This window comes from Rhinatrema bivittatum, chromosome 8, assembly GCF_901001135.1.
Source record: "Rhinatrema bivittatum chromosome 8, aRhiBiv1.1, whole genome shotgun sequence".
Taxonomy (NCBI): Eukaryota; Metazoa; Chordata; class Amphibia; order Gymnophiona; family Rhinatrematidae; genus Rhinatrema; species Rhinatrema bivittatum.
In genome coordinates, this window is record NC_042622.1 from 256,714,843 (window position 1) to 256,786,758 (window position 71,916).

At 48.0% G+C, this 71,916-nt stretch overlaps 1 protein-coding gene across 1 annotated transcript; it reads left to right on the forward strand.

Moving 5' to 3' along the window:
- The first annotated feature begins 7,841 nt into the window (after positions 1–7,841).
- YIF1A (Yip1 interacting factor homolog A, membrane trafficking protein) lies at positions 7,842–30,138 on the forward strand. The gene is made up of 8 exons (XM_029614660.1): positions 7,842–8,000; positions 8,236–8,459; positions 8,670–8,774; positions 21,196–21,274; positions 28,554–28,611; positions 28,827–28,982; positions 29,130–29,223; positions 29,318–30,138. Exons 1-8 carry the CDS (start codon positions 7,949–7,951, stop codon positions 29,468–29,470), a joined length of 921 nt encoding a protein of 306 aa, XP_029470520.1. The 5' UTR covers positions 7,842–7,948; the 3' UTR covers positions 29,471–30,138.
- The last annotated feature ends 41,778 nt before the right edge of the window (positions 30,139–71,916 follow it).

A 71,916-nucleotide genomic window follows, 5' to 3' on the forward strand; every position in this document is an offset into this window, starting at 1 on the left:
GTCCCCGAGGCAAGATAGGGAGATTTTCAAATCCTTTGTGTCACATCTGGACCTACTGGACACCTGGCGAGTGAGGAATCCTAAAAGTAGGCAATACTCTTTTTACTCCAGGGCCCATCAGATTTATTCCAGGATCAACACACTTTTTATATCTAAAAGTTGCATTAACCTAGTAAATGATCCACAGATTCATTCTATTACCTGGTCCGACCACAGCCCAATTACATTTCAACTGGATCTAAATTCTTATGATAAGGGCCAACAATTCTGGAAACTAAATGAAAGTTTACTAGAGGATGAAGCCTTCGTCCTGCAGATTCAAGCTGACATAAAGGAGTATTTGGCTTTCAATGATAGGGATGGGATCTCTCCTATGCTTTTATGGGATTGTTTAAAAGCCGTGCTAAGAGGTAAATTTATTGCAAGAGGAACTCACCTAAAGAAGGTACGCCTTAAAGACAAACAAGATACTTTACATTCATTATACCAGCTTAGTCTCAGGCACCAGAACTCTGGTGATGCAATGCTCTTGGCTGAAATGGATAGACTGAGGTCCCACTTAGAAACTATAGAAGCGGCCCAAATTGCTCCCAAACTTACCATAACCCAACAATTGAACTACGAGGGGGGTAATAAAGCGGGTCGTCAATTAGCTAGAAAATTAAAATGTTGCCAAACCCAAAATAACATTGTTAAACTAAAAGATGAGCACGGTGTATTACTGACCTCTAATGCAGACATACGACAACGTTTTATACGCTTCTACTCAAACTTATATGCTGCCGATCACTCTATTGATTATCGTATATACCTGTTATCGTATATACCTGTTATCTGTAAAGCCTGTTGCTAATTTTTGTTAATTGTAAACCGCGGTGATGTATCTTTTTACGTACTGCGGTATATAAAAACCTCTAAATAAATAAATAAATAAATATTGCTGAGACGGGGATAGATGAATACTTATCTCAATCTAATCTCCCTACTATTCCTCCTGTTAATCAAGAATTTCTGGACCGAGACATTTCCCCAGCAGAGGTTACTTGGGCCATAAAAACTCTTAAGCTGGGGAAATCACTGGGACTAGATGGCCTGTCTGCGGCCTTTTATAAAAAATAAAAAATTTGTTGGATTAGTGACCCCTTTACTGGTAAAACTTTTCAATGCACTGCAAGGGTCCCTATCTCTCTCGTCATCTGCGAACCTAGTGGGGGTAACTATCTTGGCCAAGCCTGGCAGAGATCCAACCATATGCGGATCCTACAGGCCAATCTCCCTTATCAATTTAGATATGAAGCTATTGGCGAAAATTCTAGTGAATCGACTTAATACTTTGCTCCCACAAATGATTCACTCTGACCAATCTGGTTTTATACCGGGCAGAATGGCCTCAGATAATGTTCGGAAAATAGTTAATCTTATGGGATGGGCACGTAATAAGGATACCCCATTATTATTACTTGCAATTGATGCTGAAATAGCGTTTGATTATGTCTACTGGCCATTTCTCTTTCATACCATGAGAGCTTTCCATTTTGGGGAGCGCTTCATCCGATGGATCCAGAAACTGTATGAAGCCCCGAAAGCATGTTTAAAGATTAATCCCTTTACAGTAGGCAGGGGTACTCGCCAGGGCTGCCCCCTATCCCCCTACTCTTTGCCATTTTCCTAGAGCCTTTCACACACCATATTAGAGATAACTCTAGTATCCATGGGGTTGAGGTGGGTGCCTTTTCATCTAAATTATCCCTTTTCGCAGATGATATTCTCTTTACCATCACTAATCCATCCCTCTCCTTAGTGGCTCTCACGAAAGAAATATCGGCCTTCAGTAAAGTATCCGGTTTTAAAATAAACTGGGAAAAATCGGAACTCTTGAATGTCTCGGTTCCACAACCCTTGGTAGAGCAAATTAAGCGGTCCCATCCCTTCAAGTGGGCCAAGGGAAAACTCAAGTATTTGGGTATCTATATAGGACATAAGGACCTATTTCAATTGAACTATCCACCTCTGTTAGCGAAAATTTACAAAGATCTGGAAGAGTGGGATCGCTACCACATTTCGTGGCTGGGAAGATTGGCAATCTTGAAAATGAATGTTCTGCCTAGAATTCTCTATTTGCTACTCACACTTCCTATCTTAGTACCTAATAAATTAATTGATAAGTGGCAAAAGAGATTCTTTAAATTTTTATGGAAAGCCCAGACACCCCGAGTTAGAAAAAGAACTTTATATTTACCCAAATCACAGGGAGGTTTGGGAATGCTATACCTTCTAGGTTACCACGGCGCAGGGCATCTTAGGGCAGTGGTGGAATGGAATAATGTCCAGTCTCCAAAACCCTGGGTACAGTTGGAACAGGAGATGGTGGGGAGATTCCCGCTAGCAGCTATTCTATGGCAAAGACATGCTACATGGCATCCCTTGGTACGCTTACCAGAGACAGCGCAGGCTACATTGGCGGTATGGAATAAGTGGAGGGCCTTGCTGGTTGGCAATCAGAAATATTTTCATAGCACATACTTGTTCCACCACTATTCTTTCCGACACGCAGCACAGTCTCCCTCTACTAAAACCTGGTTAGCTAGAGGAGTATCCCGGACTACTCATATTTGGGAACCAGGAGGGCTGCTATCTTTTCAAACCCTGTGTGACCGTTATCATCTTGAGAACAGGGAAGTTTATTTCTATTTACAAATAAAGAACTTCATGCTTCGCAACCAGATTCACATAGAACTTGCACAGGGTACTCCCCCATTTGAAACTATGTGCTTACAGGTGGCTAAGATCCGTAAACATGTCACCCGACTCTATACCATGCTTATAGGAGAGCTATCTTTACAGACACCACATATTGTGGCCTGGGAGAGGGATTTACAGGAAACTTGGTCAGTGGAAGAATGGAGAAGTATTAGTCACTCAATGGGGAAGGGCCTTATATCAGCCTCTCATATAGAAAATGGCTATAAAATGTTACATCGCTGGTACCTGACACCAACCCGTTTACACAAGATGCAACCTTCCATACCTGCCCAATGTTGGAGAGGGTGCACAGTCCATGGCACATTTTTTCATATGTGGTGGTCAAGCTCTAATATACAAATCTTGTGGGCTTCTGTTTCCCAGTGGTTGACGACCATATATGGCACCGACATACATATCACGCCCTCTCAAGCACTCCTAAACATCGACAATACACAGTTTCCAAAGCTTCAAAATGCATTTATTAAATATGTTGTGACAGTTACTAGAGGGGTGGTGGCCCGCAGATGGAGAGCCTCATCCATCCCTTCCATTTCGGAGGTGCAACAAAAGATGACACATATATATATTTTGGGGGAAATTACTGCCCACAAAAACAGAACAGTGTCTAAGTTTCATAGGATATGGCAGCCCTTTATTCAATGGCAAAAAACATTACTGGCATAAATACATTTACTTGTCTTAATCCAGTTGCTGATTTACATTTTCCGTAGTACCGACCATCGCTGTGATACTTTATATTTGACATTCTGGAGAATGGTTACCTCAGCTGGGGTCATCGCACCATCAAAAGGCCGTGAGGATCGACTTTTTGGCTTCTAGTTACTTAAGATTAACAGTTTAAGTCTCAAAGTGTGTAAGTGTGGGGGGAGGGGGAGGAATATGGTAATATGGTATAAATCACATTGGCATAATGTTGTGAAATTCTTCAGTTTCATATGCTTGTTCTTTTGTACCTGACTAAAGTTCTGTATCCACCCTGCCCTGGTATACCATTATCCTATTGCTTATCTTTCTTCTATCAGCTCTGTGGAATTCCAATTATGTCTACATATTCAGTCAGCGATAGGGATGTGAATCGTTTTTTGACGATTAAAAAAAAATCATCAGATTTTTTTAAATCGTCAAAAATCATTAGAGTCGCGATACAATAGAAATTCCCCCGATTTATCGTGAAAAATCGTAAATCGGGGGAGGGCGGGAAAACCGGCACACCAAAACAACCCCTAAACCCGCCCCGACCCTTTAAAACAAATCCCCCACCCTCCAGACCCCCCCCAAAATGTTTTAAATTACCTGGTGGTCCAGTGGGGGGGGGGGGGGGGGTCCCGGCGCAATCTCCCGCTCTCGGGCCATCAGCGCCATTTTGGCTGCCACTAATATAAATGGCGCCGATGGCCCGATTAAAAAAAAAACCCACCCGACCCTTTAAAACAGGGGTCGGGAACCTATGGCTCGCGAGCCAGATGTGGCTCTTTTGATGGCTGCATCTGGCTCGCAGACAAATCTTTAATAAAAAAGTAAAAATCTAACACAACACCCCCCCACCCTCCTGACGCCCCCCAAGACCTCCAAAATTAATTTACTACAACCCCCCACCCTCCTGACCTGCCAAAAGTCCCTGGTGGTCCAGCGGGAGTCCGGGAGCGATCTCCTGGACTTGGGCTGTCGGCTGCCAGTAGTCAAAATGGCGCCGACGGCCCTTTGCCCTCACTATGTCACTGGGGTCGACCAATGGTGGCGGTAGCCCTTGTGACATAGTAAGGGCAAAGGGCCGTCGGCTGCCAGTAATCAAAATGGCGTCGACAGCCCCTTGCCCTTACTATGTCACAGGGGCTACCGCTGCCATTGGTCGACCCCAGTGACATAGTGAGGGCAAAGGGCTGTCAGCGCCATTTTGACTACTGGCAGCTGACAGCCCAAGTCCAGGAGATTGCTCCCAGACCCCCGCTGGACCACCAGGGACTTTTGGCAGGTCTTGGGGGGGGGGGGTTCAGGAGGGTGGGGGGGTTGTAGTAAATTAATTTGGCAGGTCTTGGGGGGTCAGGAGGGTGGGGGGTTGTAGTAAATTAATTTTGGAGGTCTTGGGGGGGGGGGCGTCAGGAGGGTGGGGGTTGTAGTAAATTAATTTTGGAGGTCTTGGGGGCCGTCAGGAGGGTGGGGGGTTTTGTTAGATTTTTGCTTTTTTATTAAAGATTTGCCTGCGAGCCCTGGACCCCCGCTGGACCACCAGGGACTTTTGGCAGGTCTTGGGGGGGGGGGGTTCAGGAGGGTGGGGGGGTTGTAGTAAATTAATTTGGCAGGTCTTGGGGGGGCATCAGGAGAGTAGGGGGTTGTAGTAAATTAATTTGGTAGGTCTTGGGGGGTGTCAGGATGGTGAGGGGTTGTAGTAAATTAATTTGGCAGGTCTTGGGGGCATTGTAGTTAGTATGGCTCTCACAGAATTACATTTTAAAATATGTGGCGTTCATGGCTCTCTCAGCCAAAAAGGTTCCCGACCCCTGCTTTAAAATGACCCCCTTAGCCTCCCCCACCCTCCCGACCCCCACCAAAACCTTTTAAAATTACCTGGTGGTCCAGCGGGGGCGCGGGGAGCGATCTCCCGCTCTCGGGCCATCGGCTGCCACTAATAAAAATGGCGCCGATGGCCCTTTGCCCTTACCATGTGACAGGGTATCCGTGCCATTGGCCGGCCCCTGTCACATGGCAGGAGCACTGGATGGCCGGCGCTGGTCCCCCAGGTACTTTTGGTCAGCTTGGGCGGGCCTCCTGACCCCCACAAGACTTGCCAAAAGTCCAGCGGGGGTCCGGGAGCGACCTCCTGCACTCGGGCCGTATTGCCAGTATTCAAAATGGCGCCCACGCTACCTTTGCCCTCACTATGTCACAGGGGCCGACGGCCGGCCCCTGTGACATAGTGAGGGCAAAGGCTAGCGGCTGCCAGTACTGAAAATGGCAAACCAGGCTGGACTCTGTGGATGGGTGTTCAAAATAAAGTTTACTCTGATTGATTCCAGTATAATCAAGAGATGCAACAAATAAAATGCCCATTTACATCCAGATTTAATGGATCTGGATGTAACATGATTTACATGAGCCAGGATTTAATGGATTTCTACCTCTGTGGATGTGTCCCTCCAGGCAGGGGCTTGAAATTGGCTTATCCTCCATGGCAGGGAATAAGTGTCCCAGGTAGGCTGAGGGTGTCCTAACCATGACGGATACCCTAACAGTACCTGAGGTTCATGAGAATCCTGAGCTCCAGCCTGGCAGTGTCCCAGGGATGGAAACTCCATTGGGGTTCTCCAGATGTCCTTCTTCTCTTTTCTCCCCCCGAACTCTTCACAACAGAGGCAGCCTTTCAGGAGGAAAAGCAGTTATCACAGCTTTCCTCTTGGTGGAATAACTCAATCTCTTATCAAATCAATTCTCTTCTTTCTGCATGGTCACTACAACCTCCTCTTAGATTGGGCAAAGCGGTACACAGCTCCCTCCTTACTTGCTGAGCAGGGGATGCTGCCTGCCAGAAGGCTCAGGGCATAACTGTGAAAAAACTTTAGAAAAACTGCAAAAATTCTTCTGCTTCTTTCTCTTCCCTTGAGGGCCTAACTTGGAGAGCATACTGAAAACACTCCTCTCTTGAAAACAATTCTACTCTGCCACACACTAACTATGGATAACTACTCTTTGTAGACTAGGAGTTCATCACAAAGGCAGCCTCTGGGGGATGGCCTATACAGGAATGCTGTCTCCACCTAAATTAATGGTAATCCTAAGGCTGGGAGCTAGGGCCATATAGTGGCTGACCAGGAGGTCTGCCACATTTATTTAAAATAAAAGGGATTTTGACAAGATCTACTCTGTGGGATCTGCTGCGTACTGTCTAATGACTGGGATTGGCCACTGTCAGGGACAGAATACTGGGCTTGATGAATCTTTGGTCTGACCCAGCATGGTACCTCATATGTTCTGTTTCCAGTTAACTTCTACACTTTTTATCTGATTTCCCTGAATCACAGCTCTTTCAAAACCTCTTCAGCAGCAGATATGCAATCTGAAAAGTTTTTTTGAAACATTGCCAGTTTTTACCCATGGTAGGACGATCTGCTGACAGATCTGGAAGATCACAGCCTTTTCCCTCTACCACAAAATTAAAAAAAAAAAAAAACTATGGGTAGGGCAGACTCTGCGTGGCTCACGAGCAGAGGAGCTCCATTTGATTCCCGGGCCAGCCAAATCAAAGGATGCCCAGAGTCAAGAATTCACTATCCCTGGAGGGAGGAAAACTCACCTTCTCAAATATCCCACCTTTTTGGCGACCTACTCCTTACAAGACCTTCATAATAGGCATCATTGTGCGGCAACTTGTACCATTGTTCACTCTGCCTTATTTTTAATCATCGGTCAGTCCATATTTTTTTGAAATTTTTGTGCTTGAAAATTAAAGTGCTCCGTGCTTTTAAAACTATTTCTCCGATTTTATATATTATGCAGGAGTAGGTCGCCAAAAAGGTGGGATATTTGAGAAGGGGGTTTTTTTGCATAACTATAGGAGAGAGGACTGATCCCTTACTCACATTAAAATTGAGTGTCAGTTGAAGGTTTTCTGACTGACCGGGAGGAAAACTCAGCCATGCCTCTTAGGTAACACGGGTGGGCCAGGTAGTCGAAGGTAGCCTCGACGTATAACCCCAGCCAGGTACTGGTCCTGCATTAGCTGATTAAAGCAAATGGGAGAAGAATATACAATGGTGGCAAACCTCCAGGGATTTGCACATTAAGAATCGTTCAAACTAAGCCAGCCTTCAGCTTCCATTCAATCTTGCTGCTGCAGAGTACACGTAGGGCTTCTAGTGCACCACCTACCACACTATCCACGCCCACTACCTCGCTAGGAACGCCCACTTGTTCTATAGTCAAGCATTTCATGCCCGGTTACGCCTATTGCTTTGCAGCTCGGCCCGCTGCTTCCGTGGCAGGGGCAGTCACTCATTACGCATGCTCGCATCTGTTTTCCGCCCTCTTTCTTTCTCCATTGGCTGGATAGTTGGCAGCCGTCGTCCTGGTGCCCGCCCTTTGCTCTGCCTCATCCAATGGCTGTGTAGGGGCGGGACATTGTTGTCTGGCTGAGGAGAGAGGGGAGGAGAGTGCGCCTCTAACCTCATTCTACCTGTCCCTGGACACTATGGCGGCGGCTGGGGCCGGCGCATTTCAACACCAGGGCTACGGCGGGCAAGGTGAAAGGGGGAGGGGAGGGGAGGGGACGAAAAGAGAAAATGTGGTGGGTGGAGTTAGGGAAGTGTGTGACGGGGGGTGGTATGAAAAGGGAGTGTGTGACGGGGAGAGAGGATTTGGCGGCGGCGGGTTGAGTGGGAATGGCAGGAGGAGAGTGACGGTGGGATTTTAGAAGCGAGGGCATGTGATAGAGGGCACGGTGAACGTGTAAAACCCTCTCCTAATCCTGCTCCACAGGCTCCAAGCACAGGTTGCGGGGTATTGGCCAGCACATGGGGGACCCCAACCAGCTCTTCGATGACACCAGTGCCGGTGTCCCGTCTCAGCCTGGAGGCTATACCAATCAGGGCATCGACATGGGTTTCCACGTGAATGCCATCTTCAGCGATCCCATGACCAACGTGGCCATGGCCTATGGCTCCTCTATTGCCACCCAAGGGAAGGACATTGTAAACAAGGAGGTAAAGTTGTATTCGGGCATCACCTGCCTGGGGCAATACCCACTACTTAGTCAATGTTGCGATTGAGACCAATGATTACCAGCCCTGTAGTGAACACGGTCAGGTGCTACAGCATCAGCATAAATTTAACAGGTGGGGATGACCTTCTCTACAGCTTATGTCTCATTTGTTCTTTCCTTTCTCCTGCTTTTCTAACTGCTCGCTGAACAGATAAACAGATTCGTGTCCATCAACAAGCTGAAGTACTTCTTCACTGTGGACACAACATACGTGATGAAGAAACTGGCACTGCTTATGTTCCCATACATGCATCAGGTGAGGTGACATGTCAGGGCAACGTCTGTGGTGGGGAACGGAGCAAGAAGGAGAAACAAGAAGCCAGACTCAGATGAGCCTCTTGCTATATTACTACCTTCAAAGATGAGGCTGCTGTATTGGGCACGGCTCAAGGATGTAAGTGTGGGATTCATTAGTTTGTAGTACTGCTCCGGGACAGTGTGGGATTCATAAGGTTGTAGTACTGCTCCGGAACAGTGTGGGAACCATGAGGCTATAATAATAATAAGAAACTTCATGCTGAGTAAGACTAGTGGTTTATTAAGTACAGCATCTTGTCTCCAATAGAGGCCTAATCTGATCTCTTTGAAGTACCTGAAAGATCATCTCCCTGTTGTGTTTTCCCAGATGTTGGAGGTCTGCCTAATGGTTTAATGGTTTATTAAGTTTTATATACCTATACATCGGACAAGCCTTCACATCGGTTTACACAAGATAAAACAAGATCAGAAATACAATATTCATAAAATAGTAACAGCTAAAAACTACATAAAGTAAAAAAGAAAAAATTAGCTGTTAAGAAAAGATAAAAACTTAAAGCATAAATCAAATAAATAAGATAAACATAGTCATAAAACACTAAAGTTAAAACATATATTAAACTAGATGACATACTGATAAAAATAAAAAAGGTAGCTCATCAAGATGGTTTAAAACTAAAGCGTGCTTATGCTGTACTGCTTATTTCTGGCATTGCTAGATAATAAGTATTAATGGACTTCCAGTCCATACCAGGATCAGTCCAGAGTCCTGGGTTTTGCATCCCTGCCAGCAGATGGAGACAGAAAGTTTAACTGTACATAACCCAGTGTGTCACCTGCAGTCCCTCAGTATTTCTCTGTCTCCAGCAGATGGTAGATGGTGCAAAGCCTGCAGTCTGGAGAGAGAAAAAAGAATTGAAAGAATTTTAAAGAAGCACTTCTGTATCCTCCCAGGGGGTAGTGAGGTCCTAGTGGAGCCATCCCCCTGGTGTGAAGTGGATGAGCAGGGGGTTGGTGACTTGTCCGGAGGTTCAGTGAAGTGGATATCTAGTGGTCCAGATCTCTTATCCCTCACGAGGTAGCGATGAGATCGGCTGACAGTTCTGCACAGCAAGCCTGAAGAGCAGGGAAGGAGAAATGGCTACTTATCTGATGGTTTCCTTTCCTCTAGTAAGGGAAGATCAATCCCCAAGAGTGGGTTATGCACTTCTGCCAGCAGATAGAGACTGAGCAAAAGCTGACGTCAAGGCCATATAGTCCCGTCCCGACAGCCTGCCAGTATTCACTGGAAAAGCCAAACCGAACAAAACTGATTATACTTGAACATTATTATTAACAATTAACCACTCATGCTTCCAAACAGACAGGAACACTGAGCTCAGCCAAAAGAAGGAACATATGTAGTAAATTAAGGGCTAGAGAAGCCACTTCCCAGACTTCAATGAAGAGAAGGAATCAAACTCTTGGTAGTCCACCTGAAGGAAGGATAGCCACAAATTTGAACAGCAGCAGCTGCGGGCAGGTTAGAGATTGATCTCTCTTTACTAGAGGAAAGGAAATTATCAGGTAAGTAGTAATTTCTCCTTCCTCAGTTTTCGGGCAGATCAGTCCCCACGAGTGAGATGTACCAAAGCTAATCTCGAAAAGGGTGGGAGGCTGCCAGCGGTTTAGTCAATACTACTACGAACGCGGCTTCCTCCCTAGCCCAAACATCTATGTGGTAATGCTTGGAAAAGGTGTGCAAAGATGACCGTGTCGCTGCCCTACAAATCTTGGCAGGTGATGACAAACAAATTTCTGCCCACGATACCGCCTGAGCCCTCAGGGAATGCGGTCTAATCTGTTTTGGCAAGGCCACTTTAGCAGTCACACAGGTGGCCATAATAACCTCTTTAAACTAACAGGGTATTGTAGCCCACGTCACCAGAGCTCCCTGTTTACTACCACCATGGAGTACAAAAAGGTGATCACACTTCCGAACAGATTTCGTCAACACCAAGTAGTGCAGCAAATGATGCTTGATGCCCAAGGAATGCAAAAGACGGAACTCAGCTTCACCTCTGACTCTGCCCAAGGCAGGCAGGGAAATGGACTGATTCAAATGAAACTCCAAAACCACTTTTCACAAAAAAAGAGGGCACAGTCCGAAATTGAACTGCCCATTGTTTTTGGGACCCACCTGTGACTGAAGAAACTTGAATCCTTCGCATTGTTGAAGGTCGCCAACAGGTCCAGATCCGGTAGGCCCCAGTGGTTTACCAGGAGCTGAAAGGCCTCATCTGCTAGCTCCCATTCTCCTGGATCCAGGCTTCTCCAGCTGAGAAAATCAGCTATGATATTGTCCTTTCCGGCAATGTGAGAGGCAGATATACTTAGAAGATGCTGCTCCGCCCACACCATGTGTGCATCTATCTCCAACACCTGTTGACTCTTGGTTCCACGCTGATGATTGATGTAAACCACTGTCATCATTATCGGACAGTATCCGGACTGCCAGAGCCTATAGCCGCTCTGTGAACCGCAGGCACACTAACAGAACCACTCGTGTTCCAGTCTGTTGATGTTCTGCTGCATTCCAGCACCTTTGCACCATCAGGTCCTGACAGTGAGCTTCCTAGCCCAGGAGGCTCGCATCTTTCGTGATTACCAACCAGTCCATGTCTCCAGGGAAATTTTCCTGAGATGATTCGCCTGTAACCACCAGTTCAACTGGGACCTCACCTTTAATGGGAGGAGTAGCCTCACCACATAGTTCTGCGACTGCAGACTCTAGCGGGAAAGCAACATGTGCTGAAGAGGGCACATATGTGCTCTCGCCAGGCAGACAAGGGCTCTGTTCCTCCGGGCCGAGGTCCTCCGCAACGGGGGAGGGTGGCTCGCGGTGGGTGTTGCGGGAGGAGGACACCCATCCCGTTCTATCCCCAGTGGAGCAGGTTTCCTCCTTTGGGGATGACTCTGGGCTACCGGGTTCCCCAGCTGAGGGGGGTGAGGACTCAGGGAGTTCTGCCTGGAGTTTGTGCTGCCTCTGCACTAGGCTTTCCTGGCTAGGAAGCAGGCAATTCTGAAGAGAGCAGCACGGCCGGATGTTTTGGCCGATCCCCCACCCAAGCAGGTGTTCACGGGGACCTCGGACCGGGGCAGGGGACCCGGTCGAGGATACGCTGCCGTCCCAGCTCGGAGATACCCTTTTCTCCGGAGTGAATCAGGATCCGGGGCTCACCCAGGACATGGGTGATGGTAACCAGATGACCCGGATCCGGATGAGCTGCTTCCTTCAGAGGGCGATGATCCCAGTGTGGTGCGCTTGTTTAAGTGTGAGGAGCTCCGTCCTCTCATCCCTCAAATCTTGGAGGTCCTGGGGATCAAGGTGTCGCAAGAAAAGTCCGACAGCGAAGGAGTTAACCCAGTCCTGGATGGGATTAGGGGACCGATGACTTCCTTCCCGTTGCCAAAGAAGATCTGCAAGCTGGTGACCCGGAAGTGGGACTCGCCAGATGTGGGCTTGAAAATGGGTAGAGCGATGCGCCCGGTGTGAGAGGCCTTTGTGGAGTCTCGCGTAGTTTCGCGGGCCAAATGTGAGGCTGTGCAGGGGACCCTACAACGGCTTCTCGACCTCAGGGCCATTGTTCCAGTTCCCCTAGCGGAACAGGGCCAGGGATGGTATTTGGTATACTTTGTGGTTCCTAAGAAAGAGGGCACCTTTCATCCCATTCTGGACTTGCAGAAGTTGAACCGGTGTCTTGGAGTCCTCCGCATTTGCATGGAGATCTTGAGGTTGGTGGTGGCCGCTGTGCGCAAAGGGGAGTTTCTCATGTCTTTAGACCTCACTGAGGTGTATCTCCACATCCCGATCTGCCAGGATCACCACCGGTATCTCTGGTTCAAGGTGCTAGATCGACAAGCTCTTCCTTTCGGCCTGGCGACGGTTCCATGTACCTTCACCAAGGTCATGGTGGTAGTGGCGGTATTCCTGCGCAAGGAGGGAGTCCTAGTGCACCCATATCTAGACGACTGGTTGATTCGAGCGAAGTCTCGGGAGGACTGCGAGAGATTGCTCCAGAGGGTGATGTTCACCTTGCAGTCGCTCTGCTGCAAGGTGAGCTTCAACCTGGTGCTTCATGTGCTTTTTGGACCTTCCTTTGAGCCTTTACGCAGGGCTCCCATTAAAGACTTGACCTTGAAGACCGTTTTCCTGGTAGCCATTTGTTCTGCCCGACGGATTTCTGAGTTGCAGGCTTTGTCGTGTCTGGATCCTTTTCTTCGGATTTACGATGATACAGTTTGCTGTGCATATTTCCTTCCTTTGTTACCAAAATGGTGTCTGTCTTTCATGTCAATCAGGTGGTGGAACTACCAGGTTTTCCACAGTGGTCCCGGGATTCCCCTCAGGACAGGGATCTTCATCTTTTGGATGTGCGTTGCACTCTTTTACGCTATTTGGAGGTTACCAATGACTTTCGGCAGTCAATCATCTGTTTGTCTTGTTCGGCGGGCCTAAGAAAGGTGACAAGGCTTCTAGGGCTACTATTTCGTGCTGGATTAAGGAGGTGATCTGCTTGACCTATGTTGCCCGAGGGCGTCAGGTTCCCGTGGGTCTGAGAGCTTATTTGACTAGGGCCCAGGCTACCTCCTGGGCTGAGTGTCAACTTCTGTCACCACAGGAAATCTGTAGAGCGGCGTTTGGTCCTCCCTTCACACTTTCACCAAGCATTATAGTTTGGATGTTAGGGCGCAAGAGGAATCGTCCTTCGATGAGTGTTCTGCGTGCGGGTCTTTCGGGTTCCCGCCCAGTGTAGGGTGGCTTGGGTACATTCCACTGATTTGGGTATGTTCAGGAAAGGAACATTGGTTCTTACCTGCTAATTTTCGTTCCTGTAATACCACAGATCAGTCCAGAGGCCCACCCCCATTTCAGATTCTGAAAGACTGCCTTGAGAGGTATTGTTTTACTGCAGAAAGAGATTTGTTCTCCTATTACAGATGCTCGTGACGGAGCAGATTCCAAGGTGGTCTACTAGTTTTTTGTTTTCTCCATTATGGGTGAGGGGTTGGCTGTTGTGTTTTTGGGTTCCAACCCCATTCGCCCTTTATTAAGGTTAGTTATTTGGGCTTGGGTACAGGCCAATACTGAGGGACTGTAGGTGGCGCTCTCTGTTATGTAGCAGTGCCCAAAGTTTTTGTTCTCTGACTCCATCTGCTGGTAGGAATGTAAAACCCACTGGTCTGGACTGATCTGCGGTATTACAGGAACGAAAATTAGCAGGTAAGAACCAATTCTCCTGTCTTACAGGTCGATACAGTACAGAGCGCTCCGGCTGTTTACCCGCGTTTGGACGCGCGTTTTCGACTCGCTAGCTTTACCCCTTATTCAGTAAGGGGTAATAGCGCGTCGAAAACGCGCGTCCAAACCCCCCCGAAACTAATAGTGCCCGCAACATGCAAATGCATGTTGATGGCCCTATTAATTATTCCTGTGCGATTCACTAAGTAAAATGTGCAGCCAAGCCGCACATTTTACTTTCAGAAATTAGCGCCTACCCAAAGGTAGGCGTTAATTTCTCTCGGCACCGGGAAAGTGTACAGAAAAGCAGTAAAAACTGCTTTTCTGTACACTCTCCGACTTAATATTATGGCGATATTAAGTCAGAGGTCCCAAAGGTAAAAAATAAAAAAAAAAATAAATTTTGAAATCCGCTCGCGGGTTGAAAACCGGACACTCAGTTTTGCTGGCGTCCGGTTTCCGAACCTGTGGCTGTCAGCAGGTTTGAGAACCGACGCCGGCAAAATTGAGCGTAGGCTGTCAAACTCACTGACAGCCGCCGCTCCTGTCCAAAAAGAGGCGCTAGAGACGTGCTAGTGTCCCTAGCTCCTCTTTTTACCACGGGCCCTCATTTGAATAATTTTTTTTCTGAATTGCACGCACAGGAGCGTGGCTTGTGTGCGTGTCGGGAGAGTGGGCGCTTGCCCGCTCTCCTGCGATTTTTACTGTATCAGCCTGTTAGTTTAAAAAAAAAAAGTGTAAAAGCTTTAGGTTTATGTCACAGTCAGATCTGTGGGAATAGTTAAAAAAATAAAAAAATAAATAAAATAAAATAAATAATAATAATTCAGAGAAGAATTTTCTACGAGCTCAAAGACAGCCTCCCAGGGGGTTGGCAGGTCCTGAGGGGATCCGGTGCAGGGATCCAGACATGTGGAGACCCTCGGGGGCGCCGGCGCCATCTTCCCTTTTCGACCGGCGGTACGTGCGGGGCAGGCCGGCCAATGCGTCCAACTTGTGCGCCTCCAATATAGACGTGCGCATAACTACACGAATATAGTGCTCACGCGTATAACTGCTTGCATATCGAAGCACATTACCTGTGCATCTATACACAGAGGCAATGGCACTGGCGACCAAGAAGCTCATAAGGCATTCTCTTTGCCCAGCCTGCCACATCAGTCGCACACCCTGAACTGGAGTCCTGTCTGTGTCATCATTGCAAAGAAGCCCAAGGGGTACCAAAGCCTGGTCCCTCACAGTCTGAGGATGGGTCTGGAACTACTACATATGATAGCACCCCAAACCTATGCAACTCTGAAATGGCATCTCCACAAGAGGGCATTTCAGGGGCTCCTGCTCAGACTCCCCCTGGGGCTAACATGGACCTGGGGGCCTTTTCCTGGTTAGAATTTTTCCAGGGACTGCAAACCTTCGTTCAGGCGCAATCAGCCCTGGTTGCGACCCAGGCCCAACCCCAGCCAGGAGTACCTGACGCTCCTGGCCCTTCTCGGGTGCCACGAGACATGCCTTGCCTCACCAAGAATTTTGCTGACAGGGACCCGGACACCTCAGACGATGATGGTGCCTCACTGGAGGAAGGAGAAATCCCTCCAGGCCTAGAACCATACAGAACAATGCTTCGCTTCTTCCACAGGGATGAATTACCAGCCCTTGTTTCACAGACCCTGAAGACTCGGGATCCCAGGCACGGACCCTATGGCGGAACCAAAGAAGAACCCCATCTTGGTGTCCCTTGTAAGGCCTCATGCTATTTCCCAATGATGGAAGCCATCCAGGAACTGACTGAACTGGAGTGGGATGCCCCGGAGGCAAGCTTTAAAGGAGGTCAGGCCTTGGAAGCCTTGTACCCTCTGGAACCAGTAACCAAGGAACACCTATGTTTCCCGAAAGTGGATGCCATGGTCTGCGCCATCTCGAAGTAAACAACCATCCCCGTGGAGGGAGGGGTGGCATTGAAGGATACTCAGGATAGACGATTAGAATCCATCCTTAAGCATTCAACGCAACAGCTATAACACTGCAGATCGCTTCCTGCTGCGCGCTCGTGGCACATTCCTGCTTGCTCCTATCGAGAGAGGCAGATAATTCTGGAACGTATGCTGGTGAAACGATTGAACCTGCAGCAGCCTTCCTGACGGACGCAAGCTCAGACATGGTGCGTACCTCAGCCAGAGGAGTAGCCTCAGTAGTGACAGCCAGAAGGCAGTTATAGTTGCGGAACTGGTCAGCAGACACGACTTCTAAGGCGAATCTCACAAGAATGCCCTTTAAGGGATCTCTCCTATTCGGAAGCGAATTAGAGAAGTTAGCCAGCAGGTGGGGCGAATCCCCAGTGCCTCTGGTACTGGAAGACAGGGGTAAAAGATCCCAAAGGCCCTCCCCCAGAAGAACTAGGGGCAGAGGCTCTCAACGTTTTTGACCCTACAGGAACTCATACCATGTACCTCGTCCCTCCGGAAGATCCCAGCCCTTTCGGAACCGACAAACCAAGAGAGGAACAGGCTCGGGGGCAGGCTTGAACCGTGCTTCCCAATGAGAATGGGCTGACCCATCCACAGGAAGAGGAAATAGGAGGTCGGCTTTCCCTCTTCTACCAATGATGGGTTGAAATCATGTCGGACAAATGGGTACTAAACACCATTCGCAGCAACTCTTGGGACAGATTTATGATGTCACCCTGCTACTCCCATACCAAGAGACTGGCAGTGGAATCCACTCTGACAAGACTACTCAGTCTGAAGGCTATAACTCCGGTACCTACGCCCCAGCAAAATACAGGGCATTATTCCATCTATTTTATCGTTCCCAAGAAAGAAAGAAGGATCATTCCGACCCATCTTAGATCTCAAGAACGTCACACAGTCATCTGCGGGTACTACACTTACGGCATGGAAACTCTCCCACTCCATAATAATGGCAGTACAACCGAGAGAGTTCCTGATTCTGCTAAACCAAAAGCATATATTTACTTCAAGCTGTGGGTACTCGTAAGATCTGGATGAACGGTGTCATCTTTAGACATCTCTGAGATATTAGATATGTCTCAGGAGACAGCAGTGACTAGAAGGAGACCCCGTCTAATATCTTTCGCTTTTTTGTAGATCGAAACAGTGTATTCAGGCAATTCATGGAATTTCTGTACTGTACTGAAATTTCTAAGCCAAAAAAGTCTTCCTCCCTTCCCCGAGGAGAAGGAAGCTGATGGAACAATTACGACGATTGATGACCAGTTCACGCCCCAAGGTATGGAACTATCTTCAAGTCCTTGGGCTCATGGCATCAACCCTGGAGGTCGGTCCGTTGGCAAGGGCTCACATGGACCACTCCAGTACTCCTTACTGTCACTCGCTGTCCCAGGACTACTCAATTCGCCTCCAACTACCAGCAGAGGTATGTCCTCAGCTTCAGTGGTGGCTACAGGAAGCCCACCTAAGCAGAGGATTAAGTCTATCCCCACCGAACTGGATCGTGCTCACCACAGACACGCGCCTACGAGGGTGGGGAGCCCACTGTCAGGAACTGACGGCCCAGGGACAATGGAACAAGGAAGAAGCGGGATGGAACATAAACCGCCTGGAAGCTCGAGCAGTCAGATTAGTGTGCCTGTGATTCAGCCACAGGCTCCAAAGCCAAGCGATTCGAGTAATGTCGGACAATGCTACTACGGTTGCCTACATCAACCGCCAGGGAGGAACCAGGAGCCAGCAGGTGTCTGGAGATAGACCCTCTCATGGCATGGGTGGAAGTAAACCTACAAGGCATCTCGGCCTCCCACATCACAGGATAGACAACGTCTCAGCAGACTTCCTCAGCAGAGAAAGCCTAGACCCGGGGGAATGGGCACTGTCGACCAGAGCATTCCAAATGATAGTAAATCGCTGGGACCTCCTGGCCGCCTCTCTCAGTGCCCAAGTCCCCAGGTTCTTCAGCCACAGACGAGAGCCACACTCCCAAGGGATCAATGCCCTTGTCCAGACCTGTCCAGAGGAGGGACTTACTGTACACCTTCCCTCCATGGCCACTACTGGGCAAGGTCATCCGCAAGATAGAACATCACAGGGGACTAGGTTCTGCTAGTGGCCTGGATTGGCCAAGACGCCCATGGTACGCAGACATGCAAAGACTCCTTGCGGGGAGCCCTCTGTGCCTACCTCCACACAGGGATCTTCTCCAGCAGTCTCGATTCTCTCTTTAAAAGGGTTACGTGCATAATCCTTTAAAAAAAGGGGCTCTTAGGGAAGATAAGGCCATTGCAGAAAGACTAAATGAATTCTTTGTTTTCGTGTTTACTAATGAGGATGGTTGGGAGATACCGGTTCCGGAGATGGTTTTCAAGGGTGATGAGTCAGTCGAACTGAACCAAATTACTGTGAACCTGGAAGATGTAGTAGGCCAGATTGACAAACTAAAGAGTATCCCATCACTGGACCAGATGGTATGCATCCTAGGGTACTGAAGAAACTAAAAAATGAAATTTCCGATCTATTAGTTAAAATTTGTAACCCATCATTAAAATCATCCATTGTACCTGAAAACTGGAGGGTGGCCAATGTAACCCCAGTATTTAAAAGGGCTCCAGGGGAGATCTGGGAAACTATAGGCCAGTGAGCCTGACTTCAGTGCTGGCAAAAAATAGTGGAAACTATTCTAAAGATCAAAATCGTGAGCATATAGAAAGATATAATGGACAAAGTCAACATGGATTTACCCAAGGGAAGTCTTGCCTAACAAATCTTCATTTTTTGAAGGGATTAATAAATGTGGATAAACGTGAACCTTTATGTAGTGTATTTGGATTTCAGAAAGCATTTCACAAAGTCCATCATGAGAGACTTCTAAGAAAACTAAAAAGTCATGATATAGGAGGCGATGTCCTTTCGTGGATTACAAACTGGTTAAAAGACAGGAAACAGAGAGTAGGATTAAATGGTCAATTTTCTCAGTGGAAAAGGGTAAACAGTGGAGTGCATCAGGGATCTGTTCTTGGACCGGTGTTTTTCAATATATTTATAAATGATCAGGAAAGGAATATGACGAGTGATTTGCAGATGATACAAAATTATTCAGAGTAGTTAAATAACAAGCGGATTGTGATACATTACAGGAGGACCTTGTGAGCCTGGAAGATTGGGCATCCAAATGGCAAATGAAATTTAATGTGGACAAGTGCAAGGTGCTGCATATAAGGAAAAATAACCCTTGCTGTAGTTACACGATGTTAGGTTCCATATTAGGAGCTACCACCCAGGAAAAAGATCCAGGCATCATAGTGGATTATTCTTGAAATCGTCGTCTCAGTGTGCTGCAGCAGTCAAAAAAGCAAACAATATTAGGAATTATTAAGAATGGAATGGGTAATAAAACGGAAAATGTCATAATGCCTCTATATCGCTCCATGGTGAGACCGCACCTTGAATACTGTGTACAGTTCTGGTCGCTACATCTCAAAAAAGATATAGTTGCGATGGAGAAGGTACAGAGAAGGGCAACCAAAATGATAAAGGGGATGGAAAGCTCCCCTATGAGGAAAGGCCGAAGAGGTTAGGGCTGTTCAGCTTGGAGAAGAGACGGCTGAGGGGGGGATATGATAGCGGTCTTTAAAATCATGAGAGGTCTTGAACGAGTAGATAAGAACATGCCATACTGGGTCGGACCAAGGGTCCATCAAGCCCAGCAACCTAAGTCTATTCCATGTTACCATTGCTAGTAATATTGGTGGTTATTATCTAAGTCAACTTAATTAATAGCAGGTAAGCGGCTAATAGAAGGACTAGGGGGCACTCCATGAAGTTAGCTAGTAGCACATTTAAGACTAATCAGAGAAAATTCTTTTTCACTCAATGCACAATTAAGCTCTGAAATTTGTTGCCAGAGGATGTGGTTAGTGCAGTTAGTGTAGCTTGGTTCAAAAAAGGTTTGGATAAGTTCTTGGAGGAGCAGTCCATTAACTGCTATTAATCAAGTTGACTTAGGAAATGGCCTCTGCTATTACTGGCATTAGTATCATGGGATCTTCTTGGTGTTTGGGTACTTGCCAGGTTCTTGTGGCCTGGTTTGGCCTCTGTTGGAAACAGGATGCTGGGCTTGATGGACCCTTGGTCTGACCCAGCATGGCAATTTCTTATGTTCTTATGAATCTAGGTGGAATGGGATTTAGTGGGCTAGTGGATTGACTGATTCTTTAGAGGATCTTTTCTATTTCTTGTGGGGGTGACTTCCCTGAAGTCAATTAGTGGGAAACGTTTGGCTGAGGTTTGGTGGGAGGTAGTATCTTTGTTTGGGAGATGTAGTGCTGTAATTGAAGTTGAGGAGAGAAGACCATCTAGGGACGATCTAATTGTTTGGATTTTTTTTCTGTAAAGAATTGTGCAAAGACTTCTGCTGAAAAATTTAACTTTGTTCTGGCAACAAATTCCACAGCTTAATTATGTGTTGACAGAAAAAATACTTTCTCCAATTTTGTTTTAAACTTGCTATCAGTTAGTGCATGAAGTGTTCCCTAGTCCTAGTTCTTTCTGAAAGGATAGACAACTGTTACAACGCAATGAATGTGTGAGACCCATGAGGCAGCAGAACTGGGGAAGACTTTGCTCGGGGGCAGAGTGTGAGATCCATGGGGTAGCAGTACTGGGGAAAGATCAGCTCAGAGGCCATGATGTATAGTAGTGGGAAAAGGGCTGCTTGGGTGTAGCAAGACTTCTAGCCTGCATGAAAACTCCAATAGTTTGGTCCATTCCCAATTCAGGTTTTTGCTCTTGAGGCTGGAAGCAGTGCAGAGGTTGACCAGGGCTGGAACTGCAGTCTTGGGAAAAGAAGGGAACCAAACCCCCCAGCTTCTACAGTGGCACTTTATAGGGCGAACTCCAGTGCTGGAAAGAATGTCGAGATCATGAAAAGGGGAGGGTAGCCTCTTTCTAACTCATTGTTTTTGAATGCTATGAAACTTACAAGATTCCTTTTGAAAAGACAAAGAATGAAGAAGTGGGCATTTAGAAGTGTAATTAGAAGAGCAGACTGGAACCCTTGCCACGTGTGACATCAGTTGTCTTGATTCTTGTTCAATATCTCCTTGCAACCACCTCCCTACCCTGTCCTCCCCTAGTTACTCATTTACTGTTTTTTGCTTTTTCTTTAGAACTGGGAAGTGCGCTACAGCCGGGATGTTCTACTAACCCCACGACACGATGTGAATGCACCAGACCTGTACATCCCCAGTGAGTACTGCCCAAGCTGGATGGGAGCCTGCAGGCATGGCAAGGCTGTCCAGAGTTCGGAGAAGTCTGTCTTTCTCTGTGTAATACTGACACATTTTGACCCTTGTAAAAGAGAAAAGCCCCCAAGATGTTTGTCTGTTTCTAAACACTGGATATTTTGCCTTTACCAAGTTGGTGTAAAGGCAGATTACAATTGAATTGTCATTAAATTACAGTTCCAGTAGTTTCACAATTTACAAACCACATAGGGAATAAAAATGATGGAGGAATGATGGGATTGGGCTGATAGAGATAATAGCCCAGATGCTTTGTAAAAGAAAGTCACAGTACAAAGGAAGGCACCTAGTGCAGAGGAAATGAGAGCAATCTGCTCAAGTTGCCAATGATAGAGGGAAATCTAGGTCACAGCTTTTGCCCTTGTCTTGGATGTGGAATCTAGGGGAAGGTTTGGTTGAATAGGAAAGCTTTGGCTTTCCTTCTGAAGGTGTTGGGGTAACAGTATATTGTCTTATGATTTTGGGGCAAAGCAGCTGAATACACAGTCTTGTATAGGTTATCCTGGCAGAAGGTGCTAGGGGAGAAGATAGAAGGGCCATTTGGAAGGATCAAAGTTCTCTTGTTGGGGTGTAGAAGAATAGGAGTTGGGAAAGATACTCAGTGACCAGGTTGTTTTTGAAGATAAAGTAGATTGTTTTGAATTATATCCTGTTTTCTACTAGGAGCCAGTGTAGGTGCCTTAGGATTGATTTAATGTAGTAAGATGCTTTGGCCCCTACCAAAATTAGAAGCAGCAAAAAGGACTGCAGCAGTGTCCTGACACTTTTATACCCAAGGGCAGCAGAATAACTGGTTTCCTAGCGTGTAGCCAGATGGACTCAGGACCAATGGGTATAGTGCTCTTCTGCTAGTAGATGGGAGATGGAGTCAGATTTCAAAGCTGACTTCACTCTAGATATACCCCTGCAGTAACCTCAGCCCTTCAGTATTCTCTATAGTATCTCTCCATCTTTTAGCAGATGCGGACACTATCCCATACACTAGAATAGCGTTAGAATTACAGCAAAGAAGAAACAAATTTACCTTAAAGAAGATCGAGCCCCGCTCTCCTGTGGTGATACCTAAGGGGTCCCTCCCCCAGTCGGATGAATTCCTGAAGTGATCTCTGATATCCCTCGAGGTATGTCTTGGTTCGGTACTGGCTCCCAGCGTGGACTTAGCCCCCAGTGTGGCTGAAAGGCAGCGGGTGCAGAAACAAGCGCAGTGGTGAAGGTAATTCCCTCTCTCCCCGCAGCTGGAGACCGTCCGGCACACGATCGGTAAAGCGCCGAGACCAGGTAAGAAAAATCTTTAAATTCAGGTGTCCCAGTTTCCAAAGCTCGGATTGCCGTACTGAATTCTTCTCCAGTGAGGTTAAAAGGGAGCACCGATCGAGTTGAGCAGCCTTGGTTGGCTAGGCCCGGATCTGGTGCAAGGGTCCACACACGTGGACCTGGGGGGGGCGCCATCTTGCCTTCTCGACCGGCAGGACAATGCCGGGCGGCCAATGCGCCTAACTTGCGCGCATCCAAAGAAGAGACGCATATAGCGGCGCGCACAGCGACGCGCACAACTGAGCACAGCCGTGCGCAATAACTACAACGCACAAGCCGCGTTTGCAACTGCCTCACACGCAACAAATAGCGACAATGGCACTGGCGCCCATGAAGGCCAGAGGCCAACCTGAATTGGAGTCCTGTCTGTGTCAACATTCGAAGAAGCCAGGGGGAACCAAAGCCTGGTCCCTTACGTCTGAAGATGGTTCCGGAACTACTGACGATAGCTCCCCGGATCTCTGTATCTCCGAGATGGCTTCCCCAAAGGAGGGCACCTCTTGGGTCCCCTACGCCGACTTCCCCTGGGATTAACATGGACCCAGGGACCTTCTCCAGGTTGGAATTTTTCCAAGGGCTACAAGCCTTTGTTCAGGCACAATCTGCCCTGGCTGCGCCCCAGGCTCTCAACCCCTGCAGGAAGCACAAGATCCTCCTGGCCCGGCTCAGATGCCTCAAGACATGCCTCGCCTAACCAAGAACTTCCCTGACAGGGCCCCAGACTCCTCAGATTATGAGGGTGACCCCCTGGAAGAAGGAGAAATCCCTACAGAAATGGAACATACTGAACCATGCTTCACTTCTTCCACAAGGACGAATTACCAGCCTCGTTTCCCAGACTCTGAAGGTGCTTGGTATTTCCAGGCACGGACCCTATGGTGGAACCAAAGAAGAACCCCATCTTGGTGTCCCTTCATATAAGGCCTCATACCTACTTTCCAATGATGGAAGCCCATCCAGGAACCTGATTGACCTGGAGTGGGATGCCCCGGAGGCCAGCTTCAAAGGAAGTCGGGCTTGGAAGCTATATATCCTCTAGAACCAGCGACCAAGGAACGCCTGCGTTCCTGAAATGTGATGCTATGTCTGTGCAGTCTCAAAGCGAACGATGATTCCCATTGAGGGAGGGGGCTGCATTGAAGGATACTCAGGGACAGACGATTGGAAATCCATCCTTAAGCAGGCCTTCGACGCAACAGCAATGACACTGCAGGATTGCTTACGTGCCGTAACTTCTTGCTCCTCTCGAGAGAAAGGGCAAATAAACTCCGGCATGTATACCGGTGGAGACGATGGAACCCGCAGAAGCCTTCCTGACAGACGCAAGCTCAGACCTAGTTGTGCAGCTTCAGCCCAGGGGTGTTTACCTCGGTAGTGGGCGGCCAGAAGACAACTATGGGCTATGGAATTGGTCTGTGGACGCGACATCTAAGAGTGAATCTCACAAGAATTGTGATCTCAAGAATTGTGAATCTTGTGAATCACAAGAATTGTGGCTCCCTCCGCTCTCTCCCCTTCCCCCTATTCCCCCCCCCCCCCAACTCTAGCTCATCCTAGACGCTTGTTAAATGCTATTTATCAAAGTTACTATCTCCAGTTAACCATTCTAAACTCTATGTAAATCGTTATCTATAATTTATCTTCTTAAGTTACAATGTTACAATGTAAATATATCTCTCTAAATTATTATACACGTTACAATGTAAAATAAGCAGCCCTTGCCTTATTTGTTCAGTTATATGTAAACCGATGACGAATGTCGGTATATAAAAACAAATAAATAAAAAAAAAAAAAAAAAGAATGCCCTTTAAAGGGTCGCTCTTGTTCGGAAGCGAATTGGAGAAGTTAGCCAGCAAATGGGGTGAATCCTCAGTGCCTTGGCTACTAGAAGATAGGAGTAAAAGATCACAGCGTCCCTCCCCCAGAAGAACCAAGGGCAGAGGATCGCAGAGCTTTAGACCCTACAGGAACTCGCAGTTTCAGTCATCTCATCCCTCCTGAAGGTCCCAGCCCTTTTGGAACCGACAGACCAAGAGGGGAGCAGACCCCGGGGGCAGGCTCCAGCCAAGCTCCACAAAGAGAATGAGCTGACCCATCCACAGGAAGAAGGCGATAGGGGGTCGACTTGCCCTCTTCTACCAAAGATGGGTTGAGATAACGTTGGACAAATGGGTATTAAACATCATTCGAGAAGTTTACTCTCTGGAGTTCTGCAGCATCCCTCGAGACAAATTTATGATGTCACCCTGCCACTCCCTCACCAAGAGACTGGCAGTAGAAAACACTGTAACAAGACTACTCAGCCTGAAGGCAATAACTCTGGTTCCCACACCCCAACAAAATACGGGGCGTTATTCCATCTATTTTATCGTTCCCAAGAAGGAAGGATCATTCCGACCCATCCTGGATCTCAAGAACGTCAACCGTCATCTGCGGGTATTACACTTCTGCATGGAAACTCTTCGCTCCGTAATAATGGCAGTACAACCGGGAGAGTTCCTAACCTCCCTGGACCTTTCCGAAGCCTACATTCGTATCCCAGTCCATCAGGATCACCAGCGCTGCCTGCACTTTGCGATACTGGGTCAACATTACCAGTTCAGAGCGCTACCCTTCGGCCTAGCAACCGCCCCCAGAACCTTTGCCAAAATCATGGTGGTCGTGGCGGCAACATTGAGGAAAGAAGGGATCCTGGTACACCCTTATCTGGACGACTGGCTGATCGGGGCAAAGTCTTCGGAAGAGAGCTGGCAGGTGACCAGCAGAGTCAAGAGCCTACTGCAGAACTCGGTTGGGTTGTGAACACAGGCAAGAGCAGTCTGCAGCCCTCAGAATTGCTAGAGTACCTGGGGGCCCGTTTTGACACCAAACAGAACAAAGTCTTCCTTCCTTCCCCGAGGAGAAAGAAACTGATGGAACAATTACGACGATTGATGACCAATGCACGCCCCAAGGTATCGGACCTATCTTCAAGTCCTCTGCCTCATGACATCAACCCTGAAGATTGTCCCATTTGCAAGGGCCCATATACGACCGCTCCAGTGCTCCTTACTGTCACGATGGAACCCACTGTCCCAGGACTATTCAATTTGCCTCCAACTACCAGCAGAGGTACGTTCTCAGCTCCAGTGGTGGCTACAGGAAGACCACCTAAGCAGAGGAGTAAGCCTATCGCCATCGAACTGGACCTTGCTCCCCACGGATGCGAGCCTGCAAGGGTGGGGAGCCCACTGTCAGGAACTGACGGCCCAGAGACAATGGAACATAACTGCCTGGAAGCTTGAGCAGTCAGACTAACGTGCCTGCGATTCAGCCACAGACTCCGAGACAAAGCAATTCGAGTAATGTCAGACAATGCGACAACGGTTGCTTACATCAACCGCCAGGAAGGAACCAGGAGCCAGCAGGTGTCTCTGGAGATAGACCCTCTCATGGCATGGGCGGAGATAAACCTACAAGGGATCTCAGCCTCCCACATCGCAGGAAAAGACAACATCTCAGCAGAGAGAGCCTGGACCCGGGAGAATGGATGCTGTCGACCACAGCCTTTCAACTGATTAGAAAATCGCTGGGGCCTCCCAGCCATGGATCTACTGGCCACCCATCTCAATGCCCAAGCCCCCAGGTTCTTCAGCCGTAGACGAGAGCCACACTCCCAAGGAATCGATGCTCTTGTCCAGACTTTTCCAGAGGAAGACTTACTGTACGCCTTCCCCCCGTGGCCACTACTGGGCAAGGTCATCCGCAAGATAGAACATCACAGAGGTCTAGTTCTACTAGTGGCCCCGGATTGGCCAAGACACCCATGGTACGCAGACATGCAAAAACTCCTTGCAGGGAACCCTCTGTGCCTACCTCCACACAGGGACCTTCTCCGGCAGGGCCCGATTCTCCACGAAGATCCGTCTCGATTCTCTCTTACGGTCTAGCCCTTGAGAAGACTTGCCTGAAGAAGCGCAGTTACTCAAAGGCTGTGATTGACGCCCTGCTCTGAGCACACAAGTTCTCCACGTCCCTGTCATACATACGTATCTGGAGTGTATTTGAAGCCTGGTGTGAGGATCTTAGGATACTCCTGCGGGCAACCAAGATTCCCATGATTCTGCAGTTCCTACAAGACGGTATAAAGAAGGGGTTGTCACTCAACTCCCTTAAGGTCCAAATAGCCGCTCTGGCCTGCTTCAGAGACGAAGTAGACTGCATCCGGCTAGCAGCCCATCTGGAGAATTGTCCCACTTCCTAAAGAACGTTCATAGAGGCATCACCCCTAAAGTGCCGGTGCCTCTATGAAACCTCAATCTAGTATTAGACTTCCTAGCTGTGGATTCCTTCAGACCAACACGCGGTCTGTTCACTTCGCCTCTTAACATTGAAGAGCGATATTCCTGGTGGCAAAATGTTCAGCCTCTGTCACATCTCCGAACTACAGGCTTATCCTGTCGGGAACCGTTCCTTAGGTTTCACGCCTGGAACCATACAGCTGCGCGCACCGTCCCCTCCTTCCTACCGAAAGTGGTTTCCGAGTTTCACTTGAACAAAACCATCTCACTACCATCTCCGGATGAACATAAGGACTCGGAAGTCTCACGCCTTCTTCGCCATCTAAATGTCGGCAGACTCCTAGTACAGTACCTGGAAAGATTGGAACCGGTGCGCAAAACGGATCACTTGTTCGTCCTTCACAGCAGGAAGATACAAGGAGAAGAGGCCTCACAGGCGACCATAGCCCGCTGGATCAAGGAAGTAATCGAGGCAGACTACATAGAGGCAGGGAAGCCCTTACCACTACAGGTTAAGGCTCATTCTACAAGAGCCCAGGCAGTTTCTTGGGCAGAAACCAAGCTGCTGTCGCTTCTGAGATCTGTCGGGCGGCAACGGGTCCTCCATACACACCTTCTCTAGGTTCTCCTGGATGTTCAAGCCCGAGAAAAGACAGCCTTCGCAAGGGCAGTACTAAGCGGGCCACGGGCAGCCTCCCGCCCTTTCTGGGAGTAGCTTTTGTACATCCAATTGGTCCTGAGTCCATCTGGCTACACGCTAGGAAATGGTGAAATTGCTTACCTGATAATTTCGTTTTCCTTAGTGTAGACAGATGGACTCAGCATCCCGCCCACGGCTGCCCCAGAAAAGGAGAACCTCAGATAGCAAACCTCGAGACTAAGCAAATACGGGAAAGCTGCAGCCTACCCCCTAGTTCAAGACACCCACAGTTTGTCCGGTTGTCTGCGTTAATTGGTTGAGTGCACTGGCGGTCTCCAGTTTGGAATTAGTTGAACCAGTTCAAGGTTTTTTTTTTTTTTTTTATTACTATTATATTATCAATTTGAAAGTTAACACAATATAACTTCAATATTTAGACACAATCAATTTTGCAAACATTATTGGTCGGACAAAGCAAAAAATCACTTGTTAACAGTATTAAAATAGGCTAACATTATATTTCGTCCTATACCAATTTCTATATAAATCAAATCAAACTTGAGAGAGCTGCATGGAAAATAGAAATTTAGGGGAGAATATATTTACCACAATTTACTAACAGGGCAATATTGACTGGGTATTCCTTTTTTTACTTCAGTTATGACAGTGGGATGAGGTGGTTAATTTACGTTGTTCTATGAAATTCTTCAATGGTCGGGCAAAAAGAAAAATAAAAATCTCGTCTTGCTTTGAGATTAAACATTTGCATGGAAACCTTAAAACAAATTTATAACCCAGGTCTATTGCCTGTGATTCTACATCTCTCATTATCTATGATTTTTCATGGGAAGTGTGATTCTCACCTAGAGATTCTAGATAGTGTTTCCTTTCAGTGCCGCTTACAATGGTAAGCACATGGTATTTTCTTGCTGTCGATGATGGCATTGGTCACAGATAGATGATGGTTTGTTTTTTTACTTTCTTTCAGCAATGGCGTTTATCACATACATATTGCTAGCCGGGATGGCACTGGGCATACAGAAAAGGTCAGTCTTTGTATGTGTGTGTGCTGTTTTTTTCTGAAAACCGTTTATTATGCGTTTATGTGAGGTTAAGTAGTGAAGATAAGAAACAGGGAAATGAGGAGTAATGGGAGAAACGGCACAGAGATGCAAAAATGAAGCTGGGGCAGGCACGGGCAAAATATAGTCTGACTTGATTTGTGTGTGGTGACTGATAGATTCCCATTTACACTCTGCAGGTTCTCCCCAGAGGTACTGGGTTTCTGTGCCAGTACAGCTCTGGTCTGGATGATTATAGAAGTGTTGGCCCTGCTCTTAACACTCTACCTGGTGACAGTACAGAGTGACCTTAGCACTTTTGACCTGCTCGCTTACAGTGGCTATAAATATGTAGGGTAAGTAGCAGTCGTTGAGACGGTGTGGAACTGTACCGCAGAGTCTTGCATTGCTTACTGTATAAAGACTCCCAGGTTAGGATGGATGGCCCTGGGGGGAGGGGTAGCTGTATGTATACAGAATTCACGGCTGGCTTTCTTCACTAGGATGATCCTGACGGTGCTTAGTGGTCTGCTCTTTGGTAGCGATGGGTATTATGTGGCTCTGGCTTGGACTTCATGTGCCCTCATGTACTTTATAGTAAGTGTCGGTGTATGCATTTTCTCCACTGTGTGTGTGTCTGCTATGAACAGAGTACTGCAAGACTTAGCCTTGCTCTCTCTCTCCACCCCAGGTGCGCTCTCTCCGGATGAAGATCCTGTCCACCCTTACCTCGGACGACATGATCAGTCACAGCGCTCGCAATCGCCTGCGCATGTATGTTACGCTGGCCACTGCTGCCTTCCAGCCCCTCATCATCTACTGGCTGACCTTTCACCTTGTCTGATGCGTATTGGGGGAAGGGGCTGCACCAGCAGAAATGGAAATGTGGTCTAGAGTCCAGCACCTGGCTGTGACATCCATCACTGGGCACTGCAGGAAATGCCATGGGGTGGCCCATGCACCAGAGAATCCCCTGGGGGCCCAGTTCACTCTTTCTTTGTGTTTTTTTTTCTTTTTTCTTTGGCATGGCTGATGCAAGTGGAATTCTAGTAATGATTTCCATTGTGCTTCTTTTTCTTTGATTTTATTATATATTTTCTAATTTGTTTTAAATGAAAGCATCACTCGGATCATGGACTCAATTCAGATATATCACATGAGTAGAAAATTTATTTCGGTTGTGAGGCAGTGGAAAAATATTTTGAGCCAAAAAGCAGAGTTGGGCATGGCCAAACATGACTCGGAAAGGCAGTGGCTGTTATATGGAAGATGATGCACAAGAGAGGTGAGCAAAGAAAGGGGAGGAAGAATCAATTTCTTCCTAGTAATAAAGTTTGCAGAACCCTCAGTGTGTGGAATTTATCTCTGCAACATTAAATATGTGAGGGACATTTGCACTGGCACTGCCTGTACTGTATTTGTTCTGTGTCTGTAAGAAATGGTTGAACTGCTGCCCACATTTTCTTTGATGCTTTCACCTTTAAAAATAATTAAATGCCTCCTTTCACTCGTCAATGCATCCTTCCTCATCCTGCCAGGCCAGTCCAGAAGTATGGGATTTGTCCCTCTTCTAAGCAGGAGGAGGCAGAAAGTGAAAACTTTGCACTGACAATTCTCTTCCTTATATAGTCTGGTACAGCAGGGGAAGCCATTAGCAGTTCCCTGTACGTACCCGGATCAGTCCAGACTCCTGGGTTTGGCCCCCCCTCTAGCAGATGGAGACAAAGTTTACCAAACAAACTCTGCCTCATATAGGCTGGTGCCACCTACAGTCTGGCAGTATTCTTCTGTCTCCAGCAGGTGGAGGAGGTGCCAAACCTACAGTCTGTGCTAGGGTCTAATTAGAGACAGGATAGTGAGGTATTTAAAAAAAAAAACCAAAAAGAAACAAAGAAAGAAATTTAAATCTTCTGCAGCCTTTGCTCAGGAGGCAAAGACTGCTGGTCCCAGTCTTTGCCTCCCAGGAGGGTGGGAGGTCCTGAAGGGACCATCCCCCTCTGGTTTCAGAGGCTGCGGAGGTATTGGGTGGACAACCCATTTTCCAGCTTGAGTATTTACCTGGAGGTGATACCGGAGAGCCCGGCTCACTCCCCACAGTGGATCCAGGACCTGGAGGCAATTAGTCAGGTAATTTAAATAAATAAATAAATAAATAAATATTTTTTGTTCCCTGTACGTATCCGGATCAGTCCAGACCATGGGTTATATCCCCATTCCAGCAGATGGAGACAGAAGAAAAACTTGTGAGGCGCTCGGAATTACCCATTAGCAACCTCTGCGTCCCATCAGTATTCTTCTGTCTCCAGCAGATGAAGGCTGTTTGAACCTGTGCTTCCCATTTAAATTTTCAAATCTTTAAGGAAAGTTTGCAGAATAATTTTTATTTCTTCCCTTTCCTCTCACAGTGCTTTTTTTCTTTGAATGGATCAAGTTTAAAAAAAAAAAGTTTTAAGTTTTTTAGTCAGTCAGGAAACTGATAGGAGGCTCTTAAGCTTGCCTGCCTTACAGCTTGCATGTGTTGCTGCCTTGAGAATAACCTTGTATTTCCTAGCGTGTAGCAGATGGACTCAGGACCAATGGGTATAGTGTACTCGTGCTAGCAGTTGGAGACGGATCAGATTTCAATCTGACGTCAGCACCTAGTACATATACCCCTGCAGGACGTGCAGCCGATCAGTATTTTCCGTCTCCAAAGCAGTTAGGAGCTATCTCACGCTCGCTGAGCGTTCTACCAAACAAATTTTAAAGAATCCTACCTGAAGACGAGCCGGTACCGCACTCCTGCGGTAATACCCTCGGGTCCCTCCCCCAGTCGAGTTTCCCGAGGTGATTTCCATGGTGCCTCAGTCCGGTGGCCGATTCGTGGCAGGGACTTAGCCCCCGAGTGAGAAGGGCTCGGGCGCGGCTTAGAGGAAGCCTCAGTCCGGAGCCATTCGCGGCGAGGACTTAGCCCCCGAGCGAGACGAGTTCGGGCGTGGCTTAGAGGCGGCGGGCGCACATCCTCGAGCTCAGCGGTGAAGGTAATCACCCTCTCCCCCCGCAGCCGTAGACCGCCTGGGTCCAACCGGGAAGCGCCGAAGACAAGGTAAGGTGTACATCCTTTACTTACTGGTCTCCGAGGATCGAGGATTAACAGGGTCTGCCCACGTGGAGACACTCCAAGGAGGTCGCCATATTGCTTGCCTGCTCACCGTCGCCATCTTGTCCTTGTGTGCCGCCCTCTGCCCGCTCGAGTGCCCAAATAAAGCTAAGTGCTCAAGTAACGGGTGCGTATATTAGGCGCCCGAAAATAGTTGGGCGCGTATCATAGGCGGCCAAGGTTTGGCGCGTATCATAGGCGCCGATAATTGGGCGCGCATTATAGAAGCTCCAGGGAGGAAGATTCAGAACCAATGTCAGGAAGTATTTCTTCACGGAGAGGGTGGTGGATGCCTGGAATGCCCTTCCGGAGGATGTGGTGAAGACCAGAACTGTGAAGGACTTCAAAGGGGCGTGGGATAAACACTGTGGATCCATAAAGTCAAGAGGCCGCCAATTAAGAGTGGGTGACTCGCCAGAATGATGGCTACTGCCTGGAGACAATACCCTTATTCAATAAACGTACACATGCTTACTGTGACTCCAACATCGTTCTAGCTTCAACAGCAAGAGGAAATGTGGAATAAAGGATTTGCACTCACAAAGAGGGGAGTAGCTGGCTTGTTACGGCGGTTACTACCCCAAACCAAATAAGCCTGATACTTCAATTCAATGCATATACAGCATAGTTCTCTGCTTCAACGGCAGGGGGAGAAGAAAAACTGATACTACACACATCCAGCAGAGCTCTCTGCTTCAACGGCAGGGGAGAAGAAAAAAGGGTTCACACTCACAAAGCGGGGAGTAGCTGGCTTGTTACGGCGGTTACTACCCCCAAACCAAATGTGCCTGATACTTCACTTTTGATGCATATCCAGCATGGGCTCTCTGCTTCAACAGCAATGGGAGAAGAAAAAAATGATACTTCAAGCATATCTAGCATAGCTCCCTGCTTCAACGGCAGGGGAGGAAGGGAACAACCAATAAGGGCTGTATAACATAGTCTGGGTAAAACAAATAAGCATGGGTGTAGCTTGCTTATTGCGGCGGTTACTACCCCTACTACCCCTAACTAATCAAGCTAGATATTTCACTTGGATGCAGCTCCATCACTGCTCTCTACATTAATGGTGGGGGTGGAAGGGAAATAGAACCAAGAGCTAAGAGAAACAGATAAGTATGAGAGAAAAAAATGTGTGAAGCTTGCTGGGCAGACTGGATGGGCCGTTTGGTCGTCTTCTGCCGTCATTTCTATGTTTCTATCTTTAGGCGCACGTTAGTAATCCTCCGCGCTTAAGCCTCGCGCATACTACTAAGCGCACATCTACGGCTGGGAGCACATCGGCGCACATTGATATCCGACGCAATGGATCGCATAAGAGCCCTCTCGTCCGCAGAAGCGGCACCTCCAGAGTCAAGCATAATTGCTCTAGGCCTCTGCTCTGCATGCAACCTCAGAGCCGCACAGAGCGAGGAAGCAGACGCCAATGTGAAGAGGCCCTAGGAGCTCCAGCCCATGGCCAGGCTCACCCAAGATTAATCGCTAGCTCCTCAGGAAACACCCCGGACCTAGCAGGCCCCAGTGAGACTATCCCTCAGACGGGGACCCCCAGAGACCTGGCACCCCTCAACTTAGAACCGGCCTCGCTCTCCTGGGTGGAATTATTCAAAGGGATCCACACCTTTGTCCGGATACAGTCTGAGTATCGAGCAGACCCATATCCACCGGAAGACCCTCATGCCCCAGGACCCTCGAGGCCTAGGCACAGGCCCCCTCCTCCCAGAAGCCCCACATACGGGGAAACTGATTACTCCGAGGAGGAAGTCGAGCCCTTTGAGGAGGGAGAACTTCCCTCGGGGACAGAGCCGCATCGAACCATGAGACGCTTCTTCGCAAAGGAGGACCTTCCAGACCTGGTATCTCAATGCCTATCGGAGCTCGCTATCCCGAGCCAAGGCACCCCGGGGGGAACCTAGAATGAACCCCCTGCTAGAGGGCCTCCAACAGACAGCCCACAATTTTCCCCTCCTACAGGCGGCACAACAGCTAATCGACCTGGAGTGGAATGCGCCAGAGTCCTCATTCAAAGGGGGTCGAGCCTTATCCACCATGTGCCCCCTGGACCCAGCAACCAAGGAGCTGCTAGCGTGCCCCAAAGTGGACGCCATAGCTTGCGCAGTCGCAAAGCGCACCACCATACCAGTGGAGGGAGGGGCGGCCCTCAAGGACGCACATGATCGGCGCCTGGAAGCCATACTGAAACAAGCCTTTGAGGTGGCAGCTATGTCCCTTCAGATTGCGACCTGCTGCACCGTGGTGACACGTTCCTGTTTATCTCGAGCCAGGAACACCACCCTGGGAGAAGACATGGAATCAGCTCTCTCCTTCCTCACGGATGCTGCCTCCGATCTGATACGAACAGCAGCCAGGGGAGTGTCATCCTCAGTGGCAGCCAGGAGACAATTCTGGCTGCGAAATTGGTCGGCAGACGCCTCCTTCAAGACACGCCTTACAAGAATGCCCTTCAAGGGTTCCCTCCTGTTCGGCAGCGACTGGAGAAATTGGCTAACAAATGGGGCGACTCTCCATTACCCTCGTCTGCCAGAAGACAAGTCAAACAGAAACCAGCGCCCCTTTCCCAGGCCATCCAGCGCTTCCAACCCTTACAGGAATACCTACCAAGCACCTCGTCCTCCGGCCAGAAACCAGTCCTTTCGGAACAGGCACAGCAAGAGGGGAACCGGCTCAGGTTCAGGTCCCAGCCGCACCCCACAATGAGAATCAGCCGACCCATCCAAGGGAAGAAGCCATAGGAAGCAGACTAACCCTATTCTACCGCAGATGGGTCGAGATAACTTCGGACAAGTGGGGTCCTAGCTATCATCCGAGAAGGGTACTACCTAGACTTCCTTCGAACCCCTCCGGTCAAGTTCGTAGAATCCTCCCTGCAAAAGGACGGCAGTGGAGGCTATGCTGACCAGACTCCTCACCCTACAGGCCATAACCCCAGTGCCTTCACGGGAGATAAATTCTGGACATTACTCCATTTACTTCATTGTACCCAAGAAAGAGGGCACCTTCAGGCCCATCCTGGACCTCAAGTCAGTCAACCGACACCTAAGGGTCCCAAGATTTCGCATGGAAACCCTGCGGTCAGTCATACGTGCAATACAGCCAGGAGAATTCCTCACATCCCTGGACCTGTCGGAGGCCTACTTGCACATCCCCATCCATCAGGAACACCAGCGCTACTTACGCTTCAAGGTCCTGAACCTACACTTCCAATTCCGGGCACTACCCTTTGGGTTAGCCACCGCACCGCGGACCTTTACCAGGGTAATAGTAGTGGTAGCGGCGACACTCAGGAAGGAATCCTCGTCCATCCCTACCTGGACGATTGGCTGATCAGGGCAAAGTCACCGGAGGAGAGCCACCGAGCAACCACAGAGTCATAACTCTACTGGAAGCCTAGGATGGGTAGTCAACTCGAAGAAGAGCTCCTTACAGCCATCACAGTCGCTGGAATACCTAGGAGTCCAATTCGACACCAAGGAGGACAAGGTCAGCCTGACCCCCACAAGGAGATCAAAACTGTGGAACCGACTTCAGACCCTGCTGAGCGCCACCTGGCCCACAGCTTGGGATTATCTACACGTCCTCGTTCTAATGGCATCCACATTGGAAGTGGTACCATGGGCGCTAGCTCACATGAGACCTTTGCAACGCTCTCTCCTATCTCGGTGGAGTCCACGATCACAGAACTACACCGTACACCTACCTCTACCGACCAGAGTTGGCTACAGTCCAACCACATGAGCCGGGGATCAAGAATATCCTCCCCAACCTGGACCCTGCTCACCACAGATGTCAGCCTAAGCGGATGGGGAGCACACTGCGAAGAGCTAACCGCCCAGGGGCGGTGGAACAAAGAAGAGTCGGGGTGGAACATCAACCGACTAGAGGCACGGGCATTCAGGCTAGCCTGCCTGCGATTTGCCCACAGACTTCGAAACAAAGCGGTCAGAGTGATGTCAGACAACGCCACCACGGTGGCATACATCAACCGACAGGGCGGAACCAGAAGCCAACAGGTTTCCTTAGAAATCGCCCCCCTGATGTCCTGGGCGGAAGCAACTCTCCAGGACATCTCCACCGTCCACATCGCCGGGAAAGACAACACCACAGCAGACTTCCTCAGCAGAGAAAGCCTAAACCCGGGAGAATGGAAGCTGTCCTCCACAGCCTTCAAGATGATAGTGGATCGGTGGGGGACTCCGGAAATGGACCTACTGGCGAACAGATCCAACACTCAAGTACCCAGATACTTCAGTCGCAGGCGAGACCCACAGTCACAAGGGATCGACTCCCTGGTACAGATCTGGCCACCGGGGACCCTGCTATACGCCCTTCCCCCATGGCCCCTGCTGGGCGCAATCATTCACAAGATTTGGCGACACAGAGGCCTAGTCCTTCTGGTGGCCCCGGACTGACCAAGAAGACCCTAGAACGCAGACATGAGAAGACTACTGGCAAGGGATCCGCTACCCCTGCCTCCACACAGGGACCTACTGCAACAAGCCCGCATCCTCCACGAGGATCCAGCTCAATTCTCTCTTACGGTCTGGCCATTGAGAGGGCCCGACTGAGGAAGAGGGGATACTCTGGGCCAGTAATAGATACCCTCCTCCGAGCACGCAAGTTCTCCACATCTCTAACGTACATAAGGATCTGGAGAGTATTTGAAGCCTGGTGCGAAGATCACAGCACCAAACCACATTCCGCTAAAGTTCCTATACTTTTGGAGTTCTTACAGAATGGACTTCAGAAAGGACTATCCCTCAACTCAATCAAGGTTCAGGTGGCAGCCCTGTCATGCTACGGTCCCAGGAGCGAGGGCAACAGCATTGCCATGCAACCAGATGTTTCACGCTTCCTCAAAGGGGTCAAACACATTTGCCCCCCACTGAAGTGGCCAGTGCCCCTGTGGAACCTCAACCTAGTTTTGGAATTCCTAGTGGACCCGCCTTCAGACCCCTCCGAGGCCTATCTCTCCGTCTACTAACCCTTAAGCTGGTGTTCTTGCTGGCCATATGCTCGGCCTGCCGCATCTCAGAGCTACAAGCGCTGTCCTGCCGTGATCCATTCCTCAGAATCACCCCAGGGATCATCCATCTACGCACGGTTCCCTCCTTCTTACCCAAAGTAGTCTCACACTTCTACCTCAACCAAACCATATCATTGCCAACCATGGAAGGTTTGAAGAAGGCGGAAGAAGATCGATCCCTGCACCATCTCGACATCGGCAGATTGCTATACAGATACCTGGAAATGTCGGAACCAGTACGAAAGATGGACCATCTGTTCGTCCTTCACAGCGAAAGAAGCAAGGGGAGAAGCGGCCTCTCGGGCAACCATTGCCCGCTGGATCAAAGAAGTCATCAAGGCGCCTATGTAGAAGCGGGAAAGCCACCACCTCTACAGGTCAAGGCCCACTCTACCAGAGCTCAGGCGGTCTCCTGGGCAGAAACTAGATTACTGTCGCCTGCCGAAATCTGCAGAGCGGCAACATGGTCCTCCATCCATACCTTCTCCAGATTCTACCGTCTGGATGTTCAGGCACGGGAGGACACAGCATTTGCAAGAGCTATCCTAATCGGACCTCGGGCAGCCTCCCACCCAGTTCGGGAGTAGCTTTTATACATCCCATTGGTCCTGAGTCCATCTGCTACAAACGCTAGGAAATGGAGAAATTACTTACCTGATAATTTCCTTTCCTTAGTGTAGACAGATGGACTCAGCAGCCCACCCTCGCTGCCGTTATACATGGTTGTTCATCAAATCAAGGTAAGCCATGTTTTTCCCTTACATAGGGCATCCACCTGCCGGGTGTCGACGCTTTCCGGTTGAAGATACTGGCGGTCTCCAGCTATAGTCAATCAACCAATTCATAATCAAAAGTAATCAAAATTAATCAAAATTTTAAACGTTGCCCCTAAATTAATCGGAGTCAAACTCATTAAGTTAATCAATCACACATATATCCATACTGCTTTGCAAGGAAGAATACTGATCGGCTGCACTTCCTGCAGGGGTATATGTACTAGGTGCTGACGTCAGATTGAAATCTGATCCGTCTCCAACTGCTAGCATGAGTACACTATACCCATTGGTCCTGAGTCCATCTGTCTACACTAAGGAAAAGGAAATTATCAGGTAAGTATTTCTTCCATTATTTCTAAGTAGGTTTTGTTTTTTCCTTCGTTCCCTGGCCCTAGGGGGTGTAAGCTGGTGGTCCAGCCGCTCCCCCCTCCCCTAAGGCTGACTGACCTGAGAGGTGCCATTCCTTGGGGTTCTGGGAGCTGAGAGATGCCATTCCTCAGCCCTATTTAAAAATAAAAAGAAAGAAAGAAAGTGAGCCAGGCTGTTGGGGTCGTTTGCAGAGAAATGTTTGGCTCAGTTTCATTTGGTGGCTGCCAGGAGCGCTTTTGGGGGCAGTTTTTTTTGTCAGGGCCTCAGCTGTTTCCCTTCCCCCATGCCGCAACGGACGCGATGTGCCGCCTGCGGGGAGCCTGGGACTCTGCTCTCCCGCAAGGGGATTTGTACCAAATGCCTCCCTGGCGTGGAGGGTTCTTTATGGGCTGACAGCAGACCAAGCAGTCATTTTTCAACCTGTCCTTCGGGGAGGTCGGTCCCGTTCCCGTTGAGCGCGGGAACTGTGGCCATTTTGAATTCAGATGCGTCTGTGTCAGCGCATCCACAGGGTAGCCCTGATGCCGATTTTGTTCTGCCTCCGCCCATTTTGACTTCGGTGGAAAACCCCCCCCCCCCCCCCCCAAGGGACCTCTCAACTTTGAGGACAATTCCAGGACTCAGCTCTTTTGTTCCTTCAGATGGGGCCCATCCCACCACCTGCTTTTTTGGCTGATTTTATTTTATTAATGCATAATGCTTACTTGGCCCACATGTTTCAACAGGACAGTGTTCCTTCTGGGCCCTCTCCCCCTAAGGTAAGCAGATTGGAGGGTGCCCGGGATGTTTCGGGGACTCCCTTAGGTTCTTCTCGGGCTTGAGTAGTTCCCATTCCCAACTTACCCGGCTCCGGTCGACCCGGATCAGGATAGTGCTGTGGACCTGGATGGAGCTTTGTCCAGCATGCACATGGAGGGGGATGATCCCAGAGTCCTGCGGCTTTTTAAAAGGGATGAGCTTGAACCGCTTATTTCCCATGTACTTTCTGAGTTAGATATAGATGCGCCTCAGGCTCGAATACAGGGGTGTCAAAGGGTGATCCTGTTTTAGCGGGACACTGTCCTCCTGCAAAAACTTTTCCTTTTCATCCCATGCTGCTCTCCAGGGAATGGGATTCTCCTGACTCAAGTCTCCGAATAGGCCAAGCTATGGATAAGCTATATGAGGAGGAATTCTTAGAACTTCAAGGGCCAAAAGTAGACGCTTCAGAGTCAGCGGTCACTAAGAAGACCACCATCCCAGTGACGGGGGGACAGCTTTGCACGACCTGCAGGATCGAAAACTGGAAGCATACCTCAAAAGGATCTTTGAGGTGTCAGCATTGGGTGTCAGAGCAGTGGTCTGCAGCTCTCTAATGCAAAGAGCAGGTCTGAGATGGGTACAGCAGTTGCTCGGTACCCAGGAGTTGCCCCCTGGAGAAACGCAGCAAGCAGAACGCCTGGAGGCGGTGATTGCTTATTCGGCGGATGCGCTTTATGATCTCTTGAGGGTCCTGGCCAAGTCGATGATGTCAGCAGTCTCAGCCAGACGTCTCCTTTGGCTCCGCAACTGGTCAGCAGACTCTTCTTCCAAGGCGCAGCTGGGCTCTCCCCTTTAAGGGTAAATTGTTGTTTGGAGAAGATTTGGAGCAGATTATCAAATCTCTTGGGGAGAATAAAGTACACAAGCTTCCAGAAGATCGTCCGAGGAATTTTCGGACATTCAATTCCTCTAGGGCCCGTTTCAGAGGACAACGGCGTTTTTTGCAGTCAAGACCTGTTTCTCAATGTCATCCCTCTACCAGGTCTTAATCTTGGTCTCATTCCTTTTGTGGCCACAGAAACCCTCGAGGGGGCTTGCCACAAGGATCCGCTTCCAAGTCAACCGAATGAAGGGTTGCCGGCCCACTCCTTGCTGCCCAGAGTTGGGGGACGACTCTCCCTGTTTTACGAGGAGTGGGTCAAAATCACGTCTGATCGTGGGTCCTGGATAATCTAAAGCACGGTTACGTTTTAGAGTTTGCTCAACCTGTTCTCCCCCTGCGGACCATTGTGGAAACAGATAATAGTGCGTCAGACGCTCAACAGGCTACTCGACCTTGGAACCATTCTCCCAGTGCCGCCGAAGGAGCAAGGCGAAGGCCACTACTCAGTCTACTTCATGGTTCCCAAAAAGGACAATGCCTTCAGACCCATATTGGATCTCAAGACAGTAAATCGGGCCCTAAAGGTTCCGCATTTTCGGCTGGAAACTCTTTGTTCAGTGATAGCGGTGGTCTGCAGCGGGGAATTCCAGGTGTCCTTAGAGCTCACGGAGGCCTATCTCCATATTCCCATCCACAAGGCTCATCAGAGGTTTCTCCGGTTCAAGATTCTGGGTCAGCATTACCAGTTTCAGGCCCTGCCCTTCGGTCTGGCAACCGCTCCCTGCAACTTCACCAAGGTAATGGTAGTGGTGGCAGCAGCTCTATGGAAGGAAGGTGTTCTAGTTCATCCCTACCTGGACGACTGGCTCATTCGGGCGAAGTCCCAGGATCTTTGCCAGCAGTCAGTCGACAAAGTGTTGCATCTCCTGAACTCTCTCGAATGGGTGGTCAATTTTGCCAAGAGCAGTCTTATGCCGTTGCAAACACTTAATTTCTTGGGAGCTCTTTTCAACATCAGTGTGGGCAAGGTTTTCTTGCATCAAGACTGGGCGTTCAATCTCATTTCAAAGATTCAACGTTTCCAGAGTCTGACACTTCCCATGGCATGGGATTATCTTCAAGTACTGGGTTCCATGGCGTCCACCATAGATTTGGAACCTGGGCTTTTGCGCACATGCGACCTTTGCAGAGGGCATTGCTCTCTCCCTGGAAGCTGGTGTCTCAGGAGTTCCAAGCTCCCTTACCACTTCCAGATCTGGTCAAGAACAGCCTGGGCTGGTGGCTCAGTCTGGATCATTTGCTCAGCGGTGTGGACTTGGAAGTCCCCAAATGGGTGGTCACCACGGATGCCAGTCTCTCTGGCTGGGGGGCGGTGTGTCAAACTCAGGTGGCACAGGGCAACTGGTCATTGCTGCAGGCGAAATGGCCAATCAATCGCCTAGAGACCTGAGCAGTCCGTCTCGCCCTGAAACTATTTCTCCCTTTGCTGTGCGGCATGTCTATACGGATCCTCTCAGACAAAGCTACCATGGTGGCATACATCAATCGGCAAGGGGGAATGAAGACTCGACATGTCTCTCGGGAGACGGACAAGCTCATGATATGGGCGGAGCGTCACCTCATGCGTCTGGCGGCTTCTCACATAGTGGGAGTAGACAATGTTCAAGCGGATTTCTTAAGCCGGCAGATGTTGGAACCCAGAGAGTGGGAGCTATCCAAAGAAGCAATGTCACTTCTGGTCGGGAGGTGGGGGTCCCCCCACCTCGACTTGATGGCCACTCTAAGGAATGCTTAGGCGCCACGCTTTTTCAGTCGCAGACGGGAACACGGGGCTGAAGGGGTAGATGCTCTGGTACTGCCTTGGCCTCACGATGTTCTGCTTCACGTTTTTGCCCCATGGCCTCTGGTGGGGAAGGTTCTATGGAGAATAGAAGTTAACCGCGGAGCAGTGATTCTGGTGGCGCCAGAGTGACCAAGAAGGCCGTGGTTTGCAGATCTGGTGAATCTAGCGATGGACGGTCCAATTCATCTGGGACATCTTCCTTGACTCCTTCGTCAGGGTCCCGTATTTTTCGACCAGGCAGATCGCTTCTGTCTTGCGGCCTGGCTTTTGAGAGGAGAAGGCTGAGAAAAAAAGGCTATCCATAGGAAGTCATTTCCATGCTTTTGCAGGCCAGGAAGACTTCCTCCTCCATTTCTTATGTACGAATATGGAAGGTTTTTGATTCCTGGTGTGTCTCCGGGGGAATTGCTCCTCGTCATGCGTCTGTGGCTCAGATTCTCTCTTTCTTGCAGAGTGGCTTGGCAAGGGTTTGGCTTACAATTCTCTTCGGGTTCATGTAGCGGCCCTTGGTTCGCTCATTTGGGCGTTTGGATGGAACACCTCTAGCATCACCGCGCCCTCTCCATAGCAGGTCCTACACATTGGAACAAAATGCCACCCAGCCTTCGCCAAGAACAATGCCCTAAGAAATTTAAGCAGAACCTCAAGACCTGGCTTTTCAAGCAAGCATTCACATGACCCTCAACTACCCAATCCCCCTTCGACCTCATCTACCCTGTCTCCGCTGCCTTTATCCCGCATCCACCCTTCCACTTCCACCCTCAGCTTCCACCCCCCCCCCCCCCCCCGAATTTGACCCCCTTTGGCCCTTGTCCCACCCTACCTTCCTCCTTTCCTGCTCCCTCCTTCCTCTTCTCACCCCCTCTTCCTCTCCTCACCCCCTCCTCCTCTCTTGCACCTTCCAGTTGTAAATATTGCAATAGTTGCCTATAGCCTCTGTATATATGTCATGTAAATTTGGCCTTATCCTATAGTTAATTTTGATTTTATCCTATAGTTAATTCCTCCCCTTGTTTTTTTGCTTCTCGCATTTGTATTATTTTCCAATGTTCGATGTTTATTGTAAACCGATTAGATGTTCCAAACGATTATCAGTATATAAAAAATTCTAAATAAATAAAATAAATAGATCTCACCGAAGCATATTTACACATCGGGCTCCGGACAGATCATCAAAGGTTCCTAAGGTTCTCCGTGTTGGGGCAGCATTATCAGTTTCAGGCGCTGCCCTTCGGACTAGTCACTGCTCCTAGGCATTCACCAAGATTATGGTGGTGGTAGCTGCTCAGTTGCGCAGGGAAGGATTGTTCGTACATCCGTACCTGGACGATTGGCTGGTTTGCACGGTTGAAAGTGCTCTGCCAGGAGGCGATTTGCCGGGTACTTCAGTTGTTGAGATCGCTGGGCTGATTAGTCAACGAGGCCAAGAGCCATCTGGTAACCCTTTCAGTCACTGGAGTTTTTGGGAGCTTTGTTAACACGCGTCAAGGGACAGTGTCCCTCCCGGAGGAACATATGCTCAAACTCCAAAGCCAAGTATGAGCCTTGTTATCGAAACATGTTCCGACGGTCTGGGATTACCTTTAGGTCCTGGGCTGTATGATTTCGATGCTGGAGTTGGTTCCGTGGGCTTTCACTAATATGCGGCCTTTACAATCAGCATTGCTGTCCCGATGGAATCCAGTTTCGGAACTGTTGCATCTCGCTCTACCTCTGATGGAGAACGCTCGGTCCAGCCTGGATTGGTGGTTATCCCCGGTCAACTTGAGGCGGGGAGTTCCCTTGGTAGTTCCAATCTGGACGGTGATCACTACAGATGCCAGCTTGTCCGGTTGGGGAGCGGTGTGTTTGAGAAAATCAGTAAGGGCTATGGTCCCCAGAGGAAGCTCGTTGGTCCATCAATCGTCTGGAGACCAGCGCAGTCCGATTGCCGCTACAGGCCGGCATCCGTAGTGATCACTGTCCAGTACCATGTAGTAAGATTGTTTGTTGAGCTTCATGTCCCTCCCGACGCAGCCTCGGTGAAACACGGGTCCGTGTCGGGGGACCCCCTTGAATTTGTGATGTTCTAAGCCAGTGGAGTTGCTGCTCAAAAAATTGAAAAAATAAAAAATAAATACCCATTTGTGAATTTGAATTGGACTATGATATTTGCCTGCACTGTTGTATATTGATTCATTGAAGTGCAGTCCTTGCTCTTTGTGTTCTCTGGATTCGCTATCTGGAATGTGGCCATAGCATGGCCCCAATATTCATCAGTTGCATCAAAGTTATTGCACACAGCCCTGCAGGAGGAGCGGGAGCTGAAGGAGCCTTTGAACATTAAGGGGCAGGAATTCTCTGCAGAGTTTGTGCTTATTATGTTCAAGGCCTATTGTGAGATGAAAGCTGGCAAAGGAGGATCCCTTCCCCCCGAAGGGATCCTCTCAGGAAGCTGCCTCAGGAACAGGACCTGTAGCTGAAGAGACCTTGGCTAGAATCAGGGAGGAGTCTCAATAAGGAAGTCATGGCTGTGTGTTTGTGCCTTTAATAGTCAGAAAGGCAGTGAATAAACAAGTTAGACTGTTTGCATTTTTAAATAGTCAGTCAATAAGGTAGCAGTAGGTAGGCAGTGAATAAACAAGTTAGACTTTGTATTTTTAGTCAGTCAATAAGGTAGCAGTAGGTAGGCAGTGAATAAACAAGTTAGACTGTTTGTATTTTTAGTCAGTCAATAAGGTAGCAGTAGATAGTGTGTTTATTTTTAAAAGTCTGCAGAACTGAGTGTTCTCCAGACTTTTAAAGAGCTGACTGTTTGTTTTAATACTAACTGAGTGCATTGTATTGAAAAAAAAAAACCCACAAACCCCCCCCCCCCCCCCCCACAAAAAAGTAGCCAGAAGCTAGAAATAAGCTAGGAGCAGTATATACCAAAGTAAAAAAGTTGAATAGTTCAGCTCAGTTACTCACCTTGGAAAGGTGTTGAGGTAGTGTGATTGGGTTTGAATAGGGACCAACATTTGTTAATCAAGGGAGCAGTGAGTCACTCAGGCTCACTAACTAAGTGTGAAGATTGTGTGTTTGTGAATAGGTACTATTCTTTGTTAATCAGCACAGCAGTGAGTCACTCAGAAAATCTAACTGAAAGGTCACGCAGGAAATCTAACTGAAGAATCACTCAGGAAATCTAACTGAATTGTACATCTCCTAAGGGATTGTTTTGCACTAATTAACCTTAGAAGCACATTATAAATTAGAAGGAAAGAGCTCAGTAACCCACATTCCAGTGGAAACACTGAGAGGAGAGGATCACCTTGCTGGTGGCTGAAAGGAAGCAGTAAGTTTTTGCTTGGGACATTGACTTTTTTAAAAGTATTGGGGCAAAGTTAACTATTTGGGAATATTATTTAGTGTGTTTGTGCCTTTAATAGTCAGAAAGAAACATAGAAACATAGAAGTGACGGCAGAAGAAGACCAACGGCCCATCCAGTCTGCCCAGCAAGCCACGCAGTTTATCCATTTTTCTTTTTCCCCCTTTCTTCTCCCTCCCACCCATCTCTATTGGCTTCCAGCACCCTTCGGCCCCAATTCCCTTCCACCCCTCCACCAATGCAGAGAGCAGCGCCATCCTAGTGAACATCCAGCTCAATCAGGGGTAGCAACCGCCGCAACCAGCAGGCCACACCCCTGCCCCTTACCCACCCCTGTTTTGTTTGCTTGTTTGGTTTTTTTTTAGTTTTTTGAGATGGCAGCCCTCCATCCTTCTGCTCCGTGAAGGTGGAACACCAACCACTGGCCACTGGCATCCCTCTCCGTGAATGCCTCTGTGGCTACTGCCGCTCCGTGCAGTGTTTTGCTGCCTGAAGGTGGAACACCAACTATTGGCCACTGGCATCCCGCTCCGTGAATGCCTCAGTGGCTACTGCCGCTCCGTGCAGTGTTTGCTGCCTCCTCTCTATTTCTGCCCACTAGACTTGATGGATCCACAGTGTTTATCCCACGCCCCTTTGAAGTCCTTCACAGTTTTAGACTTCACCACTTCCTCCGGAAGGGCATTCCAGGCATCCACCACCCTTTCCATGAAGAAATACTTCCTGACATTGGTTCTTAGTCTTTCTCCCCGGAGCCTCAGCTCGTGACCTCTGGTTCTGCTGATTTTTTTCCTACGGAAAAGGTTTGTCGTTGTCTTTGGATCATTAAAGTTTTTCAAGTATCTGAAAGTCTGAATCATATCACCCCTGCTCCTCCTTTCCTCCAGGGTGTACATATTTAGATTCTTCAATCTCTACTCGTATGTCATCCGATGAAGATCCTCCACCTTCCTGGTCGCCCTTCTCTGTACCGCTTCCATCTTGTCTTTGTCTCTTTGTAGATACGGTCTCCAGAACTGAACACAGTACTCCAGGTGAGGCCTCACCAAGGACCTGTACAAGGGGATAATCACTTCCCTTTTCTTACTCGATATTCCTCTCTCTATGCAGCCCAGCATTCTTCTGGCTTTTGCTATCGCCTTGTCGCATTGTTTCGCAGACTTCATATCATTAGACACTATCACCCCAAGGTCCCTCTCCTGCTCCGTGCACATCAGCCTTCCCCCCCCCCCCCCCCCATCAAATACAGTTCATTCGGATTTCCACTCCCCATATGCATGACTTTGCACTTCTTGGCATTGAATCTCAGCTGCCATATCTTCGACCACTCTTCCAGTTTCCTTAAATCCCGTCTCATTCTCTCCACTCCTTCCGGCGTGTCCACTCTGTTGCAGATCTTAGTGTCATCCGCAAAAAGACAAACCTTACCTTCTATCCCGTCCACAATGTCGCTCACAAAGATATTGAACAGGACCGGTCCCAACACCGATCCTTGCGGTACACCACTTAAATCCTCTCTCTCTTCAGAGAAAGTACCATTTACCATCACACATTGTCTTCTGTCCGTCAACCAATTTGCAATCCAGGTCACCACCTCGGCACTCACTCCTAAGCTTCTCGTTTTATTCACCAGTCTCCTGTGCGGAACCGTATCAAAAGCTTTGCTGAAATCCAAGTAGATGACATCGAGTGCTCTTCCTTGAATAAACAAGTTAGACTGTTTGCATTTTTAAATAGTCAGTCAATAAGGTAGCAGTAGGTAGGCAGTGAATAAACAAGTTAGACTGTTTGTATTTTTAGTCAGTCAATAAGGTAGCAGTAGATAGTGTGTTTATTTTTAAAAGTCTGCAGAACTGAGTGTTCTCCAGACTTTTAAAGAGCTGACTGTTTGTTTTAATACTAACTGAGTGCATTGTATTGAAAAAAAAACAAAACAACACACAACCCCCCCCCCCTCCCCCCCCACAAAAAAGTAGCCAGAAGCTAGAAATAAGCTAGGAGCAGTATATACCAAAGTAAAAAAGTTGAATAGTTCAGCTCAGTTACTCACCTTGGAAAGGTGTTGAGGTAGTGTGATTGGGTTTGAATAGGGACCAACATTTGTTAATCAAGGGAGCAGTGAGTCACTCAGGCTGACTAACTGAAGTTAGACTGTTTGTATTTCTCTGAAATGCTCCCTGTTCCACGCGCAGGTCACCAGAGGCAGGCAGAGCTCCGGAATCTCAATGCGTGGATGAGACGATAGTGCAAGGAAGAGGGATTCAGTTTTGTTAGGAACTGGGGACCCTTTTGGGGAAGGGGGAGTCTCTTCCGAAGGGATGGGCTCCACCTTAACCAGGGTGGAACCAGACTGCTGGCGCTAACCTTAAAAAGGAGATAGAGCAGCTTTTAAACTAGAACAAAGGGGAAAGCCGACAGTCGCTCAGCAGCGCATGGTTCGGAGAGAGGTATCTTTAAAGGATACTAATGATGCATTAGAATTAGGGCATCCCGACAGTGAGGTTCCAATAATTAGAAAAGTAGTCCAAGTGCCTGTAACTAAAAACTCATCTGAGCTAAAAAATTCTAACTTATCCCTATCAATTAAAAAGCAGAATAAAAATACAAACAAAAACAAACTTTGAAATGTTTGTATGCTAATGCCAGAAGTCTAAGAAGTAAGATGGGAGAATTAGAATGTATAGCAGTAAATGATGACATAGACTTAATTGGCATCTCAGAGACATGGTGGAAAGAGGATAACCAATGGGACAGTGCTATACCGGGGTACAAATTATATCGCAATGACAGAGAGGAGCAGTCGGGAGGAGGTGTGGCGCTTTATGTCCGGGATGGCATAGAGTCCAACAGGATAAACATCCTGCATGAGACTAAATACAAAATTGAATCTTTATGGGTAGAAATCCCTTGTGTGTCAGGGAAGACTACAGTGATAGGGGTATACTACCGTCCACCTGGTCAAGATGGTGAGATGGACAGTGAAATGCTAAGAGAAATTAGGGAAGCTAACCAAATTGGTAGTGCAGTAATAATGGGAGTCTTCAATTACCCCAATATAGACTGGGTAAATGTTTCATCGGGTCACACTAGAGAGATAACGTTACTGGATGGAATAAATGATAGCTTTATGGAGCAATTGGTTCAGGAACCGACGAGAGAGGGAGCAATTTTAGATCTAATTCTCAGTGGAGCACAGGACTTGGTGAGAGAGGTAACGGTGGTGGGGCCGCTTGGCAATAGTGATCATAATATGATCAAATTTGGTTTAATGACTGGAAAAGGAACAGTGTGCAAATCCAAGGCTCTCGTGCTAAACTTTCAAAAGGGAAACTTTGATAAAATGAGAAAAATTGTTAGAAAAAAACTGAAAGGAGCAGCTACAAAAGTAAAAAATGTCCAAGAGGCGTGGTCATTGTTAAAAAATACCATTCTAGAAGCACAGTCCAGATGTATTCCACACATTAAGAAAGGTGGAAAGAAGGCAAAACGATTACCGGCATGGTTAAAAAGGGAGGTGAAAGAAGCTATTTTAGGCAAAAGATCTTCATTCAAAAATTGGAAGAAGGATCCAACAGAAGAAAATAGGATAAAGCATAAACATTGGCAAGTTAAATGTAAGACATTGATAAGACAGGCTAAGAGAGAATTTGAAAAGAAGTTGGCTGTAGAGGCAAAAACTCACAGTAAAAACTTTTTAAAATATATCCGAAGCAGAAAGCCTGTGAGGGAGTCAGTTGGACCGTTAGATGATCGATGGGGTTAAAGGGGCACTTAGAAAAGATAAGGCCATTGCGGAAAGATTAAATGATTTCTTTGCTTCGTGTTTACTGAAGAGGATGTTGGGGAGGTACCCGTAATGGAGAAGGTTTTCATGGGTAATGATTCAGATGGACTGAATCAAATCACGGTGAACCTAGACGATGTGGTAGGCCTGATTGACAAACTGAAGAGTAGTAAATCACCTGGACCAGATGGTATACACCCCAGAGTTCTGAAGGAACTAAAAAATGAAATTTCAGACCTATTAGTAAAAATTTGTAACTTATCATTAAAATCATCCATTGTACCTGAAGACTGGAGGATAGCAAATGTAACCCCAATATTTAAAAAGGGCTCCAGGGGCGATCCGGGAAACTACAGACCGGTTAGCCTGACTTCAGTGCCAGGAAAAATAGTGGAAAGTGTTCTAAACATCAAAATCACAGAACATATAGAAAGACATGGTTTAATGGAACAAAGTCAGCATGGCTTTACTCAGGGCAAGTCTTGCCTCACAAATCTGCTTCACTTTTTTGAAGGAGTTAATAAACACGTGGAGAAAGGTGAACCAGTAGATGTAGTATACTTGGATTTTCAGAAGGCGTTTGACAAAGTTCCTCATGAGAGGCTTCTAGGAAAAGTAAAAAGTCATGGGATAGGTGGCGATGTCCTTTCGTGGATTGCAAACTGGCTAAAAGACGGGAAACAGAGAGTAGGATTGAATGGGCAATTTTCTCAGTGGAAGGGAGTGGACAGTGGAGTGCCTCAGGGATCTGTATTGGGACCCTTACTGTTCAATATATTTATAAATGATCTGGAAAGAAATACGATGAGTGAGATAATCAAATTTGCAGATGACACAAAATTGTTCAGAGTAGTTAAATCACAAGCAGATTGTGATAAATTGCAGGAAGACCTTGTGAGACTGGAAAATTGGGCATCCAAATGGCAGATGAAATTTAATGTGGATAAGTGCAAGGTGATGCATATAGGGAAAAATAACCCATGCTATAATTACACAATGTTGGGTTCCATATTAGGTGCTACAACCCAAGAAAGAGATCTAGGTGTCATAGTGGATAACACATTGAAATCGTCGGTGCAGTGTGCTGCGGCAGTCAAAAAAGCAAACAGAATGTTGGGAATTATTAGAAAAGGAATGATGAATAAAACGGAAAATGTCATAATGCCTCTGTATCGCTCCATGGTGAGACCGCACCTTGAATACTGTGTACAATTCTGGTCGCCGCATCTCAAAAAAGATATAATTGCGATGGAGAAGGTACAGAGAAGGGCTACCAAAATGATAAGGGGAATGGAACAACTCCCCTATGAGGAAAGACTAAAGAGGTTAGGACTTTTCAGCTTGGGGAAGAGATGACTGAGGGGGGATATGATAGAGGTGTTTAAAATCATGAGAGGTCTAGAACGGGTAGATGTGAATCGGTTATTTACTCTTTAAGATAGTAGAAAGACTAGGGGGCACTCCATGAAGTTAGCATGGGGCACATTTAAAACTAATCAGAGAAAGTTCTTTTTTACTCAACGCACAATTAAACTCTGGAATTTGTTGCCAGAGAATGTGGTTCGTGCAGTTAGTATAGCTGTGTTTAAAAAAGGATTGGATAAGTTCTTGGAGGAGAAGTCCATTACCTGCTATTAAGTTCACTTAGAGAATAGCCACTGCCATTAGCAATGGTTACATGGAATAGACTTAGTTTTTGGGTACTTGCCAGGTTCTTATGGCCTGGATTGGCCCTGTTGGAAACAGAATGCTGGGCTTGATCGACCCTTGGTCTGACCCAGTATGGCATTTTCTTATGTTCTTATGGATGCCCACAGTGACCCGAGAGAAAAAAAGATAGGTTAGTGGGACTCATGGGAGGAAGCAGAGGAAAAGGAACTGGCCTCTTCAGCTAGGGAGGATACAGCTATTTAGAAGAGATGATTTTGAGAGCCCTCATTACAAAAGTCTTGCAGGCCTTAAGGCTGACTGAGGAGCAGCCAAAGGATGTGGCACCTAAAGGGGATCTTATCCTGGCAAGGATAAAGAAGCCTACCAGAGCATTTCCCTTACATCTGACTATCCAGAACATGACGGGGGCAGAATACGACAACCCAGAGTTGATGCTAATGTATAAAAAGCTTTGTATCCGTTCCAACAGAATGAGAAGGAATGCTTATTTAAAATGCCAAAGGTGGATGCCTCGGTAGCAGTAGTGGGGGTGGAAGGGAAATAGAACCAAGAGCTAGGAGAAACAGATAAGTATGAGAGAAAATGTGTGTGAAGCTTGCTGGGCAGACTAGATGGGCCATTTGGTCTTCTTCTGCCGTCATTTCTATGTTTCTATGGAAGACTATAATTCCAGTTGAGGGAGGTACAGCATTGAAAGACCCTCGGCACAGAAAGGTGAAATTCCTGCTCAAGAAGTCATTTCAGCTAGCGAGTCTTGCTTCAGGTGGAGGTATGTGGGGCCTATGTGGCCCAAGCGATGATTCACTGGATCCAACAATCTTGGTTAGATATCGAAAAGGAGGTATTGCAAGGGGACAACCCACCTGGAGGCAAGGATAACATTGTTAGCAGATTACTACCGGTAATTTAGAATGTTGTCTAAGAAGTTGATGACAATGTGAGGTCTAGATATCTCTTGTGTTTGAGAAGCTAGTTAGCAGACTCTGCATCCAAGGCCAGATTAAGTAAGCTGCCTTTCAAAGGGTGCCTGCTTTTTGGGAAACAGAAAAACTAGTGAAGGATATAGAGCAGTGAGTGCGAACTCCAGTCCTTGAGTGCCACAAACAAGCCAGGTTTTCAGGATCGCCAGAATGAATCTGCATGAGATAGATTTTCATACAATGGAGGCAGTGCACACAAATCTTTCTCATGCATATTATTGTAGATATCTTGAAAATGTGGCCCGTGAGGACTGGAGTTCGGCATTCCTAATTATAGAGGAGTTGAAGCCCCCAAAAGCTAAGTCCAGGGGCACTGTTAGAGGAAGCTTCCCTAGAAATTGTGTGAAAGACATCAAGCAAATCAAGTCAGGCAGATCCTATTATGTCCAAAGGATAAGACTACCCAGTAAGGGACAGCCATTTCTGGAGAGTAGAGAAGGGGGCCGAGAAGGAGGGGTGTGGAGTCCTAAGGGATCCAGGGGCCCACAATGACAGTTTAAAAGGCCACTAGGTGGTTATAATCATACTATGAGCGGTGGTCCATATCACAGAGGACCAACGTGTCTTGGAAATCATTTGACGAGGTAAAGCCCTCAAACAGCACACCTATATGGGAAGCATTTGCCTCATCGTCTTGCAAGTCCCCAGTAAAGAAGATGGCCATTCAAGTAACAATAGAGAGACTGCTTCAGCTGGAAGCAGTGGTACCAGTCCCAGAATTGGAAATAGGCAGTGAAAGGTATTCCATTTATTTCTTGATTTTGAAGGAGAGAAAGTTTCAATCCATTTTGGATTTAAAGGGGGAGGGGGGGGGGGAGGGGGGTCAATCGTTCCTTGATCATGCTACATTTTTTGATGGAAACCCTGAAGTCCATTGGGCCAAGTTTCAAAGAGTTTAGGCTCCTAACTTTTGGAGTTGGGCTCCTAAATTAGCCTTTTTGAAAATTTGCTAGCACTGACTTCCTAAATTTAGGCTCCTAGTTTCATTAGGATCCTAAAAAGTGGGTGGCTATGGAGGGGGGGGGGGGGGGGAATTAAGGCAGGGAAAGAAAATTAGGAACTTAACACAGATTTTCAGAACTAGGCACCTAATTTAAGGAATAAACAACATCCCTAAATTTAGAAATCTAACTTTTAGCCCCCTAAATCTATATCCAACTGAAAACCTAGGTACTTAAGTTCAGCTGAAAATAGGTGTGTAAATTAGGAACCTATTTCAGGTACCTAAATTCAGGAGTTCAGCTTTTTTTTTTTTAATATCAGCCACTATGATAGCAAGAAAAAGAGTTCTTGTCTCCCTAAATATAGCTGAGACATATTGTCACGTCATCATCGGAAAGAACACCAAAAATTCCTGGGCCATATTCAAGTGGCCACTAGGTAGCTGAATAAGTGATTTATCTGCCTATCTAGTTAGCCGGCCAATTTGTCGGTCCTACTTAGCCAGCTAACTTAGATAAATGGAGAATTTCTTAGCATTCAGATAGGCTAATCCATACCATTGGGTTAATCGCTACCAGCAGATGGAGATGGAGCAAAGCTGTTATGCTCAGGCTTGTGGACCCTTGGCCGATGAGAGGATGTTATACCTTTCGGAGGGTCCGTAGGCTCTCTCGTCAGGTGGCGAGGCAGAACAGGAGGCAGGACCAGCTGGCACTGGAGGCTGAGGCGAATACGGAGGTGATGAAGAGACGAGATGAGGCGTTGTGTCTTCACCACTGGTGGTCAGCGGTCCCCCCGGGAGGAGCCCGTAGGGACCCGACCGCTGGGACTTAGGTGGACCTAGGGAGGTCAGGGAACGGTACAAGGGCCAACTGGAGCTTCGCCCTGGAAGCCCGCGGTCCCCCCAGGAGGAGCCCGTAGGGTCCCGGGCCGCTGGGACTTAGGCGGGCCCTTTGAGACGGTAGTCTTGAAGAAGTCCTAGGTCAAGTGCCAGAGGGTCGTTGCTCACCAGTCCGAAGTTGTATGCCAGAGAATCACCACTTGCCAATCCGAAGTCAGGAACCAGAGAATCACCGTAAGCCAATCCGAAGTCAGGAACCAGGAACACCAAGACGGAACAGGATCCAAAGTTCAAGGACTCACCGAAGCAAGCAGACTGGACAGCGCTGGAGGACGTTGCCAAGTCACTGGATGAGCAGAGGAAGCTGCCTTTTATACTTCCTCTGCCCTGGCTGATAGAGAACAGGTGAGGCCTTTAAAGGGATGGGTCCCTTTAATTCTGTGGAGGGGGCGTGGCCTCATGCCCAAGCATGGTGGCGGCCATCTTGGATTTCCCCTGCGGAGGGGAGACGCCGCTGGGGGGAAGCAGGACAGCTTCCCCTGCAACGGGCAGCGCCAGAGGCTGCACGGGCGCGATGGCCCGAATCAGAGCCCTCCCCCGGGGCTCCAGCGGCGCCGCGAATCAGGTAGGGGCCACGGTTGTGGCCGCGGAGCACAACAGTATCCCCCTCTTTAGGGTGTCGCCCCGGAGGCCTGGGTTTAGCTGGATGGTCCTTGTGGAACTGCTCCAGCAAATTCCGCTCCAGGATGTTAGCCAGTGGTTCCCAGGAATTCTCCTCAGGGCCGAAGCCTTCCCACGCTATCAGGTATTCCCATTTCTTCCTGTGTTTCCTTACATCTAGGACCTCTCGGACTTGATAAGTAAGGTCATCTTCAGAGGCAATAGGTTGCGGAGTCGGAGGCGTGCTGGAAGGCCATGATAATACCAGAGGCTTCAGTAGGGAGACGTGGAACGTGTTGTGAATCTTGAGAGATGGGGGGAGACGAAGTTGATACGAGACTGCTCCCACCTGCCTGATGATGGGAAACGGTCCAATAAATCGCGGGGCCAGTCGCGATGATGGCAACTTCAAGCGGATGAACTGCGTGCTCAACCAAACTTTCTGGCCCGGCTTGAGAGGCGGGTATGGTCTTCTGTGCCGGTCAGCATAACTCTTAGCTGCCTGGCCTGCCCTGACCAGGGCGCGTTGCGTGGATATCCACAGCCGATGCAGCTCATCGGCAGAGAGTTGAGCTGTCGGAGATGCGACCGTGATGGGGACAGGCAGTGGCAGGCGTGGCTGTTTCCCATACACTATCTGAAAGGGGGAGGCCCCGGTAGCAGCAGAGATATGAGAATTCAGCGCGAATTCGGCACAGGGTAACAGGCTAGCCCAGTCATCTTGTTTTTCGTTAACATATAGCCGAAGGAATTGCTTCAAGGTCTGGTTGGTTCTCTCTGCGAGACCATTAGTTTATGGATGGTAGCCGGATGTATAATCTAGAGTGACGTCGAACTTCTGGCAGAGAGCCCTCCAGAATTTAGCCGTAAATTGAGGCCCTCGATCAGACAAGATGCCTTTAGGTAGGCCATGAAGCCTGAAGATGTGCTGGACGAACAGCTGGGCCAGCTGGGATGCCGATGGCAATCCTGGCAAAGGTACGAAGTGCGCCATCTTGCTAAAACGATCGACTACCACCCAAATTACCGTGTTGCCATTGGATAGTGGCAGGTCCACCATGAAGTCCGTTGCCACGTAGCTCCATGGTTCAGAAGGCTCGGGTAATTGTTGAAGTAAGCCTGGGGTGGACCCGAAGATTCTCTTGTGGCGGGCACAGGTCTGGCAGGACTCCACATAGGCCCGGACATCCTTATTTACCTTTGGCCACCAGTAATATCGGCGCAGAGTCTGCAATGTGCAGGATTGCCCTGTGTGGCCGGAGCAGCGGGAATCGTGAGCCCATGCCAGCACTTGTTTCCGTAAGCGTGGCAGAACCAGAGTTTTCCCAGGCGGAATGATGGTGGTGGCCGACAGGAGGATGTGGGATGGCTCAATAATGTACTGAGGTTCCTCAGAACCTTCTGTTGAATCAAATACTCGATCATCATCATCATCAGCCTTGATGTTCTTCCCAGCTGGTCTGTACCGGAGAATGAAATTAAAACGGGTGAAGAACAGGGCCCACCGGGCTTGTCGTGGGTTGAGCCGTTGCGCCCGGTGCAAGTATTCTAAGTTCTTATGGTCCGTGAAGACCGTAAACTGGTGCTGTGCCCCTTCCAGCCATTGGCGCCATTCTTCCAAGGCCACCTTGATGGCCAAGAGCTCCTTGTCGCCGATGGCATAATTCCGCTCGGCAGGCGAGAACTGGCGGGAGAGGAAGGCACACGGATATAGCTTATGGCCCTCGGAGGCCTGGCTCAGGACGGCCCCTACTCCCTCTGAGGATGCGTCCACCTCTATAAAGAAGGGTCGTTGCGGATCCGGGTGCCGAAAGCATGGTTGCTGCGTGAATGCCTCCTTGAGACGACGAAAGGTGGCCTCTGCTGCCAGAGGCCATTTTTTGGGATCCGCGCCTTTCCGGGTCAGAGCTGTCATCGGGGCAACAATTGACGCCTAGTGAGGGATGAAAGAGCGGTAATAGTTGGCAAAGCCTAGAAATCTTTGGAGTGCCTTGAGCCCGGACGGCTGTGGCCATTCCCGAATGGCACTTAGCTTTTGTGGATCCATGCGGAATCCCTGACTGGAGACTATATATACCAGGAAGGGAAGAGACTCCTGCTCAAACTGGCACTTTTCGAGCTTTGCATACAGCTTATGTTCTCTGAGGCGTTGTAACACTTGAACGATGTGCCGCTGGTGAGCGGCCAAGGTATCGGAAAAAATCAGGATATTGTCCAAATAAACTACCACGCATTGGTACAGGAGGTCGCGGAGTATCTCGTTCATAGTATTCTGAAATACTGCGGGGGCATTACAGAGCCCGAACGGCATCACCAAGTACTCATAGTGGCCGTCACGGGTATTGAAGGCCGTCTTCCATTCGTCGCCTTCCTTAATACGAATGAGGTTGTAGGCCCCTCGGAGATCCAGTTTGGAGAAGATCCTCGCACCTTGTAGCCGGTTGAATAGCTCAGAGATGAGAGGCAGGGGATAACGGTCCTTGATTGTTATGGCATTCAGGCCCCTGTAGTCAATGCAGGGGCGGAGCGTTCCATCCTTCTTTCCGACGAAGAAGTATTCAGCCCCTGCGGGGGACTTTGACTTCCGAATGAAGCCCTTCTCCAGGTTCTCTCTAATATATTCATTCATAGCCTGCGTCTCTGCAGGAGAGAGGGCGTAGGTGCGTCCTCGAGGAGGCTCAGTGCCAGGGAGGAGATTGATGGCACAATCGAATGGTCGATGAGGTGGAAGAACTTCAGCCTTCTGCTTAGAAAACACATCTGTGTACGAGGCATATGGAGCTGGCAGGCCTGGTAGATTGATGGCGGCGATCGGGTAGGGCCCTGGAGCCACAGCTTGGAGGCAATTGCCGTGGCAATTCGGCCCCCAACAAGCCAGCTGCAAGGTCTTCCAATCGAACTGGGGCTCGTGCTCCTAGAGCCACGGGAGTCCTAGGACAATGGGATGGATGGAGTACTCCAGGACATAAAATAACATCTGTTCCTGATGCAGGACCCCGGCCCTCAGCTGGACAGGAATAGTGGCATGCGTCACCCGTTCCGGAAGAGGCTTCCCTTGGATGGAGGAGATGACCAAGGGACGAGACAGCGGAACTTGAGAAATCTTTAAATGTTCAACCAGGCCTTTCATGATAAAATTCCCGCCAGCACCAGAATCCACCAAGGCCAGCGTGTGGAACTCTCCATCCACCGCGGTTAATGCCACTGGCAGGGTTAGTGGAAGTGCAGGAGTGGTACGGCCCAGGAAGAGACCTCCTTCAGGTCCTAGGCCCGAGAGTTTTCCGCACGCGTTGGGCAGGCAGCAATCCGATGGCCTGCTGCACCGCAGTAGAAACAGAGCCCCTTCCTCATTCGCTGTTGACGCTCTTGTGGAGAGACTTTCCCGCAACCCAACTCCATGGGTTCGTCGGGTGGCGGCCGGGGGTTCTCTAACCTATTCATGGGTGAGGGCGAATGTCGAGGACGTCTGGACGGAGTTGCAGCTTTAGATGTTGTCTGGGCCTCTTGGTGGCACTCCTGGTGGCGTCGATCTATGTGACCAGCCAAATCAATCAAGGCATTCAAGGACCTCGGTATCTCACGAGCTTGTCCTTAATTCGGGGGCTCAGCCCCTGATAGAAAATGGTGCGGAGGCAGTCTGAGTCCCAGCCGAGCTCCGAGGAGAGGGCCCGAAAGTCAATGGCGTATTCCGCCAATGTCCTCGAGCCTTGACGTAACTGCAGTAGTCTCGGCCCTGCTGAAACTTCTTGAGCAGGATCCCCGAAGTTTATTCGGAACAACTCCCAAAACTCCCCGAGGTTCCTTAGAACGGGATTGTCCCGTTCCCACAGGGGGAAGCCCATTCTAGGGCCTTCCCTCCTAGAAGAGCCAGGATAAAGGTCGTCTTGGTAGCGTCATCTGGGAAGAGAGCGGCCTGCAGGTGGAAGTGCATATTGCACTTCATGCCCAAGCATGGCGGTGGCCATCTTGGATTTCCCCTGCGAAGAGGAGACGCTGCTGGGGGGAAGCAGGACGGCTTCCCCTGCAACGGGCAGCGCCGGAGGCCGCACGGGCGCGATGGCCCGAATCAGAGCCCTCCCCCGGGACTCCCACGGCGCCGTGAATCAGGTAGGGGCCGCGGTCGTGGGGCACCATGGCCGCAGAGCACAACAAAAGCTGACTTCACAGTATATATACCCCGGCACTGACATTAGCCCATCAGTATTCTCTGTCTCCAGCAGATGGTGGGTGTGCATCTCCCTACTGGGGATTGCTTAAAAACATTTTTTAAAGAAAAGAAGGAAATTAATTCGCCCCATGCTCCTATGGTGAAACCTCATGGTCCCTCCCTCAGTCAAATTTTCTGAGATGATATCTGCAGATCCCTCCCTCAGTAGAGTGCCTCGGTCTGGTAGCTGGTTTTCTGGTGTGGATTTACCTGTAGACAGAGAAACAGCTGAGAGACTAGCGGGTGCAGGAAGCCGAGTGCGCCGGTGAAGGCCTTTGCCCTCTCCCCCCGCAGCCGGAGACCAACTCTATACTTGCCCGGGACCGGCTGAGCTCAGGTAAAGAGTAACCCACCAAGCTGCCATGACTCCCCAAGCTCCCTTGGAGGTGGTAATGAACACTGAATCAGCCCCCCAAAGCTCGGAGATCAGGGGGAATTCCCGTCCTCTTCTGATCTCCAAGCTTTGGGCGGCTGATTCAGTGTTCATTCCTACCTCCAAGGGAGCTTGGGGAGTCATGGCAGCTTGGCGGGTTGAGCATTCTTTTAGCTAGGCCCCGCTCCAGGCTTTGCTCGGATACTGCGGTGGTGTTCACACGCTTTTCTACATGCAAGTCTGCCACAAAACAGTGTCTTAACGTCGGTTTGCACTTGCATGCCCGGGTGGGTGCTCAGGTGGGAGCCTACCTGGACTGCATATTGGGTGCCTAAATTTTGGGCGTTCATAGTGTGCGCTTATTGGACAGGTGGTTTTTGGGTGCCCTATCCAGCCTCGCGTGTGCGTGTGAGTAATTGGGTGTGCAATTGTCAGACACCTTTGGGAGCATGCTGCTAATGGGTGTTTAGTACCAGTAGCAAAGAAGCCTAAGCGCCTTAACCTTTGTGCTATTTGCCATATTTGGGCATCTCAACCTGGTGTCCTCTCTAACTTGTGTCAGTGCTGCTTGGAGGCTCAGGGAGTGTTATCTCCAGCTAATTTTGCGGAGCCCAGCCTTGCCCAGCATGATGCAGGAATGGGACTAGAGTGGGACCTGTCAAAGGTTTTGCCTGGTTTTGGGGGTCCCCTAACTGGTTTGTCAGCAGGGGAAGACAACTCATTGGGTGCAGGACCAGTATGCCCTGGTTTTGGTATGGAACCTTCTAGGTTAGAATTTTTTTCAAGGGTTACAAGTCCTTTTTTCAGGTACATTCGGTAGAGCCAGCCAAACTTAAGACTTCAGCATTGCAGACTGTGGATCCCCACATGGCTGGTGCTGCAGCTAAGCATCTGAGTATGTCTAGACCTGCTGCGGATAGGGACCTAGATGGCACAAATGATGAAGGTGATCCTTACTCCCTGCAGGATGAGGAAATTCCTCTGGGGTTGGAACCATATTGAACAATGTTGCCGACTGATCTCCTAGACACTGAAGATGCTAGGGGTGCTGGGTGCTGATTCCATGTCTGAATCAAAAATCCCATTTTAGTTTCTTTGTGTAAAACATTATCAATGCTTTTCAAGAATTGATTGATCTTGAATGGGATGCCCCGGAAGCTAATTATAAGGGGTACGAGCCTTGGAAGTGCTATACCTCCTAGGTCCCTCCTAGGTCCCTTGGTGAGAGAGCAGTTACGCTTTCTGAAAGTGGACATGCTGGTGTGTGCCTTCACCAAGTGGACAACTAGAGGGGGAGTGGCATGGAAGGATGCACAAAATAAGAGAATTGAGGCTATCCTGAAGCAGGTCTTGAGGCGGTGGCCATGAAGTTGCAGATAACCTCTTGTTGCTCACTGGTGGCTCGCTCTGTCTTGCTTCTCTATCAGGAAGTTGATGAGACTGGTTTGAATTCCAGGGCAGTGATGGAACTGGCAGTTGCCTTTTTGGCAGTTGCGGGCTGCAACCTGGTCTGCACTTCTGCCAGAGAGGTGGCTTCGGTGATAGAGGCCAAGTGTCAGCTTTGGCTGAGGAATTGGTCAGATGATACATAAGAACACGCCATACTGGATCAGACCAAGGGTCCATCAAGCCCAGTATCCTGTTTCCAACAGAGGCCAATCCAGGCTATAGGAACCTGGCAAGTACCCAAAAACTAAGTCTATTCCATGTTACTGTTGCTAGTAATAGCAGTGGCTATTTTCCAAGTCAACTTAATTAATAGCAGGTAATGGACTTCTCCTCCAAGAACTTATCCAATCCTTTTTTTAAACACAGCTATACTAATTGCACTAACCACATCCTCTGGCAACAAATTCCAGAGTTTAATTGTGCGTTGAGTAAAAAAGAACTTTCTTCGATTAGTTTTAAATGTGCCACATGCTAACTTCATGGAGTGCCCCCTAGTCTTTCTATTATCTGAAAGAGTAAATAACCGATTCACATCTACCCGTTCTAGGCCTCTCTTGATTTTAAACACCTCTATCATATTCCCCCTCAGCCGTCTCTTCTCCAAGCTAAAAAGTCCTAACTTCTTTAGTCTTTCCTCATAGGGGAGCTGTTCCATTCCCCTTATCATTTTTGTCGCCCTTCTCTGTACCTTCTCCATCGCAATTATATCTTTTTTGAGATGCGGCAACCAGAATTGTACACAGTATTCAAGGTGCGGTCTCACCATGGAGCGATACAGAGGCATTATGACATTTTCTGTTTTATTCACCATTCCCTTTCTAATAATTCTCGACATTCTTTTGCTTTTTTGACTGCCGCAGCACACTGAACCACGATTTCAATGTGTTATCCACTATGATGCCTAGATCTCTTTCTTGGGTGGTAGCACCTAATAAGGAACCTAACATTGTGTAACTATAGCATGGGTTATTTTTCCCTATATGCATCACCTTGCACTTATCCACATTAAATCTCATCTGCCATTTCGATGCCCAATTTTCCAGTCTCACAAGGTCTTCCTGCAATATATCACAATCTGCTTGTGATTTAACTACTCTGAACAATTTTGTATCATCAGCAAATTTGATTACCTCACTTGTCGTATTTCTTTCCAGATCATTTATAAATATATTGAAGAGTATGGGTTCCAATACAGAACACTGAGGCACTCCACTGCCCACTCCCTTCCACTGAGAAAATTGTCCATTTAATCCTACTCTCTGTTTCCTGTCTTTTCGCCAGTTTGTAATCCACGAAAAGACATCGCCACCTATCCCATGACGTTTTACTTTTATTAGAAGCCTCTCATGAGGAACTTTGTCAAACGCCTTCTGAAAATCCGCTTCACCTTTATACACATGTTTATTAACTCCTTCGAAAAAGTGAAGCAGATTTGTGAGGCAAGACTTGCCTTGGGTAAAGCCATGCTGACTTTGTTCCATTAAACCATGTCTTTCTATATGTTCTGTGATTTTGATGTTTAGAACACTTTCCACTATTTTTCCTGGCACTGAAGTCAGGCTAACCAGTCTGTAGTTTCCCAGATTGCCCCTGGAGCCCTTTTTAAATATTGGGGTTACATTAGCTATCCTCCAGTCTTCATGTAAAATGGATGATTTTAATGATAGGTTACAAATTTATACTAATAGGTCTGAAATTTCATTTTTTAGTTCCTTCAGAACCCTGGGGTGTATACCATCTGGTCCAGGTGATTTACTACTCTTCAGTTTGTCAATCAGGCCTACCACATCTTCTAGGGTCACCGTGATGTGGTTCAGTCTATCTGAATCATTACCCATGAAAACCTTCTCCGGTATGGGTACCTCCCCAACATCCTCTTCAGTAAACAACGAAGCAAAGAAATGATTATTCTTTCCGCGATGGCCTTATCTTCTCTAAGTGCTCCTTTAACCCCTCGATCATCTAACGGTCCAACTGACTCCCTCAGGCTTTCTGCTTCGGATATATTTTAAAAAGGTTTTACTGTGAGTTTTTGCCTCTACGGCCAACTTCTTTTTAAATTCTTTCTTAGCCTGTCTTATCAATGTCTTACATTTAACTTGCCAATGCTTATGCATTATCCTATTTTCTTCGGTTGGATCCTTCTTCCAATTTTTGAATGAAGATCTTTTGGCTAAAATAGCTTCTTTCACCTCCCCTTTTAAGCATGCCGGTAATCGTTTTGCCTCCTTTCCACCTTTCTTAATGTGTGGAATACATCTGGACTGTGCTTCTAGGATGGTATTTTTTAACAATGATCACACCTCTTGCACACTTTTTATCTTTGTAGCTGCTCCTTTGTTTTTTTGTAACAATTCTTCTCATTTTATCAAAGTTTCCCTTTTGAAAATTTAGCACGAGAGCCGTGGATTTGCTTACTGTCCCCCTTCCAGTCATTAATTCAAATTTGATCATATTATGATCACTATTGCCAAGCGCCCCCACCACCATTACCTCTCTCACCAAATCCTGTGCTCCACTGAGAATTAGATCTAAAATTTCAAAGACTAATCTTACAAAATTACCTTTTAAAGGATCACTCTTGTTTGGGAGTGAATTGGAAAAATGGCAGTAAGTGAGGTAAGTCCCAGGTCCCTCGGTTACCAGAGGATTAAAGTAGGCACCTCCTTGTTTGGCATGAGAGGTCATGCTAGGGGTTTCAAATGTTTTCAATCCTACAGAGGAACTCAACCTTTGGATAGGTCTCGGTCCTTCATCCTAAGCAGCCCAGATGTGGTGTGAGCTCAAGCGGCAGTGCCCCCCAACCCCCCTCAATGAGGTTGTGCCAACCCACCCCCAGAAACAGGAGATAGGGGGTCGCCTGCCTCTCCTTTTTTATCGGAGGTAGGTCAAGATCACGTCAGACCAGTGAGTTCTGGAGGTGAAAAGAGATGGCTATGCTCTAGAGTTTCTCAGCGTTCCTCGGGATGTTTTCATGGTACCTCCCTGCAGCTCTCCACAGAAGAGACAGGCAGTGGAGTGTGCGTTGTCAAGACTCCTCGACCTGAGGGCTGTGATCCCAGTGCCCATGTCACAAAAAAATATGGGCCAATTTTCCATTTATTTCACTGAGAAGGAGGGTTCCTTTCGCTTCATCCTGGATCTCAAGGGAGTCAACCAGTTTTTGCAAGTGACTCGTTCCCACATGGAAACCTTACGCTCGCTGATAATGGGTATAGTCGGGGGAGATTCTTATCTCTCTTGATTGTCAGAGGTGTATCTGCATATTCCCTTCTGGCTGGAGGATCAACGGTTTTCTGCTTTTCGCTATTTTTGGGGCAACATTATCAGTTTTGAGCGCTACCCTTCAGTTTGGCCACTACATCATCAGCAGGAATTTCTATATACCAAAACAAAAGAGCAATACAAAATAAGCAATTACACGGTTCAAGGTTTTAAGATATTTGAAAATAACCTCCATTTCCCATCTCACTCTCACTACATCCCCACCTCCCTACCTAGTTCCCCTTTTAAGCAATTATTTTAATTAAAATAATTCTACATTAAGTTATTTTACTATATCATTTGTTTAAAATAAATATAAAACATCAAATACATTTGATTTTGTATTTTTTCTATAGATGAACATAATTATAAGGTAAAGATATACAATATTATGCCATTTTATGTGCATATACATACATGCACAACTTAAGAGAGAACAGTGGGTTGTTAGATCTCCATGTTCCATGCTAATTGTCTTTGAAGCTGCTGGGCATATTTCTCCTTTTCTGTAGGAAAGTATAATTGTGTTCATGATGCCATCCAGAAGTCTTCTCTGTTTACTGGCACAAAGCATGGGGAATATCTGACTATCTTTAACCTAACCGACTAAGCCTTACTGACTAGGCCTCTTGATAATGCTCATGTCTAACCCAGTTCTGTGATAACCTAATAATATTGCCTCTGAATCGATCCATGGTGCGACTGCACCTTGAGTACTGTATGCAGTTCTGGTCACCCCATCTTAAAAATACATAGCAGAACTAGAAAAAGTATAGAGAAGGGCAACAAAAATGATAAACGGGATGGAACGGATTCCCACAAAGAGAAGCTATGCAGGTTAGGGCTCTTCAGCTTGGAAAAGACCGCTGAGAGGGGATATGATAGTTTATAAAATCATGAGTGGGATAGAATAGATAAAGAATGGTTATTTACCCTCAAATAATATTAAAACAAGGGGTCACTCTCTGAAACTAATAACCAACAGATTTCAAACAAATCATAGAAAGTACTTTTTCACTCAGCACACAATCATGTCATGGAATCGTTTGCTAGAGGATGTGATGACAAGCATAGCAGGATTTAAAAGAGGTTTGGACAAGTTCCTGGAGGAAAATCCATAAAGCATTATTAGCCTGTTACATTAGGGAAGGTCATTGCTTTACTGGAAGTGATAACAAGGAATAGATCTACTTCTTGGGATCGGCCTGGTACTTGTGGCCCAGAGTACCTACTGTAAGGGACAGGATTCTGGGCTTGATGGACCAGCATGGCATGTTTGTCCATAGGTCTGAAGCAAGCAGTGCAGCCAGGGGTGGAAGAAAGAAAGGAAGAGAGTGCAATGGTGTGTGGATGCCTTGTGGGTCTGAAAGAAAGGGATGCACTTAATAGCAGCCATACCACGGGGATGTTGTAGTGTCATGTGGCCAGCAGGAAGAAATGCAGATCTGTTTCATGAAGGGCAGGATGACCATTGGCACAGGAATCCTCTGTTCATTGTCATAGTCAAAGGAGATTCCTGAGGCGCAATCACCGAGCACCTATTAAATTCAAATTTAGGTACATTTTATTGGTTTGACAATTTGTAACATAGTAATGATGGCAGATAACGACTAAATAGTCCATCCAGTAGGGATGTGCAGAGCAAAAGTTTATGTTCATAAGTCCATAAGTTGAAAGGGGGTCCCATTTGCGGTCAATATGGACATATGGAGAATTCCATAAGTTGAGTCTATGTCCATACGTGCAAATAAAAATTTAAACCCCTCACCCTCCAACATCACGTGCTCCTCGCAAAGGAGTTCAGAAATGGCGTCCTGACTCCCTGCTGTACCACCAGGGAGTTTTGGTAAGTCTTGGGGGGGGGGGGGGGATTAAGGAGGGTGAGGGATTTAAATTTTTATTTAGGATCAACAATCGCGATTTCCAACTTATTCAACATAGCTATGTTGAATAAGTTGGAAATCCGATCGTTTTCGCCTCATCACTTTTTTAAGTTAAAAAAAAAAAAAAAGTTGTGTTTTACATTTAAGTTCAAAACGAATGCACACCCCTCCCATCCAGTCTGCCCAGCAAGTTGCTCATGGTAGTAACTGCTGCTCTATGCAGGTCATCCCCGTGCCTTCTGTACATTTGCCTCATATGTGCAGTGACTCAGTAACATGTTTTGGGTGAATACATATAGAATCAGTGTCTGTGTTTTTGTGTTGGAGTTGTGGGGTTACAGTAGCACCTTCCTCTGGATGGATAAGGTTTCAGGCTCAGTGTTCTAGAAGTTTCTTGCTGGAATGTTGGGGCCATATTTTCTGCAGTGTGGTGATGTCTCTGACACAAAATGTCAACAATGACAAGTCTTCTCTAAGAAAAGCATCTTCTCAATCCCCTTTAGTCTAAAACTAAGCACACAGCTGGTGGACTACTAGCAGGGGCGGATTGCAGGAAAATATCAGCCTGGGGGATTTTTTCAAAACTGGCCCATGGGGTATCTGATGTTCTCAAGCATGTTCCCTGCAGCACATGTGCCAACAGCTCCCAAAAGTATGCCAAGTCAACCCTGGAACCCGACAGAATTGAGCCAAATTATCTCCAAAATAAACATCATCTCTCCTAAATAACTAAGAAGTTGAGGACACTCTAGACCAGGGTGAGCAGAGCTGCAGCCCCTGTTACATCCACGAAAATTGGTTGGGCCCCCTACACATCTGCTTATATCTCTTATACAGATATATCCTGGATTCTTGAACCATTTTCAAGTAATGACACTGCCAGCCAGTGTCAGACACTCACATGCTCAATCACAAACAGATTTTTAAATGGCAGAAACTTTATTGGCACATACAACTCTGACCCACAAAGACACATACTCTTTCTCAGGAAGGGCTCTGCTGCGGCCTTGCAGGCCTCTTTCCTGGCCCCGCATGCCTGTCTTCCACCAGCGACAGGATGGGCTCTGCCGCAGCCTCTCAGGCAGGGTCAGTGCAAGGGTAATAGGTGCCTTAAGCAAAACTTATAGCCTGGGGCCCTACCCCCACTCCCTGAATGTCCCTTACACAATTAAAAAATTTGCATTTATAATTTTACATGGAAAAGGACATTGAGATAAAAATGTTAATTACAACATGCATATTACATTTACATGCACTATTAGTGCCAAGCAGAAAACCCTGCCAAAACAAGACATTTAGAACCCATATGGACTTAGGACTATCGTAACACATATTGGGGTAGATTTTAAAAGCCCTGCGCGCGTAAATCCGGCAGGGCACTTGTGCACCGGTGCTCCTATTTTGCATAGGCCGCCGGCGAGCACAAAGCCCCGGGACGCACATAAGTCCTGGGGCTTTGTTTGGGCGTGTCGGGGGTGGCGCGGTGTTTGGGGGCATGGTGGCGGTCCGTGGGTGGGGCTGGAGGCGTGACAGTGGTCCAGGGGCGGGGCCGAGTGCTCCGGCACAGCGGCCTGTGCCGGGGCAGGGAGCTGGCGACGTGCGCAAGTTACGCCTGCCTCTGGCAGGCGTAACTCAACAAAATAAGGTAGGGGAGGGGGGTTTAGTTAGGGCTGGGGGGTGGGTTAGATAGGGGAAGGGAGAAAAAGGTGGGGAAAGGTGGGGGTGGCAAAAAAAAAAGTTCCCTCTAGACCAGGAAATGGAGGCAGGCTGCGTGGCTTGGCGTTCGCAGGCTGCCGATTTTGCGCAGCCTTGTGCACGCCGAACCCAGATTTTAAAAGATACGCGTGTACTTTTTAAAAATCTGCCCCATTGGGTATGGTCTTGACCCTCAGAAAGCTATGAGTAAACTGAGTTACAATTACAATATAGTAAACTCCCAAAATAGCACCAACTGCCAGCACTCCATAAGTAACAAACCTACCTATGAAAAGGAAACACTAAATATTACGCCAGGCCCTAAAACACCAATACACCTCCTATCAGAAAAACAGAACAAGTCAGGCTGCTAAAGATCCTTACACAGAAACTACATGCTAGCAGAATACCTCACCTCAGTCACACAGACAGACTCTCACCAAATACAGAATAAAGAGACCATAAAGTATAAATAGAAACTTGTAGACAAAAACTGAACTTAGAACAACAAGCCAGACTCTGTATGCAGTGCAACATTGCAAACCACCATGCCCCATAAAACCTCAATCATAATAGTAACACCATAACAATAAAAAATAAAAATTTCAAAACAGCTGATAAAAAATAAAATCCAATAATTTAACTCATATGCAAATACTGTAAAATATTTCAAACATCAGACACATCAAATAACACTCAATAATTAAAATTAATAAGGATTTAAAGAACCTTCTCTCCATACCTGGGAACTTTGATTGCCAGTCATGCTGAAATTGTTGTGGATTAGTTAGCAGAGGCAGGATGGGGGCATATAATCTTTCTCCTCTCTTTCCCTCACATGCTCTCTGTTCCCTCCCCACACATATACACATGTTCTCACACAAACACATGCTCTCTGTTCTTCCCCCCTACACATACTCTATCTGTCCCCATGCCCTCCCCCCCCCCCCCCCACACACACGTTCTCTGTCTCCCATGCCATTCCTCATGAACTCTGTCCCCATCTCCCCCCCACACACGTTCTCTGTCTCCCATGCCATTCCTCATGAACTCTGTCCCCATCTCCCCCCCCCCCCTCCCAACAAACACCCACGCTCTCTGGCCCCTGGCTTCCGTAACACACCTGCTCTCACACACACATAAAGATGGTCTGTCCCTCTATACACAGAACATGGATGCTCTCACATCCATGTTCTGTGTCCCCCCCCACATGCACATGCTTTCATATACATAGCTCTCTGTCCCCCCACACATGCTCTCTGACCCCTCATACACGATCTGAAGCACCACACATGCTCTATTTCCTCAGAGTGCAAGCTGCAGCTGCAGCCATTTTCTTGCATCATTGCAGCAACAGGGGGACTTCTCTCTCTCATTTGTGGGAAGACACTTTTTTTTCACCCGCATGGGCTGCAGCTGCTCCCGATCTTCTCTTTAGCCGTGCAGGTCCTGCTCCCGATCTTCTCTTCAGCCACACGGGTCCTGCTCCCTATCAGCCATGCAGGCCCTACTCCTGGACCTTTCTTCAGGTGTGTGGGCCCTGCTCCTGCTCTTCTTTTCAGTCACGCAGGCCCTGCTCATGATCCTCTCTTTAGCCACGCAGGCCTTGCTGCCGTTGCTCCCGGTCCTCTTTTCAGCCTTTCTTCCAGCCACGGCAAGATGGACTCTGCTGCAGCATTGCAGGCCTTTCTTCCAGTCCCGCACAATTGTCTTCCGGCTGTGGCAGGATGGGCTCTGCCAAGGCTTTGCAGACCTCTCTCCCAACCCCACATGACTGTCTGCTGCGATCCTGCCAGTTTCTCTTTGGACCGTAGCAGCCCCTTTTCTTCTCTTTGGCCAGGAAGTTTAAAAAAAGAAATCATGTGATGGGAGCGACTGGCCCACCGGGGGAAGCCCGATCCCCTGATAGGGTAATCCACCCTTGACTACTAGACTCAAAGAAGTAAAATGGCAGATGAAATTTAATGTGGACAAGTGCAAGGTGTTGCATATAGGGAAAAATAACCCTTGCTGTAGTTACACGATGTTAGGTTCCATATTAGGAGCTACCACCCAGGAAAAGGATCTAGGCATCATAGTGGATTATACTTTGAAATCGTCCTCTCAGTGTGCTGCAGCAGTCAAAAAAGCAAACAGAATGTTAGGAATTATTAGGAAGGGAATAGTTAATAAAACAGAAAATGTCATAATGCCTCTGTATTGCTCCATGGTGAGACCACGTATATCCTTGTCACTCCCTGAAACCAAGGCCATGGCGCAGTACGTACAAGAGAACTTGGAGAGAGGCTTTATTCGGCCCTCCACCTCTCCAGCTGGGGCTGGCTTTTTCTTTGTAGCATAAAAAGGGGATGGAACAGCTCCTCTATGAGAAAAGGCTGAAGAGGTTAGCTTGGAGAAGAGAGGGCTGAGGGGTGATATGATGGAGGTCTTTAAAATGATGAGAGGTCTTGAAAGAGTAGATGTGAATCAGTTATTTACACTTTCAGATAATAGACTAGGGGGCACTCCATGAAGTTAGCAAGTAGCACATTTAAGACTAATCGAAGAAAATTCTTTTTCGCTCAAAGCACAATTAAGCTCTGGAATTTGTTGCCAGAGAATGTGGTTAGTGCAGTTAGTGTAGCTGGGTTCAAAAAATGTTTGGATAAGTTCTTGGAGGAGAAGTCCATTAACTGTTATTAATCAAGTTGATTTAGGGAATGGCCACTGCTATTACTGGCATCAGTAGCACAGGATCTTCTTGGTGTTTGGGTACTTGACAGGTTCTTGTGGCCTGGTTTGGCCTCTGTTGGAAACAGGATGCTGGGTTTGATGGATCCTTGGTCTGATCCAGCATGGCAATTTCTTATGTTCTTAATGGGAGTTGCTGAACAGTCAATTCTTGGCCTTTCTGCAGGCCCACCATTATGGGGTTAGTGTTTGTGCTGGAAAGCTGCCTTGGGTTATTCTTACTTATGAGGAGGACAGTTTACTCGACACCGCTCTTAAATTTAATAAAATTTCAATATGGGCCTCTCATTTAAAAGAACTCCTGACCTCCTCCCATATGGCATGTTTAATGGTGAAGTGGAATGAGGATCTGGGGGAACAGATCGATGTGGAATCCATGAGTTTTGCTTACTTGCTGATTCACAAATATCTCCTGGCTGCGGATATGCGAGCGATCCAGTTTAAATTGCTGCACAGATTATATATTACCAGGGCTTGGGGCTCTGGGTATCTGACTCTTGTGTAAATGTAACACCCATAGTGGGACTCTGTCACATGATCACTGGCTGCATTAAGCTATAAGGGTTCTGAGATGAGATCTCAGACTTCCTAGATGAGATTTTGGGGGGTGGAGTTCCTTGGATGGGTAAGTTAATATATTTGTATATTATGGACAGGAGTTTCCGGCTCCCGCAGGAGGGTGGAGGTTTCTAACATCAGCACTGCTGCTTGCTAAGAAAACTGTGTTGTCATGCTGTAAAACTAGTGATGTCCCTGAGTTTGCGTGTTGGAAAACGCTGATGCAGAGCACTGCGCAAGTTGAGAAACTGTGGCAGAAAGATCTGCTGCCAAAAAGGGCATTTACAGTTCTTAAAGGCTACTTTTTGCTTTGGGAAAAAGTTTCAAGGAAGTGTGAAGTGGACAGGTGGGCTTTGTACCAGCTTCCCAACCTCAGATGGTGGAGTGAGTGGGTGAATGGGGTATGACTGTGGAGTGTGTGTGTTGGGGTTTCTGTTATTATCGTAAATGATGTTTGAGCCTAAGTTTGTTATTTCTTGGGATATTCTTTTCTGTCATGATTTACTGGCAAGATTTGCTGTGAATTATATTTGGTTCTTTGTCTATTTGTTGGCTCAGATAAACAGATAAACAGATTTATGAAAAAAAAACCACAAGCAGACTGTGTGGAACTTCAGAAGGGTCTTGTCAGACTAGACAATTAGACTTCTAAATAGCAGATGAAATTTAATATGACAAGTGCAAAGTGATGCAGATAGAGAAGAATAATCCTAACTATTAGGTACACAATACTGAGTTCTGTATTAAGAGTCAACACCCAGGAAAAGCATTTTTGAGTAATACGTTGAAATCTTAAGCTCAACATGAGACAGTGGACAAAAAAACACATAGGATGTTAGGATTTACCTGGAAAGTGTTAGGTGTCGTGCGCCCGGTCCCCCTCACCTCGGGGGCCAGAAGGCTCTCTCTGGCTCCAACCGCAGCTGGCCTCCATCCCCGACCTTCTTCCATGGGTGGAATTCGCACTTAATTCCCATCAGTCCACCTCCACCAGTTCATCTCCATTCCAGGTGGTCTATGGACATCAGCCCTTGCCACCACTCCCGCTTCCGCTGCCCGTGGTATTGCCAGCAACCCAAGCAACAGCTCAAGAATTGCACCAATTATGGCATAACACCCAGCAACTTCTCCAGCAGGCTTTTGACGCACATCACTGCGAAGCACCCCAGTTCCAACCCAGGGAAAAGGTATGGCTTAGTACCAAATTCATTCGACTCAAGCTGCCTTCTGCTCACTTCGCCCCCAGATATATTGGAACTTTCCCTGTACTCTGCAGGCTGGGTCCTGTTACCTACCGACTCCAGTTGCCTTCCTCACTCAAGATACACAACGTCTTCCAAGTTTCTCTATTAAAGCCTCTGGTCCTCTCCGGATTTTCTAAAAAAGCCACCGGACCCCCAACCGCTGTCCTTGGAAGCTGATGTCACCTATCAAGTCTGAGCTGTCCTGGACATTAGAAAATGTGGAAGAAGATGGGACTATCTCTCTCATGGGAGGGCTTTGGGCCTGAGGAGAACAGCTGGGAGCCTCTGTCCAACATCCTGGACAAGGATCTCATTCGTCAATTCCATGCCAAACACCTTCGCAAACCCAAACCCCTGGGGGTCTTAAGAGGGGGGGTACTGTTATGACTGTTGGTCGCAGACGGCTGCAACCGCATCTACTCACATCTTGCACCGTGCTGCTTCCTGCTCGTGGAGGTCATGATGCCGCCATCCTCCATGCCACCTCTGGGCCTTACTAGGCACGCTCACGCACCATCAGACCCTCTTTTAAAGTCTCTTCGGCGGGAACCTCTGGGCGTCCCGGATTGATGACGTCATTGCATCTGAGTACTAAAGCTCCAACTTCTCCCTCAGCTAGCTGACTTGGCAATGAGTTTCACTACTTCTTTATGAGCTCCTGTCTCTACCGTTCCTGGTGTGACGCTATCGGACCTCTTGGACTATGGACCCTGTCTGGTACCTACTCTATGGGGACCTGGTCTCCTGGCTTCCCCTGCTCCTCGGGTTAGCCTAGCGCTTCCAGTAAGTCCTATCCTGCTGCTCCCCGCTCCTCGGGGCCACCTCTGGGAACACCTTTACCACTTGAGAGTTCTACTAATGTAG

Coding starts and splice junctions, on each gene's coding strand:
- YIF1A (XM_029614660.1), top strand. CDS start 7,949: ATGGCGGCGGCTGGGGCCGGCGCATTTCAACACCAGGGCTACGGCGGG. Junction 8,001..8,235: donor CCAGGGCTACGGCGGGCAAG/GTGAAAGGGGGA, acceptor CCTGCTCCACAG/GCTCCAAGCACAGGTTGCGG. Junction 8,775..21,195: donor TGTTCCCATACATGCATCAG/GTGAGGTGACAT, acceptor CTTTTTCTTTAG/AACTGGGAAGTGCGCTACAG.